Here is a 58,475-nt window from a genome sequence, read left to right as displayed (position 1 = left end):
ACCAGCTAACAGCCTTATGGGACCTCCCTTGCTTTTCTCTTGCTGCTTTTAAGGTTTACTCTTTGTCTTTAACCTTTTAGATTTTAATTATAATGTGTCTTTGTGTAGGCCTCTTTGAGTTCATCTTGTTTGGGTCTCTCTATGCTTCCTGGACTTGTATGTCTTCAGCAGTTTAGGGAAGTTTTCTGTCATTATTTCTTTCAAATAGATTTTCAACTTCTTACTCTCTCTCTTCTCCTTCTGGTACCCCCATAATACACTTGTTATCTCAAAGGCTCCTTACACTATCTTCATTTTTGGGGTTCTTTTTTCCTTTTGCTGTTCTGACTGGGTGCTTTTTGCTTCTTTATATTCCAAATTGCCAATTGGCTTTTGGCTTCATCTACTCTACTTTTGATTCCCCTACATTATTCTTCATTTTACTTAGTGTATCCACCATTTATGACTGGTTCTTTTTTATGGTTTCTGTGTCCTTTTTTATGCTGTTGAAGTTCTCAGTAAGTTCCTTGAACATCCTTGTAACCATTTTTTTGAACTCTATATCTGGTAATTTGCTTGCCTCCATTTCATTTAATTCTTTTCATGAAGATTTCTCTTGTTCTTTCATTTGGGACCTGTTTCTTTATCTCTGCATTTTGGCTTCTTCCTTATGTTTGTTTCTATGTAGTAGGAAAGACTTCTATATCTCCTGGACTTGGTAGAGTGGCCTTGTGTAGAAGATGTCCTGTAGGATCCAGTGGTGCAGCCTCCCCACTAACCCGAGCTGGGTGCTCCAGATGTGCCCCTGTGTGGGCTGTGTGCACTGTCTTGTTGTTGTTGACCCTTGATTGTTGTTGGTGTCACTGTGAGGGATTGACCCCCAGGCAAATTCGCTGTGAGGACCAGCTGTGACTACAGCAGAGGAGTTGCTGTTCAGGATTCAACTGTATGGAGTAGAACTTGCTTCAGTGGAGCTTTGGTGCTCACCAAGTCTGCCCCTTTAGTGTATAGCTCATGGAGGTGGTAGGGTTTTAATCTAGCATGGTCTGAAGCTGTCCACTGGGTGCACTGGCTCTGGGGCCTCCCAGGAGATACTAGATCAGTCACCACTGTGCCCTGCCTGGGTTCACCCAGCACAAGCTACAGAGTGATCTGCAAATAATTTCTACTTGTACTGGGCCTGGAGGGGCCCAGGAGAGGCCAATCTGCAAACCAAGCCTGACTGCCATTAGTGCCAGGCCTGGAGCCACTTAGAAAGAGGTACAGGGTATGCAGAGGCCAGATGTTACTTGTTTGAGAGATTTTGGGAAAGCCCTAAGCATGAGGCAAAAGAGGCTATTTGTATAGAAATGGGTGGGCCTGGGTGGGCCCACAATTTCGGGGGGGGGGGTGGTCTCAGGGAATCAGTAGGGTGGGGTGAACAGTGTGAGCCAGGTTGATGGAGACTTAGATATGGAACACACCTGCTGGGTCTGTGGGGGGAGGGCTCAGAAAAGGAACATTGGCCTCTGCCAGCCTTTTTTCTGGCAGAAAGTTGCCTTCCCCAGCTCTCACCCTGATGCTGAACAATTCAGTTCCTCCCTGTATGTCCCTGGTTCCTTTCAAGCTGCTGCACCAGTGGATCTCAGAGAGAGTGGATCCAAGTAAGTCTGTGCATGTGCCCTTTCAGAGGAACTGCCTGGGACTTCAGCAGTTCTCTGTCTCATTCAGCCACAATCTCTGCTGGTTTTTACAGCCAGAAGTTATGGAGAACTTCTCTTCTTGGCCCTGGATCCCTGGGCTGGAAGGTGTGGTGTGGGACTGGGACCCCTTGCTCCTCCAGAGGGACTTCCATAGCCAAGATATGTCTCCCAACCTTAAAGCATCACACATGGATGTAGGACTAGCCTGTTCCACATCTCCACCCTTTCTACCAGTCTTGGTATGGCTTCTTCCTTAAATCCCTGATTGTAGGACTTTCTTTAGCTAGATTTCAGGCGGTTCTGAATGATGGTTGTTCTGTAGTTGTAATTTTGATGTGGTTGTGTGAGGATTCAAGTACCTCATTTACCTATGCTGCCATCTTAAGTAGAAGTAGAAATGGCAGTTCTTAAATTGATTGAGAACTGTCCAATATCATTCTATGATCAGATTCATAACTGTGTTTCTTCTCTTCATTTTTTTCTCCTTTCTCGTTTCCTCTTTTTTCTTTCTTTGTCTCTATATCTTTCACTCTATTTCTCTCCCTCTCTCCCTCTCTTCCTTCTTTTTTGCATGATACCTATTATTATTTCACCTCCCATATTCTTCCAGATATATATATATATATTCCATTCCTTTATAGATTTACAATTGCTATGACTAAATACTTTCAAGATCTACATTCTGGGACTGATTTTTGAGGATTATGAAATTCTTTCCTCTGAATCTAATATCACAGAAACCCACATCATACCCTCTGGAATTGCAATTTTTTCCTTCATTTTTGGAATATGTTTTAGAGTAGGAATTTCTCAGAATTCTGATTCAACTAGTTCTTTGACCTAGCCCTTTACTAGTTATAAGAGCTCAAACATATAACCCCTCAGTATCAGTTACTTAACACAGTTTCTATACATGGAACAATGATATAGACTTCACAATGTTATGGTAAGTATTTAAGATCATGATTGATATGATTAGTTAAAATTCAACTTTGATACTTAAATTCAATATAAAGATGATAATGATGAAGAAGAAATAAGAATAATTGGCTTATTTTTTAAGTATATTCTGTATGTTCCCAACAAAATGTTTGTCATTGAAGGCCAACTTTGCCATTATATTTTTATGTATCTGTATCTAATAAATAATTGCTAACTGCCAGGGTGTTTCTCAGCATCTTCTAGGGTTCAAGAATCTGGAAAAGGGGCTGTGCATAAATTAATAAAGAGGCTAAAGAAGAAATATGAATTTGGAAGGCATTTTGGGAGAGCCAGAGGAGGCTTAGTTCTAGTAACTAAGTTCTCCGAATCTCCGGGCCCAAGGCTTTCTACTCCCACATTTTTCCCTATAGCAAAGCAGATATACTTATCAAAGGTAAGGTTTGGTAAACAGTAAAGTATTATCAGTTTGGGGGGACTGCCCTCATCTGTCTGGCAGCAGGCAATAACATGCAGATCTTCAGCCCTGCTGAAGCCCCAAGGTCCATCAACCTTTTGATGAACTTCTTGCATTTATGACCTGCTGGAATTAATGCAGCATATCCCCCTTCTTTGATTTAATAAATTTAACAAGAATGTATGTCATTTGCAGAGCTTGGGTCCTTTTAAGATTTTTAAATTCAATGGAAAGGATAGAGTTCTATCATGTCCTTTTAAGTTGCTGTCAGGCATCAAAGGAATCAGTCTGCAGTAAGATCCTTTCTGGGCCAATAGTTCTTTGAGTCCCCTTTCCAATCACTGTCCAACATTTTTTTATGGGTTCCCTTCCCAATCACTGTCCCCTGTGACATGACAGCAATGATATTCAAGTTCTGAATGGTGGACAAACAGTGATCAATGGCAATGCAGGTCCAACCTTATTTGCTTTGTCCCGGGCAACCTGCAGTGACGCACAGCTGCTGACGGCTAGGATGGCAAGGAGTCTTCACCATCCTCCATCTCTGGACTGTTTCTCCTCTCTCATCAGCATGTTGCTTGGGGATACTGCTATCTGTGCTGAAGTAGTCTGGTCAGTTCCTCTCTTGGATCCATTGTTGTAGGAATCCACATGGGCTTGGAGGAGTTTTCTGGAAATATACAAGCATATTCTCAACCAAAGGTTAATAAAGGAATTCTTTCTGTAAACTAGACTCAGATCCTTTCATTCTGCCAAACCATTTTCCTTTGGCTTATTCTGACACCATGTGTGTGTCTTGCCATCAGCATTACAAGTGAAAAAAATTTTAAAGTAAATATATTTTTAAGTAATTAAGGCTTCATGTAATTTATTTATAGGAGATTACTCCACTATCCCCCCTTTTTTGTTTTAAATAATATTAAGAGGCTTTTGGAAATCCTATAATGTAGCCTTGATAGCTTTTATTTGTTTTTTTTTACACAGAAGTATGACTGCTCTGAGTTATTTGTATGATAAGCAGCTTTACTATGAGATGAACCATCAGTAAAATATTAGATAATGCTTCAAGAATAGGTTCCTGCCTAGTATAACTAAGTTCTCCTGAATATTCACTTATTTCAATTTGTCAATTTAAATTAACTTAAAAGAAGGCTTATTTTCTAACTTTATTTGTCCTTGGGTATGGACAACAAATGACATCAATTGAATTTCTGCTATCAGTCTTTGAGTATATCTATAGAAGCTTTGTTTAGGGAGGCAAAAATGTAAATTATTTACTTTCCCTTCTAAGGCTTAATACATTGACTTTTAACTATAGTTTTCTAGGTATTTTGAGGAAATCTCTGTTTATTTTCTCCCAGAGTAATTTCTAGACCACCTTTAGAGTTTCTTTTAAAAATCTTTTTTCTTTCTTTTACACCAAGGTAAACTACATTGTTGCTTTTTAGCTGCTGACTGGTACACTCATGCCTACACATTAAGTGACTCCCTTCATAGTTATGGTGACTACTAACGATCATATTTAATGCTTGAATAATAACCTTTAGTTTACCCTGTAAATATAAGTGGAAGCAATTTCAAAATTTTAAAATTTCTCCTTTTTATACTTTTAAACAGCATTCTTTTTTGCCAGTGCTCATTTGCATACACAGAGGGATCATGGGAGGTCTCAGGAATGCGAATTTTTATGTTGGCCTTTGTTAAAGCCAACTGCTTATAAAAACATTGGCTTCTCATTAAACTGAAATTATATGAAATCTTGATTATATTTTAAAAAGCTAATTTATTAAGTTAAAGTAGGCATCTTTATTTAAAAAGCTAATTTAGTAAACTTATACATTTGATCTATGAGGTATAGATGATGTCCCATCCCTCCAGCCTATTTTGCAGGCTGACAGGGCTTTTGTTTGCTACGTGATTTCAAGTATATTGGATCGGCCTAATTAAAAAATATTTCTTTTAAGAAGAGAGAATAAATTCTTGAATCACTCCAGGATATATATGTAACTCAAAGATTATATTATATACTTTTTATAATTATTCTAAAAGGTATCAATTAAATTTAAACTGGTTTTTACATTAAAAATTTGGTTGAGACCATAGAATTAATCCTCTTTCTTTCATTAGACCTAGGTTGAAATTTTACCACATGGACTATAATATATTTTGAATTCCTAATTTTTCCAGAGAGAATACAAGAATTATTTTCTCAAAAATAAATTTCTATACTTTATGTATTTTGTTATTATAACTATATAATTTCTCCCAACTTAATTTGAACTTTAAACTCTTAGAAGCCTTAAATTTTTTGGTGGCAAGTTAAATACTTAGCATTTCTCAGATTAGTAATAACTTTATATTTTCAAAAATGCAAAACATATTTAATTAATAGATTTAATTCTGTCCTGTAGATTTTTCATATGAGGCAAACTCAGATTAACATTTTAGTATTTTGTCAAAATATTTTTAGGATTTCAAAATACCTATATATTCAACAAGTTTTTTATTATTTAATTCAGTAAACTTCCAAAGTTTTAAATTTCCAAAGGTTTTGGAAAACCACGGTTCTGGCTCATGAAAGGAGGGGGAAGCCAGAAGCAAGCTTGTAGCTATTTAAATGTAAAATCACCACATTCTTTCTGCTGAGGGAAATGCAACCAGCCCAGCTCTCTCCTTCAACAAGGAGCGAACCCCCACTATTACTATACCAATAATTATAACTGAAAAGGTTTACTACAAATTCTTTATCTTAGTTATATCCATGTCTCAACAATTTTGAGATTTTAAAGCCAGTTATTATTATCCAAGGAATTTACTTTGGTAAATTCTATAACAGAGATAATTTACTGACTTTCTGGCGACCTTAATGTTAACTTTGGAATGTGGTCCATTATTATTTAAAAACTATCCTTTATTATGGAAATCCCAATCTTATTGCTTAGAACCTGGGTTATTCTTGGGTTATCTTCGCCATCTTTTTGAGGAAAAAACAGTGTTGGGTTTTATTCTGTAGCATCCATAAAGAGATTAAACTTAGCTCAAAGCCTTGTCCAACATTGGACGGAGTGCTAGCTTTCTCTTTATGAGTACAGAAATCCTAGACGCATTCCTAAATTTTGCAAGACTTTTAAATGACGGACCAGGGAAAAAACATGGCGGAAATGAGATTTTTCTAATAGTACTCTCAGGAGTGGGTGTCCATTTTACAGGATCACCACGTGTCTCTCCACTCCCACATCCTGCTTGCTTTGGGAAATTTAGTAAATGGTCTGGCCATGTTTCTTTTCCCAATTAAATTAAAGGCATACTTAATAGACTAACAATAAATACATTAAACCAAACAAAAAAATGACAGAAAAAACTACATTCAACAGATAACATCACTGACTACCCTTTAAAATTATCTTTGTTAAACTCGGCCTGCCCCAAGGCATCATATGGTAATTTTTTAAACAAAGCATCAGAGAGTTCCTCTGCGAGAGAGCTGATGGCTCCACCCTCTCTAGCTGCGCTTGAATCTCCTGACACCAGAAGCAGAGGATCCGGCGGGGCCTTAGGTATTACAGATTTTTGATCCCCAATACAAATTTGGCATTTTGCAATTTGAACAAGAACCCACATAGTTAAAGATGACAATGGCACTTTTTTTCCTTGAGCCTGATTTAAGAAAGTGCCTTTTCATATTTCAATTTCTTTGTCCTTGAGCATACAAGCTAAAAATTTACAATGATATTTTTGCCTTTGAACCGAATTCTTCCCCATAATAGTCTGGCTCGAAACAAAAGACGTTCCTGCCCACCTAGGCTCGCTATTTCCTAGGCTTGGTATGGGCTTTATGCACAGTTAATCTCCTCACCGAATTCCTCACCTTTACTGGTAAATCCTTCTTTCTTTGCTCAGGTGAAATTTCCAGATGTCCCTGTCTCAGGGAGCCATTAATGCTTTGCCTCATACACATGACATATTACACTTCTTTTATACTTGCTAGAAACATGGGTAACATTTTATAAAATTCTATGGACTAAAACCTTTTTTAAAGAAATTGAGTTATGCTCCATGTGTCCCTCTTCATCTGAACTGCACAGTAGTGCCAACTCCTCTCCCCACAGGGTGCCTTGGGTCCGCTCTCCTTGTCTTCACTTCCTACTATTGTGCATCCCTCTGTTATTATACATTGACCTTTTTTCTAGCCCACATTATTATAAAGAATAACTAAATTAATAAAGAACGATTAAAAAGTCACCCCCTAACAGTAGATTCTAGTTTCTACTGTTTATCAGAAACCGGATGATTTATTTAAATAACTAATTTGATCATTTACCCACCTTCACCCCACAATGGGGCGACTATTTGGTCAAGTGACTTAACTAAATTGCTAATTATTCTAGCATGTGGGAAGGCCCTAAATGATGAGAACGGGGAGGGTGGTGATATGTGGAGCTGGTGGAAGCAGGAAGTAAAATAGCTTTATTAGCCAGTAGAAGGAACTGAGCAAATTTAGAGTAGTAATTTAAACTCTTTGGTCCCAAAGGGCAGAGAAATGGGGACACTGGGATTTATTAAACCCATCTGCTCTCCTAGCACCGACCCTACGTTCACATTTCTGGGGAGCAGCTCTTCCATTGTACGAGGAAGAGGGCAGGATGGAGGAGGGCTGCACATGCTACACATCTACAGTTCCACACCCTCTCCTGCATGGAGCAGTCTCTTCGCACCCTGAGTCTGTGCCTGTATTTACTCAAAAGCACCCAAATAGCCCTAACCGGTTTGGCTCAGTCGGTAGAGCATCGGCCTGTGGACTGAAGGGTCCCAGGTTCGATTCCGGTCAAGGGCATGTACCTTGGTTGCGGGCACATCCCAGTAGGGGGTGTTCAGGAGGCAGCTGATCAATGTTTCTCTCTCATCGATGTTTCTAACTCTCTATCCCTCTCCCTTCCTCTCTGTAAAAAATCAATAAAATATATATATTTTTTTAAAAAGCACCCAAATAATTATTTTGACATATTCCTTAATCAGTTGACTCAAAAAAGTATGATTTTGCTCTGATGTTGCCTGGCTGACTGCTAGGACTCAATTATTATTCATTTATTTACTTTATTATTATTTAAATTTTCAGCCTTGTGATATCATAGTTGCCTCTGTAAGAGCATTAAAACATGGTCATAGCCCTGGCAGGTTTTGCTCAGTGGATGGAGCATCGGCCTACAGACTGAAAGGTCCCAGGTTCAATTCCTGTCAAGGGTATATGCATGGGTTGCGGGCTCAATTGCCAGTGTGGGGTATGCAGGAGGCAACCGATCAATGATTCTCTCTCATCGTTGATGTTTCTCTCTCTCCCTCTCCCTTCCTCTCTGAAATCAATAAAAAAATATATTTAAAAATAAAATAAAATAATAAAACACAGTCATATGTACACAATATAATAAATGAGGGGTTTATGATATTTTCTCCACTTCTCCCTAGTCAGTTTTTGAAACTGAAGGGATTAAGTAAAACAAAACAAACCTTCATAGTCACAGACAACAGCATGGTGATTACCAGAGGGGACAAGGAGTGGGGGGAGGTAGAAAGGGTAAAAGGGGAAATACATGGTGAGGGAAGGAGACTTGACTTGGGGTGGTGAACACACAATACAATATAGAGATGATGCATTATAGAATTGTACACCTGAAACCTATATAACTTTATTAACCAATGTCACCCAGTAAATTTAATATAAAAAGAAATAAAGTAAATAGAGATAAAAAAAAGTTTGAACTGACATATGATGACATCTTCCTTTCAAATCCCAAAATAAAGCTAAATAAGTAAATAAAATAAAATGGTTCACCCTGTTAGTTCCTTAAATTAGTAATATTATTAATCAATGTACCCATACATATTTTTTCCACTATCTAGGACAATGGGTTATCTATATTTTTATGCATAAAATTCTTAGTAAAAAAAATGTCAAAAACACTTCTTTATTTTCCGTAGATCTAAAGAGGAAAAACACACACCGTGATCCTGTTCCAGGTAGGATGGGACCAATTATGCCTCAACTGATTTTTAGACATATAATAGTTCTTGGGAGCAGGGGAAGGGAACAAATGGCCCAGCAGTATTTACATAAAAAGTATGTAGAATAACAGTGGCGAGAGTCCCAACTTTGCTCCCGTGAAGTAATAAATCCTTAAAATATCAAGGGACAAATTCTCATGGTCCTCATTTTCTGCCTGGAGCCTGTGGGATTTGTGGTGATGCGTGCCCGTGGCACACCTCAGTGTAGGCACTAATGAGCCCTATGGGTTCAGACGTTTCCCTGGAGCGTGGGGCTGTGGATGACCCCAGATCACCGTCAGGGTCTCTCTCCGTTCTTTTTTCAGGAAAGCAGCATCGCTGGGGCTCATTGCCATACACCTGCACACACATCGTGGTCCATTGCATTTGCAGAGTCATGGGCTACAGCCAGGAGAGGTGCCCTTTTTTCTCCACATGCGCAGTTACACCTGGTAGAGCATCTGCCTGAACCCAGGAGAGGAGAAGACATCCCGTGCATGGAGGTCCTCCAGCTAGAGCTGCACCTTCCGACTTCTGACTTTTAATGGAACTGGTAGCACAGAAGTAAAAACTGTGAGTAGATTTCTGGATTGAGGAACTCAATTTATAAATTGCACTTCTCTATTGGTTTGTTAAATTAAAAAGCCACATAGATAAACTATCCACTGCAAAAAGGAAGGATTTCTTACCCTTTACAACAGCATGGATGGACCTGGGGAATATCATGCTGAATGAAATAAGCCAGCCAGAGAAAGACAAATATCACATGATCTCACTTATTTGTGGAATCTAATGAATATAATAAACTGACCAACGAAACAGGTCCAGAGGATACATGGAACAAACCTCGGGGGGTAAGAGGGATGGGAAGAGATTTACCAAAGAATTTAAGCAATGGGCACAAACAATAGTGTGGTGAAGGCCTGGAGTGGGGCGGGGGCTGGGAGGAGGGGGGGCGAATGGGAGAAAAATTGGGGGACATCTGTAATACTGTCAACAATTTTAAAAGCCTTATAGAATGCCTCAAAGGAATAGAAAATGAGGAACACGTCCTTTGCTATTGGAAAATGTATGGATTATGACAGGTACACCTAGACACAACTCTATACACTAACACATAACATCACAACTTATGTTACTTAATTAAAACAAATCAAATTTACTAGTGCAAAGTGATTTTTAAAAGATGAGATATAAAAGTGCTGAAGAGACAAAGTATGAAAGAACACAAAATATAAGTTATTATTTTTTTATGTTGGGACTGGAGTTTGTTTTGTTAAGAAAGACAGGTTTGTCAAGTGCATGTGAGGCAATGAGACCTGAGATGTGAGTTTCATTTTTTTTTTAAGGAAGAGCATTGAAAAGGTTATTATCAGCTGTGGGTGTGATGGAGAGGTGTCCCTCTTCGCTAGAAAGATGCAGAGCACGGTCCTGCTCTGAAACACATGCTCCTGTTTCCTGCCATCTATCATTGTAGCCACACATTTGGGAGTTTAAACTCTTCAGTCTTCAATATTAAAAAATCTTTCATTAGTTATTTTTATTTTGTTTCATTATTTTCTTGCCAATTTCTTGAAAATATTATTAAAAAGGTAGCCGTTCAATTGTCATGTTGAATTTCTCTAGTATTTTTATTATTCTTTATATTTTTAGTGGTGTTTCTTATAGCATAGATTTATTAAAAATATGAAAATTTAACTGTATTTTGCTTTATTGCTTTTGAGAATTGCAATTCGCCTAGTGAGACTTATCTAAATTCAAGATGATCAGGAAACAACTTTTGTACTTTCTTACAATAGTTATATTTAATGTTTAAATATTTGGTTTGTTATTTGTTTTGGTGAAAGCAGTGAATGAGTGATTCACACTCCCCAACTCCAAGTGCCCCCCATTTACCATGGTTTATTATATTTTCAAAGTATGTTTGAATATATGTTAAATGTACAATTTCTCTGCCTAGTCACATGGGCTTAGTTTCCCATTTCCTGTGTATATGACACATAAGCTTTATGCAACATACTTTCATATTTACCAACTTTTAAATTAAAAAATATCAAAACATATCTATAAAATAAATAAGGTAGCTCGATGATTACCATTTTAGATGAGAAAACTGTAAAAGGTAAAGAGCTTTCTGTGATCTCCTAGTTGTATCTTGTTGGCTAAGGGACTGTAGCAGGGGGGTTGGGGCTGCAGCTTAAGAAGTGTTAAATCGATTCCTCTATGTTGTCTGTAAGACTGGTGCTCTAGGTCTTCAAACATGCTTTGTTTGAATGTGATAAACTCTTAACATTGCAATTTGATAGAGGTTTCTGCACATGTATGTAAGTTATTGCATTAAAGTTGCATTACCTGTTGTGGTCTTATTTTCCTCAAGCAGCTTATAGTGCTTTGGAAGAAAAAATATATATACTCGATTTCTTAAAAATCAGACCCAATTGAGAAGAAGATGTTAATTTTATGTGTATGTTGCTTTAGTAATATTCAGTTATCTCATATATTATTTATTTACTTATTTATTTATTTGTGTACTTTAAAATTACCTCAAGAATGATGGTCAAATGAATGAGATGTGTCCTTGAGTTAAAGAACAAATAAAATATTCTTTATATAATGGATATTTTCTGCATACTATTAATTCATTATTCTGGGATTCCATTTTGGGCGTTTGAGGTTTTAGCAGGAGCTCAGGAAATTGTGTCTCAAGAAGAATCAGTGGCTGAGCCATGGCAGGACTAGCTTCTGTCATTAAAATGACAAGCGGGCCAGCAGCGCAGGACGAAGTCTCTGAGCCCAATTTCCTTGGTTCAAATCAGCACTGCCTTTTCTAGAATACGATCATTTGCTTAAAATACATCTGCCTCAGTTTCCTTTTCTGTAAATGTGGGATAATAAGACTGTCAACTCCATATCACTCCTGTTGGAGTTAAATGAGTAAATAACTGCCGTGACCTGCACGGTTGGGTTCAGGATCTGAAAGAGGGGCTGACACACAAATGAGAATATTGGACAAGAAATACGAATTATTAAGGGGTGGGGGCCAGGTGGTGTCTCTTTCATGAAGAGCACACTGACCTCTCACTAGTCTTCTTTTTATTTACTTGAATACACATTTGCCCTTTAGCAATGCATACAGGCAGATCAAAGGTAAAGTTTGGTAAACAGTAAAAGGATTATCAGGTTAGTGAATTGCCTTGAGCCACCACTATCTCAACAGGAACAACTGGTGCTTAGCCTCAGCCCTGCTAATGCCCAAGGTCCATCGCCTTTCGAGTTCCTTGGTGCACTGACAGTGTTGGCAAGCAGTGGCTCCCTGCAAATAACTGTAAAAAGCATAGAGGACCCCTGGTTCATAGTAAGTGCTGCCTTATATTGTCTGTGACCATTATTAGTATTGCTATTCTTCTTCAGGTGCAGTAGAGATGGATGGGACCAATGATAGTGCCCAGGGAAATTTCATCCTTTTGGGATTTTCTGACCACCCCCATTTGGAGAAGATCCTCTTTGTGGTCATCTTGATTGCATATCTCCTGACCATTGTGGGCAACACCACCATTATTCTGGTGTCCCGGCTGGACTCCCACCTCCACACCCCCATGTACTTTTTCCTCACCCACCTCTCCTTCCTGGACCTCAGTTTCACCACCAGCTCCATCCCCCAGCTACTCTATAATCTCAGTGGGCGTGACAAGACCATCAGCTACATAGGCTGTGCCATCCAGCTCTTTCTCTTCCTGGGTCTGGGTGGTGTAGAGTGTTTGCTCCTGGCCGTCATGGCGTATGACCGGTTTGTTGCAGTCTGCAATCCCCTGCACTACATGGTAATTATGAAACCTCGCCTCTGCATGGGCTTAGTGTTGCTGGCCTGGGGCTGTGGTGTGGCCAACTCCCTGGCCATGTCCCCAGTCACCCTGCACTTACCACGCTGTGGGCACCACAGTGTGGACCACTTCTTGTGTGAGATGCCTGCTCTGATCCGGATGTCCTGTGTCAATACAGCTGTGATTGAGGGCACTGTCTTTGTCCTGGCAGTGGGCATTGTGCTGTCACCCCTGGTGTTTATCCTGGTCTCCTACGGCTACATCGTCAGGGCTGTGTTACGAATACGGTCAGCATCCGGGAGGCAAAAGGCCTTCAACACCTGTGGCTCCCATCTCACAGTGGTCTCGCTGTTCTATGGAAACATCATCTACATGTACATGCAGCCGGGGCACAACTCCTCCCAGAACCAGGGCAAGTTCCTCACCCTCCTCTACAACATTGTCACCCCGCTCCTGAACCCCCTGATCTACACCCTCCGAAACAGAGAGGTGAAGGGGGCACTGAGGAGGCTGCTGCTAGGTGACAGAGAGGTGGAAAAGAAGTAAGGGTGAATAGGAGAGGTGGGTATCTCCAGCCTGGCCGTCAACTCCTTCAGAAGCCAGGGGTGCCATTTGGGACCATTCAGTTAGACCTGGTCTGGACCTGTATTTCCCAATGTGTATGTCTTTTCCTGGACTTCCATAATCTGTTTCCATTCCAACATCATATGTTTTCATGTGTAACTGCACAACACATATCATTCAAAAAATCCCTCTACATGAAATTAATAGTTATAAAGATGAGTTTCCACAGATTCTACCAGCCTTCCAAGTAGAAAACTGCCTTTCTTAACCAGTTTTGCTTTTGTTGCTGTTTTTTTGTTAATTGTTCAGCAACTTTCTGTGTATTTTAGTCAAAACAATCACAATTTGATTACTTTCTTAACTGACATCTATCAAATGTGGGAATTCAGCAAGTTGGGAATTCTCTTTTTCCCAAATTCACATCCAAAGTCTTTCATAGAATCAAGATTCTTTTCTACCATTTGTCCCCAAACGTTGAAGCCAATTCCAGCACGTCAGCAGGGCTGAATCATCTGGAAATGGCTGAGGGCATTTCCCCAAACCTGAAAAGGATGCATAAATGATTGCTTGCTGCCAGACAGCTAAGGGCATTTCAATCTACATGTTATTGCCTCCTACTGGCCAAACACCTGAACAGCCGAAGGCAATTCCTCCAATCTGACAATGGATTCTGTGTACTAAACCCTACCCTTTGATATGTATATCTATGTTGCCTTAGGACAATTTGTGTTAATAAAAAGCAAGGGGTCCTGAGACAAGGGAGAACTTGGTTTCTTTAGCCAAGCTCCTCTGGCCCCCAAATGCCTTCCAAAATTATGTTTCATCTCTGGACTCTTGATTAATTTACACACAGCGCTTCTCCAGATTCCTGAACCCTTCTAGATGCTGGATTAAGACCACTAGCATTCCCCAAAGTCTAGTGTAAGATTCTGGGTAAACCAAGAAGGTAATCTATAACATGATAGGTGAGTCATTTAAATCTTAGAACATGATTATTTCTCAGGTATATATTTATTTTATTAGTGAGAAAGACTTAATATTTATTAAGTTCCTGCTATGAGGCAGATGCTCTCAATTTATTGAATTTTCTCTGCATTTATTGGAGGTCAACATGATTTTCATGATTCATTTTACCCACGTCATTCACGAAGCTTTAAGGTTTAATCATTTGCTCAATTAGAACCAAACCAGAGATATGCTGCAGGTTCTGCCTGACTCCCAACTCCTGCTATTTCCATTGCTACATGAATTTTCAAAGAGCAAAATCCTTATTCATTTAAAGATTAGTATCACAGAGCCTTTGGAACTAAAGAGCATGATTTGCTCCCATTCCTTGGGTAACACAGACCAGAGTATAGAGGAGAAAAAAGTTTTCCTGGATCCTTTTAGGGTGCCTGTTGGGTCTCAAAATTAAACCAAGAAAGATTAACAGAAAAAAAAGCATACCAATTGATGCAATAGAAGTTTTATGTGGCACAGGAGGCTTATTGAGGAAATGAAGACCCCAAGAAATGGTTTTTATGCCAGATTTGATGAAGCGTAAATAGTGGTGGAAAAATACACGGGGATAAAGAGGGTGTGAGATGAATGTAATATGTGAGGGAAGTTAGCAAGGCCTGTGTGTTTGGGTTCCTCTTGGTGTCTCTGTCTTGGAAATAAGGATGCTCCTTTCATCCAGGAATAAATAGTGCACCTCTCACAAGAGGGTTATGATCTGCTTCAGATAAAGGTGAGAAGTCCTTCTTGTACCTGCTGCTTCACAAATACTTCATCTTGAAATATTCAATATGCCAAAGTGCCATGTTTTGGGGTGGCATGTCCTGCCAAAGGCTTTTCCACTTAATGTATGAATTCATGGCCTGGGATTGTGTTAAAACGCAGGCTCTAATCCAGTAGAGATTAGGAGGTCTGCGATTCTGCATTCCTGCAACCTTCCAGGGATGCCCTTCCAGACACAATCGAAGGCCATAGGAAATAACACCCACTACTCTCTCTGAGGCCTTGGAGGACAGACACATTCTGGAGAAAGCTGAGGTACAATTCAGAGACTAAGGGGAACCAAAATGGGGAGGGGATGAGGAGAGCCTGACTGAGGGATGCTGTTACCTCTGTCCTCAGTCCCCTCAGCTTCAAGCCCCGTCTCCATGATGGGCCTGAATTTCCACCCTCCCTGTCTCACCTCCTCACTCCCTCCCCTCATTTCATTTCAAAGAGCACCGGGCTCACTGGGGTCATTTAACTGTGGACAAACCAGAGCCCCCTGGAAGGGGGAGTCCTGTGCTTCAAGGGAACCCCAGTGTGAATATTCAAGATCACTGTTTTAGGAGATCACGCTGTAGATGGGCGGATGGCAAATGAGGAAGTGAGAGCTGTCTGTGTGGAAGTTAGCGTTTCCCTCCCTTATGCTCTGAAACGCCACCATGGTACCCAGCCAACTAAGAGACTTCCCAGAGAATTGAGGCGGTGGCCCCAGTGCCTCTCCACACACCTCCTCTTCTTGGAGAGGATTCCCTGAGTGTCCTGAGTGAACCCTAAGAGCAGCCCCGTGGGCTCTGAAGTTGCCGGTGCTCCAACTTCTGGAAAAATGCCCTGGAGAGAACCAAGTGACAAGAACAACATTCTAAGATGTTCTAAATTAAATTACAGCAGCCAGCGTGAGAGAAAGAGAGAGCAACGATTAGACAGTTCATAGCTGGGGGCTAGCTGACAAGACTGCTCACATCCCTGAGTGTTGGTTGAAGCTTCGATTCAACATCCAGGCATCTCCTAGTGACCACTAGACACCACCGTACCCTACTGTGCATGGACTTTCAGGACTATTGCCTGTAACCAATGCACAGTAGTAAATATTTCTTCCTTATGGATTATGGATTATGCACCTATCCTAGAATGGATTATGCACCTATCCTAGAATGGATTATGGATTATGCACCTATCCTAGAATGCCTCTGCCTTACTTTATCCAGCCCACCTTGGCTGTAGCCAATATAAATTATTTCATAACAACTTACATTTTTCTTCTCCCCCCTCCCTCCCCCAAACATAATGTGTAAAAGCGCCCGTCAACTCCATGGTGGTGAACATGTCACCTTCTCCACCTAGTGCTGCTGCCGGTGGTTCTGACGTCATGATCCAGAACCTGGTCCTTTGCTGGCCATCACGTGGCTCTGTGAACCCTTTCTTTCAGAAAAGCCTTTCGGCGATGGGAGCTAAGTGCTTGTCTAACACTGTACAAAATGAAGGGCTTTTCTGGGCAGAAGGGGGCAGGAACAAGGAAGTCATACTCGGCAAAGTGAGTTGGTTAATGCAAGGTAGCTTTCCTTTTGGGCAAAGCAGGGGCAAAACAGAATAATAGTGACAGAGGCTGAGATTTATCCCACTTGAGCTGATTAGGCGATTTCTGGTTGTCTGGTTTCACATTTCATTTCAAAAACTGTAACTGCGTCTTGGTTTGCTGATGTGGGCTAAGCATAAAGCGAGTCCATTTGGGTCCTCTTGTCTTTAATACCTCTGATGATCTTATGCCTCACGGATAATAATAAAGGCAGTTGCTGTACAATTGCGTAAGAGAGCCGATCGATTGCCCATCAGGGGGAGGCCCCGCCCACCCAGCCAGGGTGCCAAAATTGATCGCCTTGAAGAGAGTGGCCTGGGCCTCTCTCTGCGGGGCAATCATGGGGCAATGGGGGGGACACCCCCCGCGCCTGACCAATCGCATCGCACCCACCTTGGCTGGCCTGGCACCAGTGCATGTCATAATGTGGTCAGATGTTTTATTGGTAAATATGTTCTCTCACGCAGTGGGCTCTCTTTTCACTTTGTTGATGGTTTCTTTTGCTGTTCAAAAGCTTTTAATTTTGACATAGTCCCATTTGTTTATTTTCTCCTTAGTTTCCTTTGCCCTCTAGGAGATGTATCCATAAACATATTGCTACAAGAGATGTCTGAGATTTTGTTGCCTATGGTTTCCTTTAGGATTTTTATGGTTTCGCGACTTACATTTAGTTCTTTTATCCATTTTGAGTTTATTCTTGTGTATAGTGTAAGTTGGTGGTCTAGTTTTATTTATTTATTTATTTTTGCATGTATCTGTCAAATTTTCCCAAAACCATGTATTGAAGAGACTGTCTTTACTCCATTGTATGCTCTTGCCTCCTTTGCCAAATATTAATTGAGCGTAATGGCTTTTGTCGATGTCTGGGGTCTCTGTTCTGTTCCATTGATCTATATGCCTGTTCTTGTGTCAGTACCAAGCTGTTTTGATTATAGCGGCTTTGTAGTATAACTTGATATCTGGTATTGTGATTCCTCCAACTTTGTTCTTCTTTCCTAAGATTGCTGCAGCTATTCAGGGTCTTTTTTGGTTCCATATAAAATTTTGGAGTGTTTGTTCTAGATCTGTGTATGCCGTTGGTATTTTAATAGGGATTGCATTGAATCTATAGATTGCTTTGGGTAGTATGAACATTTTAATGATATTGATTCAATCAATTTATGAACACAGTACTTTCTTTCTCTTGTTTATATCTTCCTCTATCTCTTTTTTCAACATCCTGTAGTTTTCCAAGTACAGGTCTTTTACCTCCTCAGTTAAGTTTATTCCTAAGTATCTTAATTTTTTTGATTCAGTGGTAAATGGAATTGTTTGTTTAGTTTCTCTGTCTGAGAGTTCATCATTGGGTATAAAAATGCCATTGGTTTCTGGGTGTTAATTTTGTATCCTGCTATGTTGCAAAATTCATTTATTAAATCTAGTAGTTTTTTTGGTGGAGTATTTAGTGTTTTTTATGTACACTATCATATCATCTGTGAATAATGAGTATTTTACTTCTTCCTTTCCAATTTCGATGCCTTTTATTTCTTCTTCTTCTCTGATCACTGTGGCTAGGACTTCCACTACTATGTTGAATAAGAGTGGTGAAAGTGGACATCCTGTGTTGTTCCTGTTCTTAGGGGAAATGGTTTTAGTTTTTGCCCATTGAGTATTATGTTGGCTGTAGGTTTGTCACATATGGCCTTTATTATGTTGAGGTATGATTCCTCTATTCTCATTTTGCTGAGAGTTTTTTCAAAAAAGGGTGTTGGATTTTGTCGAATGGTTTTTCTTCATCAATTGATATGATCATGTGATTTTTGTCTTCCAATTTGTTTTTGTTCTGTGTCACATTTATTGATATGCAAATATTTTACCAACCTTGCATCTCGCAATAAATCCCACTTGGTCATGGTGTATGATCTTTTTAATGTATTGCTGGATTCGATTTGCTAATATTTTGTTGAGGATTTTAGCATCTGTGTTCATCAGGAATATTGGCCTGTAATTCTTTTTCTGTAGGTGTCTTTATCTGAATTTTGAATTAGGCTAATGCTAGTCTCAAAAAAGGATCTTGGATTTTTTGGAATAATTTGAGGAGGATAGGTGTTAGTTCTTCATTGAATGTTTGGTAAAACTCCCCTGTGAAGCCAGGGCTTTTGTTTGCTTGAAGTTTTTTTTACTATTTCTTCAGTAGTTATGGGCCTATTCAAGTTTTCTGATTCTTCCTGATTGAGTTTTAGAAGACTGTATTTTTCTAGGAATATGTCCATTTCATCCAGATTGTCCAGCTTGTTGGAGTACTCTTTTATAATCCTTTGTATTTCTGTAGGGTTAGTTGTTACTTTGCCTCTTTCTTTTCTGGTTTTGTTTATTTGTGTCCTCTCTCTTTGTTTCCTTTTTTAAAAATATATTATTATTGATTTCAGAGAGTAAGGGAGAGGGAGAGAGAGATAGAAACATCAATGATGGGCCTCTAGTTGTTTAATAACATGTTATTTAGCCTCCATGTGTTTGAATGTTTCTGCGTGTTTTTACTGTAGTTGATTTCTAATTTCATACCATTGTGATCTGTGCAGATGCTTGATATGATTTCAATCTTCTTGAACTTGTAAAGACTTATTTTATGTCCTAATATGTGGTCTATCTTTGAAAATGTCCCATGTGCACTTGAGAAGAATGTATATTCCATAGCTTTGGGGTGAAATGTTCTGAAGATGTCAGTTAATTCCATCTGATCTACTGTGTCATTTAGGATAGCTTTTTCCTTGTTGACTTTTTTTTTTTTTTTTTTTTGTCTAGAAGATGTATCCAATGAAGTCAGTGAGGTGTTGAAGTCCCCTACTATTATTGTATTGTTGTCCATCTCTCCTTTAAAATCCTTCAGATTTTTTTTTATCTTTTCAAAGAACCAGTTCTTTGTTTTATTGAACTTTTGTTGTTTTTGTTTTTGTTTTTAGTCTCTATGTCATTTATTTCCATTCTGATCTTTATTTCCTTCCTTCAACTTACTCTGGGCTTTTCTTATTATCTTTCTAATTCTTTAAGTTGTAGGGTGAGATAGTTTATTAGAATTTTTTCTTGTTTTTTGAGGTAGGCCTGTAGTGCTATGAACTTTCCTCTCAGGACTGTTTTTACTGTGTCCCATAGATTTTGGGTTGTTGTGTGTTCATTTTCATTTGTTTCCAGGAAGTTTTTTTTATTTCTTTCTTGATCTCTTAGGTAACCCATTTACCATATATATAAAAGTCTAAGTGACCGGAACAACCAGAATGACTGAAATGACTGGAACGACCAGTTGCTATGATGCGCACTGACCACCAGGGGGAAGATGCTCAATGCGGGAGCTGCCCCCTGGTGGTCAGTGCACTCCCACAGCCAAACTCCCACAGCCAGCCAGCCTCCCCAGTCATCCTCTTCCCCACCCCACCCCCAGCCAGCAAACTTCCCATGGACCCTCCCCCATCTGTTCCCCTGGCCAGTGGGGGGCAGGTGGCAGGCCCTGGCTGGCCTAGCCCCAATCGGGACTGGGTGAGACAGCCCCAATAGGCCCTGATCACCGGCAAGGCCTAGGGACCCCACCCGTGCAACCCGTGCACAAATTTCATGCACCGGGCCTCTAGTTGTTTAATAACATGTTATTTAGCCTCCATGTGTTTGAATGTTTCTGCGTGTTTTTACTGTAGTTGATTTCTAATTTCATACCATTGTGATCTGTGCAGATGCTTGATATGATTTCAATCTTCTTGAACTTGTAGAGACTTGTTTTATGTCCTAATATGTGGTCTATCTTTGAAAATGTCCCATGTGCACTTGAGAAGAATGTATATTCCATAGCTTTGGGGTGAAATGTTCTGAAGATGTCAGTTAATTCCATCTGATCTACTGTGTCATTTAGGATAGCTTTTTCCTTGTTGACTTTTTTTTTTTTGTCTAGAAGATGTATCCAATGAAGTCAGTGAGGTGTTGAAGTCCCCTACTATTATTGTATTGTTGTCCATCTCTCTTTTAAAATCCTTCAGATTTTAAAAAATATATTTGGATGCTAATGTATTGGGTGCATATATGTTTATCAGAGTTATATTCTCTTGCTATACCCATCCCTTTAGTATTATAAAGTGGCCTTCATCGTCTCTCGTTATAGTCTTCACTTTGAAGTCTATTTTATCAGATATAAGTATTACAAACCCAGCTCTTTTTTTTTTTTTTTTTTTTCATTTCCATTTGCCTGGAAATTTTTATCTATCTCTTTACTTTCTTTCTGTATGTGTCTTTTGTTTTGAGGTGACAGCATATATATGGGTCATGTTTTCTTATCCATTCAGCTACTCTATACCTTTTGATTGGAACATTTAAGTCATTTACATTTAAGGTTATTATTGACTAGAGGCCTGATGCACAAAATTTGTGCAAAAGTAGGTCTTGGTGGCCCCGGCTGCCTCAGCCACCCTCACATCCCCGGCTTCGTCTGGAAGATCATCCAGATGGTCGTTCTGCTGTTCGGCCATTTGGTCGATTTGCATATTATGCTTTTATTATTATAGATAAGTACTTATTTGTTGCCATTCTTACTCTTTATGCCTGTGTTATTCTCTTTCTCTCTATTTCTTTTTCTTATACCAGTCCCTTTAGCGTTTTTTGTAGTGCTGGTTTGGTGGTAATAAATTCTTTCAGCCTTTTTTTTGTCTGCAATGCTTTTTATTTCACCTTCAATTGTGAATGATAGTCTTGCTGGATAGAATAGTCTTGTATTCAGTCCCTTGGTTTTCATTACTTTGTATACTTCATGCCACCCCTTTCTGGCCTGAAGTGTTTTTATTGAGAAATCAGTTGACAGTCTAATGAGAGTTCCCTTGTAGGTAAGTTTCTGTCACTCTCTTGCAGTCTTTAAGATTCTTTCTTTGTCTTTAATGTTTGCCATTTAATTAATATGTGCCTAGGTATGTGTCTTTTGGGGTTCATCTTGATTGGGACTCTCAGTGTTTCCTGAACTTGAGTGACTTTTTCCTTCACCAGGTTAAGGAAATTTTCTGCCATTATTTCTCCAAACAGGTTCTCTATTTCTTTCTTGGATACTTTTCTTTCTGGTACCCTTATGATGCAAATATTGTTACATTTCATATTGTCCCAAAGCTCCCTTAAATTCTCTTGCTTTTTAAATTTTGTTTTTTTCCATTTGCTGCTTTGAATGGATTTTTTCCCCCCACCTTGTCTTCTAATCACTGATTTGGTCCTCAGCTTCTTCTAGTCTACTCTTGAATCTTTTTAGGGTGTTCTTTATTTCAGCTATGTAATTCCTCATTTCCAATTGATTCTTATTTATTGTTTCAAGCTCTTTTCATGATGGTGTAGCTCTCACTAAGTCCCCTAATATTCTCATTAATTTCCTAATAATTCTCATGAAGTTGCTTGTAGTTCTCACTGAATTGTTTGAGCATTCTTATTCCCATTACTCTGAATTCTTTATCTGAAAAATTGCTTGCCTCCATTTCATTTAGTTCCTTTCCTGGTGATTCCTCCTTTCTTTCATTTGGGGGTTGTTTCTTTGTCTCCCCATCTTTGTTGTATCTTTATATTTGTTCCTATGTATTAGATCAAACTCCTATGCCTCCCAGACTTTGTGGGGAGGCCTTATGTAGTAGGTGTTTTGTGGGACCCAGTGGTGCAGTTTCTTAGGTCTCCTGAGCTGGGTACTCTAAGAAACTCTCTTGCTTGAGTTATTTTGGTTCTCCTGTTATAATTGTGTCTTGAATGTTATTTTCCTGTTCATGGATGGAATCTCTTCTCAGGCTGGCTGACTTTGTGGTTCACCCCTGACCACACCAAGCAAGCTGTTGTGGGGATGCTGACAGAACAGGACAGAATACAACACAACAAAATGCAAAACAAAAGAAACAAAACTAAAACATACACAAGACCCCTACAGCAACAATAAAAGCAACCACCAGAAAGCAGAGAATTAGGAAAGAGAAAAGAGAGCAAGAATGATAGAAGAAAAGAAAGAAAGAAAGAAATATGATGAGACAAATAACAAAACAACCAACCAAACAAAAAACTCCACACAAAAAAAAGACTCCAAAAGAAGGGTGAGGAGAAAAAGGAATATGTAGGTGCAGAGCTGAAATAAAGATAATAAGAATAAATAATTAGGGGAAAGAAAACAGTTTAAAATAAAGGAGGAAGAAAAGTAAAAAAAATTGAAAAGGAAAATAGAGGTGAAAGCAGATAGACCCAAAATAAGAAAAGGAAATAAAATGAGATAAGAAAGGAAAAGGAAGAGATAAAGAGAAGAAAAAAAGAAAAAGGAAGGGAAAAAAGATTGTTTATGAAAAGGGAAGAGGAAAAGTAGATATATGAATGAAACAATAGAGACTAGAATAATAATAAACCAATAAAGCAGACAGATAAAGATGATAATTAAAAAAGAAAAAAGAAAGGAAAGAGAAAAAATTTTAAATGGGAAAAGAAAAGAAAAAAGAAAAAGAAATAAAAGGTGACATGGTATTCTTTTCAGCTGAGGTTAGTGCCCCATGGGAGCTTGCTTTGGATCTCACTCTTCTGTTCTGTCTGCCAATTCTGGACTTCCTGTGAGGTACTTAGGTGCTAACCACTGTCAGGCACTGTCCTTTGGCTTTCAGCAACCTGCATGAAGCTCCAAGCGATCCACTGATACACTGAGGCTGTCTCCACTGGATCTCGCTGTGAGCAAGAGGGGACAATCTGCCCTCTAAAGCAGGTTTGTTAGCAGTGTGGGGCCCAGGGCTGGGTCAGCAAACTTCCCCTGGTTCTTTGAGTTCCACCTCTGCCTGCCTTTGTTTGCCAATCCTACCTAATAATAGACAAATATGCAAATTGACCATACCTCCGACACGCCCACAAGCCACACCCATCATCCAATCAGAGCGAGTATGCAAATTAACCCAACCAAGATGGCTACAGCCACAGAAAGCAAGGTTTCCTAGGTAACAGAGGAAGCCAAGCTTTCTGCCTGCCCTTGCCAGGCCTAAGCCTCCACTCAAGCTACAAAGTTTCAATTATAGAAGGTAAACAAATTCAACAGAAATGGCGGCAGAATGGAGCTTGAGAGAGCAGGCCAGGGTTGCTCCCGGCAACAGGGGAAGCAAAGCTTTCCGCACACCCTGGCCAGGCCCACCCGCTTAAGGCAACAAAGTTTCAATTATAGAAGGTGAATTAACTGCAACAGAAATGGCTGCCAGCCACAGAGGGAGCCCCAGGCTTGGCTCCGCTCCAGGCTACAAAGTTTCAATTGTAGAAGAAAAATAAATTCCAGATACCAGGGCCTCCGCTTGGGTTGCCAGGGGGCGTGTCCGGCCTGCAAACCACCACAGGCCCCTCGCTCAGGCTGCCTCACGCCTCAAGGGAACCCCACCCTGATCAGGGACACCCTTCAGGGCAAACCAGCTGGCCCCCACCCCTGTACCAGGCCTCTATCCTATCTAATAAAAGAGTAATATGCAGATTGATCATCACTGCAACACACAATATAGCTTCCCCCATGTAGTCAAAGATCCTGCCCCCATGTGGACACAAGATGGCCACCACAAGATGGCCAGCAGGGGAGGGCAGTTGGGAGGCACCCGGCCTGCAAGGGAGGGCAGTTGAGAAGGACCAAGCCTGCAAGGGAGGGCAGTTGAGAGGGACCAGGTCTGCAAGGGAGGGAAGTTGGAGGTGATCAACCCTGCAGGTGAGGGCAGTTAGGAGTGACCAGGCTGGCAGAGGAGGGAAGTTGGGGGCAAACAGGCTGGCAGTGGAGTGGTTAGGGGGTGATCAGGCTGGCAGGCAGAAGCGGTTAGGGGCAATCAGGAAGGCAGGCAGGCAAGCAGTTGGGAGCCAGCAGTCCTGGATTGTGAGAGGGATCCCAGATTGGAGAGGGTACAGGCTGGGCTGAGGGACAACCCCTCTCCATGCATGTATTTCGTGCACCGGGCCTCTAGTTGTATCTAATAAAAGAGTAATATGCAAATTGACTATCACTCCAACACACAAGATGGCCGCCCCCATGTGGTCAAAGATGGCCACCCCCATGTGGACACAAGATGGCCACCACAAGATGGCCAGCAGGGGAGGGCAGTTGTGGGCAATAAGGCCAGCAGGGGAGGGTAGTTGGGAGGGATCAGGCCTGCAGGGGAGGACAGTTGGGGGGGACCCAGGCCTGAAGGGGAGGGCAGTTGGAGGGAACCAGGCCTGCAGGAAAGGGCAGTTTGGGGGGACCAGGCCTGCAGGGAAGGGCAGTTGAGGGGGACCAGGCCTGCAGGGGAGGGCAGTTGGGAGGGACTAGGCCTGCAGGGGAGGACATTTAGGGGTGACCAGGCCGGCAGGGGAGGGCAGTTAGGGGCAATCAGGCTGGCAGGGGAGCAGTTAGGCGTTGATCAGGCTGGCAGGGGAGTGGTTAGGGGGTGATCAGGCTGGCAGGCAGAAGTGGTTAGGGGCAATCAGGTAGGCAGGTGAGTGGTTGGGAGCCAGCAGTCCTGGATTGTGAGAGGGATGTCTGACTGTCCGTTTAGGCCTGATCCCACCGGCATCAGGCCTAAACGGGCAGTCAGACATCCCTTGAGAGGTCCCAGATTGGAGAGGGTGCAGGCTGGGCTGAGGGACACATCCCCCCCCCCCACCCTCGTGCATGAATTTCGTGCACCGGGCCTCTAGTGTTATAATAATGTTATGGTCATAAGGAAACCCCTCTAATGTATGAAATAATTATTGTGTGAAATGTTTGCTGTGTGGAGACCCCAATACTCTGTAACTTTCAAATTGGTGAACACCCCACTATCTTGATGTGAAAGCCCTGAACCCTTAAACTGTAAACACCATGCTTCTAGCATAAGGCACACCATCTGGCTCACACTGATAAGACACAAGTTGTTTACTACCGGCTATATAAGCACTGGACCCTTCTTCAGCCGATGTCTCCTGCCTGATAGAGGAGGACTCCACGTCGCTCCATGAGACGAGCCCCCGTCTGACTGCTCTGCAGTGCGAGCCTGAACCAACTGCAGCCGCCTGTCCATCTTCGTCTTTGTCGTCCGTCTATTGTTGTGCATCGCCGGGTGGCCTTTGCCGGAGCCTAGGACCCACTAGGAATAGGTAAATAAACCCTGTGTGATTGCATACTAATTCTGTCTTGTGTGTTCATGTGTTCCGGTTCAGCTCAGCTGTCTAGACATTGAAGTACCAGGGGATAGGCCATTATTGCTGACTCCTGGTCACCTACGTTTGTCCCACTAAGTCTAGACAGATAATTAATTGGGGCATAATTGGGACAATTGGCGTAGTCGACAGGATTCGAACCTGCACGGGGAAACCAATCTTAATCACTCAAAAGTCTGTTTCTGAAAGGGCTTTAGGGTGGGGGAGGTGCTGGTCAGGTTTCAGGGGACTGTGGTTGGTGTGTTTCCCTGTCCCAGGGCTACTCCTCTGCACGTGGCTCAGAATATTACTCTGCTCTCGGCTGGGCAGAGATCCTTGCATGCAACCCAGTGGGATCAGCTGGAAACCTGGAGTTTCTACCAGCTCTCCTGTGCAGGGAAAGTAGCAGACTAGTGTGGTGCCCAAGATAGTGGGTGGACGGACTCTCCCCCAATCCAGTCACTGAGGGCTCCTGAGACTGTTCAAACCCGTAAGTTTGGCCTCTGCCTTGGTTTCCTCTGAAAAGGTCAAAATGTAGGGTATAGCATGCAGGGCTCTGAGGGTGGGGTGGGCTGTATCCCTAGAGCAGGGTTTTGTTTGTTTGTTTGTTTGTTTGTTTGTTTGTTTTTCTTTACTTGCCCTGTGGCTGCTGGAAGCAGCTAGCTCCTCTCAGGAAAAATGGCCATTTCAGTTTGGACACTTAGAACAACCAAATGCAGGACTCCTGGCTACTGTTTTTCCAGGTCTCCCTGCACTGCTTCCCACCCAGCCTCTCTTTAGGCACCTCAAGTCCACACCTCCCTCCCTGCACCAATGCCAGAAGCCAGTTCCAGCATGTCATAATTGCAAGCGTTTCATCCAAAGGTTGATGGAACTTGAGGACTCAACAAGGGCTGAGTCACATATGTTATCAACTGTTGGGAATGGCTAAAGGCATTTTCCCAAATCTGAAAAAGATGATTGTTTGCTGCCAGACAGCTCAGGGCATCTTAATCTACATGTTATTGCCTCCTGTTGGCCAAACACCTGAACAGCCGAAGGCAATTCCCCAATCTGACAATGCTTCTGTACAAAACCCTACCCTTTGAAGTGTATATCTCCACCTTGCCTTAGGACAATTTGTGTTAATAAAAAGCAAGGGGTCCTGAGACAAGGAGAACTTGGTTTCTTCAGCCAGGCTCCTCTGACCCCCAATGCCTTTCAAAATTATCTTTCGTCTCTGGATTCTTACTTCAGTTACACACAGCCTTTCTCCAGATTGCTGGACCCTTCTTAATGCTGGAACAAGAACCCCGGCACACCAAAGCCTCGGGTGAGTAGTTTCAAATGAAGACTTCTGTGCTCCTTTCACCGCTGGATGTTACTTGGGCCGTGGGTCTCAGCTCTGGTGCTCGGTGCTGTGGAGTCCAGCCTAACCATCGTGGGTTTTGCCAGAGCTTAACCAATATGAGGAAAGGGAAAGACTCACCTCCAGCCTCCGCTAGCCTGCATCTCACCTAAGGAAGCGCCCTGGTGAAGTTCATACCCAGGAGGATAGGCTTCCTGAAAGGCTGAGCCCTGACCCCAGAGTTGGGGAATTCCTCCTTCCATGTTAACAGAGGGGGTACAGATCAAACCGTGGCTTCGACTACTTAAGTCTCTAAGGAAGCCCAACGACAACGGAGACTAAATGAAAGAAAATAGAGAACATTTTAGCCTCCAACCTCTACAGTTACAGCAAACAGTAAAAATGGTCTAACTCCTAGCCAGATCAACACAAAAGCTCAAACACAATAAAGGCTTGTTTACCTCAATTCCTTTTGCCCAACACACCAGTTCCAGCTTTAAAAAATTGCAAGGTATGTTAAAAAGAAAAACAAACAAACAAAAACACAATCTGGAGAGACAAAGGAACAGCAGAAATTCAGAAAAATACTGATGTTCAGAGAGGCATAATGAATTGTCAATCCATATCACTTGTCAAGATTTAAGTTGGAATGGAAATTCAACTAGCCAACTTTTATGTGTATCTTTGTAACCGTTTTCATGCATGTCACAACAGTTTTCTTATTTCATAAAGCTGGAATACTTCACAAAGACCTTGAATTCTGCAGAAAACCCAATGCAAAAATATTCAATCATGACCCTCTCAAAGGGCCTAACCTATTTTGCACAAGAGCTCTCACGTTATTTATACGCTTCTCAACATTGCCCTGTCAGTCTTCCCTCAATGAGGAATTAGATGAATGAATTCAATCTGAGGTGTGAAAGACATATAAGATTTCATAGATGAGTACTGAGGAGTGGGGGAAGATACAGTGGGTCAAGAGTCACCTAATTCTGCTCACTCCCCAGACAGGTCAAGGAAACCCTAAATACTCTTTCTCTGAAAAACAGAATTCCACTAAATTATGGGACAAAAGTTGCCACATCAAATTTGCCTTTTTGCAGCAAGCCAATAGCCCCTGTTATTCTTGTAAAATGACTGTTTACAAATCAATAGTGCATGGTTTAACTGATGGCCAATGTCGTAAAGATTTTAAAAGTAGGAGAGATCTTGAAAATTGAACATTTCTTGATAGGAGAACAGGCTATTGGAAAGGAAAAGTTCCAGGATGGGAAGAATTTTTGAGAGATGGAATCTCCGTTATACTGCTCCTGGCTATCCCCTAACAGTAAGGCAAAAAGCAGAGTGTGCATAATTTAGTCACCTAGGGATGGCATATGAGAGCATCACACAAAAACCTGCACACAGATGCGTATAGGGGCTTTATTCATAATTGACAAAACTTGGAAATAACCAAGATTGCATTCAGTAGGCTACTGGATAAACAATCTATGACAATGGGATATTATTTGTTGCAAAAAAAAGAAAAGAAAAGGAAGAGCTATCAGTCCATGAAAAGATATGGGTGAACTTTAAATGCATATTACTAAGTGGAAGAAGTCAGTCTGATGCTATATATAATGTTTAATTCCAACTATCTGACATTTGAGAGAAGGCAAATGACAAAAAGTAAAAATATCAGTGGTTGCCATGGGGGAGGGAGAGATAAATAGGCCTAACACAGATTTTCAATGTAGTAAAACTATGCTATCTGATACTATAATGGTGGATACATGTCCCTACAAATTTGTAAAAACCCATAGAGTGTACAACTCCAAGAGTGAACCCTAGTGTAATCTATAAACTCTGAGTGATAAAGATGTGTCAGTGCAGGTTCATTAGTTGTAACAAATGTTCCACTCTGGTGCAGGGAGTTAACAGTGGGGCAGGCTTTGCATGTGTTGGGCAGGGGGTATAGAGTAAATCTCTCCACCTTCCTCTCATTTTTGCTGGGAAATTAAAACTGCTCTGAAAAGCAGGTCTATTAAAATAAATTTTAAAAATGAATTTTCTTATTTAATGGAGAAAAGTGTCTTTACTTAGAAGTCTAAGGGAAATGCATGGAGATATAAAATCCAAATGAATACATATATATTTTTTCTTTATTGATTAAGGTATTACTGAAAAATTGGCGGCAGAACAGACAGACATGTCCCAAGCCTTGTCCTGGAGCAGAAAGAAAGAACAGCTTAGGGTCGCATGGGGAGTGTTTGTTGGCGAGTTAAAGGACAGCTAAACTCCCGGAGAAGGTGGGGGACTACTGCACGGGGTTCCCCTGACCGGGCAGCCCCCACTGCTGCTGGGTTCCCTCCCAGAGCCACCGGCTCAGACGCGAAGACCGCACCATCTTGAAGGGGAAAGTGGATGTTATCGGAAGCCTGAAAATCTACAACTGCGGCACCCACCGAACAGCTGCGAACCCCAGAACACCGGCCCCCAATTGGCACAAACACGTGGATTCAGAGGAGCTCTACACTCCACCACGGAAAGGTCAGATTTCGCCTGGGATAAGGTGAGGTCTCTGGTCCCAGCAGAACAGAGAAAAGCGCGCATTGCGGGAGCTGGAGGACCGGGGGAAGTCTGTGCCTAGAAAAATCCGTGGCTGTTGGGGCTGGCGTGATCCGTGAACGTGGAAGGGGGTCCTCAGAGTTGCTAACAGAAGGGATCTCTAAAAAGCAGCCCATTTTGATCTGACGCAAAAGGACAGCCTAAAAATTTTAAAAGTTTGCTGGCTGCTTAGACCCAAGGGGGAAAGGGAGACTGCGCAGACTTGCACGCAGCCCCGTTGTTCGCACACTTGGGCTTTTTCCTCTTGAAATCCTTGCTTCTGATTACTAAGCCCAATACATTGGATCACCCAGTTGGGGACACCCTGGGAGACTGCAGGGGAAAGTTGTTTTTCTGGAACCTGGGGATCGGAGCGGGGAGTGACCATCAGAGAACCAGCTCTGGGGCAGCCCACTCCCACAAACGGGTATTGGGTGCCACAGGGAAAGCAGGATCTTAGTACAGGCTAGAGAGGACCTATAGATCTGGAAGTCAATCCAGAAACACTGCCACCCAGGGGCTGAATCACAAGTTGACTCTTGTGTAATCACAAATAAAGGAATACGAGAAATTAAGACACTGCCTGCTTAAAAATCAGGACTGGTTTACAACACTGAGGAGCAATGGAATGCAGGGAACTGCAATACTGTCCGGACTGGGAAACAGGCGTGCCAAACAGAACAATAGAGGAAGTGAATGACCTTCACTACTGCACATTTTATTTTTTATTTTTATTTTTATTTTTTTTCATCTTTTACTTTAGAAACTAATTTTTTTCTTTTTTCCTCACTTGATTTTACCTTTTTAATTATTACATTTTTATTTTCAATCAGTATTATTACTACTATTTTACCTTTTTTTTTTTTAAAATATGTCATTTTATTTTCTCTTTATTTTACTTTGGGATTAGTGTTCTACATTCTATTTTCATCTTCCCTTTAGCATCATTTTACTCTATCTCAACTCTACCTTTATGCCATCACTCTCTTCCTAACTTTTCCCCTTTTAGCGTCCTGTTTCTCTTACTCTTTTCCTGCTTTAGATTTTCCCTATTCTTTCTTTTTACGCCCTGTTAAAATTTCACCCTACTTATATATCTAATTTCCAATCCCCTGCTCCAAGTCCATACATACCTCTCTTTTCTCTGTCTTAACTTCCCAAAAAAACTGTTTTTCTCTCTGTCCTTTTGTTGTTGTTTGCTTGAATGTTGATTATATCGATTTTTATGCTTTTTTGTGAGATTGTTTTGCTTATTCTTTCTTTTTGTTTTGTTTTTTTTGTTTGCTTTGTTTTTGTTTGTTTGTTTGCTTCTGTTTTCTCTCGCCTCGCTTGATATTAGTTATCCAGAGACACAGAAGCATGGAACAGACTGACGAATCTCAGAGGGAAGGTGGGTGTGGGGAGGTAGGAGGGGAACTTATATGCATAGCCCATGGACACAGACAATAGAGTGATAAAGGCCTGAAAGGGATGGGTGTGGGGTGGAGGAGGTCAATGGGGGGGAAAAAGGAAGACATCTGTAATACTTTCAATGACAAAGATAAATTAAAATAAAGACATGAATAATGCGCAGCTACATCTCTCCACATATGACTACATTAAAATTGTTGTGTGTAAGTACAGGCTTAGTAACAAAAAGCACGATGTCATTTATTAAAATACTAGAGGCCTGGGGCACGAAATTCGTGCACGAGGGGGGGGCCCTCAGCCCAGCCTACACCCTCTCCAATCTGGGACCCCTCGAGGGATGTCCGACTGCCCATTTAGGCCCGATCCCGGTAGGATCGGGCCTAAATGGGCAGTCGGACATCCCTCTCACAATCCAGGATTGCTGGCTCCCAACAGCTCACCTGCCTGCCTTCCTGATTGCCCCTAACCGCTTCTGCCTGCCAGCCTGATCACCCCCTAACAACTCCCCTGCCAGCCTGATTGATGCCTAACTGCTCCCCTGCCAGCCTGTTTGCCCCTAACTGCCCTCCTCTGCAGGCCTGGTCACCCCTAACTGCCCTACCCTGAAGGCCTGGTCACCCTTAACTGCCCTCCCCTGCAGACCTGGTCCCCCCCAACAGCTCTCCCCTGCAGGCCTGGGTCCTCCCCAACTGCCCTTCCCTGCAGGCCCGGTCACCCCCAACTTCCATCCTCTGCTGGCCTGGTCACCCCTAACTGCCCTCCACTGCAGGCTTGATCTCCCCCAACTGCCCTCCCTTGCAGGCCTGGTCCCTCCCAACTGCCCTCCCCTGCAGGCCCGGTCACCCCCAACTTCCATCCTCTGCTGGCCTGGTCACCCCTAACTGCCCTCTACTGCAGGCTTGATCACCCCCAACTGCCCTCCCTTGCAGGCCTGGTCCCTCCCAACTGCCCTCCCCTGCTGGCCATCTTGTTGTGGCCCTCTTGTGTCCACATGGGGGCAGGATCTTTGACCATATGGGGACAGCCATCTTGTGTTGGAGTGATGGTCAATTTGCATATTACTCTTTTATTAGATAGGATTAAAGTATTCCAAGCAATAGTAAGAATCTTTGTGGTTTTATACATTTTAGCCAAAAGTGGAACCATGTATTCCCACCCCCCCTCCCCTATTGTGGTTAGCGAGAACACTAAACAGAAAGGTTCTTAGTAACAGAATTCATGACCTCCACTCCACAACCTCTGCTTCAGCACAGGAGGTAACCCACCCTGGGAACATCATGGTGCTGGCAGGCTGGTGGAGGGAAGGCTGCAGCTCCCACTTTAAAATGTTGATTCACGGTGACAACTGCCAGTTGGAGACAGAAGTGATGTTTTACTTACACATCTCAGCTCACCGGAGCAAACATCAAACTGGCTGAAGAGCTAACATCTATAGAGGACTAAGGAAGAAAGAGACTTTTATTCTTGTCGGTATATTTGAAACACTTCAACTATAACAGACATTTGCTTATTTTGTCATTCTAAATTTGAATCATATACCTGTATCTATTTATAAGATGGATAAGAGGGTATAAAATTGAGAATAATTATCTCATTGGATCCTTAATAGTCTTTAAGATTATCCAAAATAAATCTCTCTTCATGAATACATAATGTCCAATTATAAAGTGAGATGATGACATTCACTCTATCAGCATATATGTAAGAGGAAGGTTTTTATCATATTCTCTTTATATATATATATATATATGTATATATACACAAGATTTATTACAATGAATGATATACTAATTACATTTTGAAGTGAAAATTTGTACTTTATTTAAAACCAATAAATCAGTCTATTTTTTTTATTTGTGAGTTTGAATGAACCCATTTTGGCTTCATGCCTTTCCATGCAGACAGCAGGAAACAGTGTTTTACTGTTAAAATCTTATGATATAATTGATAACCACTGTATACCAAGCACAGGCTATCTACAGTTAGCTGCTTTGTTTACAGTTCAGAGAGAGGACACTTTACTGCCCAGACTCATTGCTCTGCCAAGTGTTGCCATGGCAACCACACTTTGCTTTAAGTTTGCTTTTTTAACCATCCCTTAAGTTTGCTAATAAAGGATCCTTACAGGTCCCAGAGAATTCCCCTTAGTTCCTAGAATAGATTAAGAGTCCAATTAACCAGTTTCCAGAGGGAAAGATACAGTTTTAACTCATGCTAATTGGGAAGCTATTCAGCCAGGTTCTGTGCGTGCTCAATTTAGCTAAACTTGTTAAAAGTTTTTACAATAATCCCAGAAGCCTCATGTAATGAGCCCCTGAGCACTGCTCATCCAATTAAAGTATTTCCCTCCCGTGCTTGGAGCATACAGTTGCCTATGGTTAGTGTTTTGTTGTTTTCGTTAGTGAACACTCTAACCCCACAGATGTAAAAGAAAAAAAGTGATTCAAAGATTCTTAGAAATTGATTAGGCTTCCAGGCTGTTAGAAATATCCCTCAATTTCTATTTACCAATTTCATTAAAACTATATTGGGTGACAGAAAACTCCACAACTCTCTCAACACATTTTAGAACATATATAAGTATACATATGTCAGGTATTGCATAGTAGTTCCAACAAATCCAACATTGGTTAGGAGGGATTATGTAGCAAACTTCCAAATTTAGAACGTTGAGAGATGTCATTTCTAGTCCCCCTTTGCTTCCTTCGTTGTTGTTGTTGACAGTATTAAAGATGTCCTACATTTTCCCACCTTTGCCCCCTCCACCGGCTCCTACCCACTCCAGGCCTTCACTCCAATATTGTTTGTGTCCATGAGCAATACATATATCCATAAAAATTCTTTGGTTAAACTTTTCCCGCCCCTACTCTGCTTCCCTCTGAGATTCACCTGTTCCATGCTTCCATGCCTCTGGATCTATTTTGTTTGTCAGTTTATTTTGTTCATTAGATTCCACATATAAGTGAGATCATGTGATATTTGTCTTTCTCTGACTGGCTTACTAAACTGAGCATAATAATCTCTAGGCCCCTCCATGCTCTCTCAAAGGGTAAAAGATCCTTCTTTTTTTACAGCTGCATAGTATTTCATGGTGTAAATGTACCACAGCTTTTTTATCCACTCATCTACTGATGGGCACTTGGGCTGTTTCCAGATCTTAGCTATTGTACATTGTGCTGCTATGAACATAGGGGTGCATACATTCTCTCTGATTGGTGTTCCTGAATTCTTAGGATATATTCCTAGAAGCGGGATCACTGGGCCATATGGCAGTTCCATTTTAAATTTTTTGAGGAAACTCCACACTGGTTTCCATAGTGGCTGCACTGGGCCATATGGCAGTTCCATTTTAAATTTTTTGAGGAAACTCCACACTGGTTTCCATAGTGGCTGCACCAACCTGCATTCCCACCAGCAGTGCACTAGAGTTCATTTTCCTCCACAGCCTTGTGAGCACTTGATGTTTGTTGATCTATTAATGGTAGCCATTCTGACAGGTGTGAGATGAACCTCATTGTCATTTTAATTTACATCTATCTGAGGATTAGAGACATTGAGCATTTTTTCAGATGTCTCTTGGCTATCTGTATGTCCACTTTGAAGAAGTATCTATTTAGGTCCTTTGCCCATTTTTAAATTGGATTGTTTGTCTTCCTTTTGTTGAATTGTATGAGTTCTTTATATATTTTGGAGATTAACCCCTTACCAGATGCATCATTGGCAGATATGTCCTCCCATACAGTGAGTTACCTTTTCATTTTGAAGATGGCTTCTTTTGCTGTCCCGAAACTTCAATTTTGAATAATAGCCTTGCTGGATAAAGTAGTCTTGGATTCAGCCCCTTGCTTTTCTTTACGTTGTATACTTCATGCCACTCCCTTCTGACCTGAAGTGTTTCTATTGAGAAATCAGTTGACAGTATAATGGGAGCTCTCTTGTAGGTGACTTTCTCTCTCTCTTACTGCCTTTAAGATTATTTCTTTGTCTTGAACATTTGCCATTTTAATTATGATGTGTCTAGGTGTGGGTCTTTGGGGTTCATCTTGATTGAACCTCAAATCACTTTTTCCTTCACTGTGTTTGGGAAGTTTTATGTCATTATTCCTTCAAACAGGTTCTCTATTCCTTGTTCATATTCTTCTTCTTCTGGTACATCTATGATGCAGATGTTGTTATGCTTCATATTGTCCAAAAGCTCCCTTAAACTATCCTCCTGTTTTAATTTTTTTTTTTAAATTTCTGCTCTGTCTGGGTGCATTTTCTACCTTGTGTTGTAATTCACTGATTTGGTCCTCAGTTTCTTCTAATCTACTGGCCAGCTCTTTTGTGCCTCTGCCTTTCCTAGCCTCCTCTATGTGGTCTCCACTTTCCATTTTGGTTGTCAGGGTTCTCTCCAGCTAGTCTTCAGTTGATTATTCTGGATGTTGTTGTTTTTAATTGTTTTTTTTGTTTGTTTGATTGATTGTTGTATTTTAGTTGTATTTCCAGTTTGGTCCTGGGAGTGTGTCTATGTAGTATCCACTTACTCTGCTGCCATTTCTACTCTCCCCAAAATGCGTACTTTATCACATAAGTTGAAACTTGAAAATAGAATTGGAGATGAAGAACTCAATAAAAAACATCAAGAATGAACTAGTGAGAATAGGAAATAGAGTGGACCAGATGGAGGAAAGAATTAATGATATCAAAGATAGAAATCTAGAAATTGTGCAGAGGGAAGAAGGGAGAGACTTCAGCTTAAAATGAAAGAAATAACTCTATGAGAATATCTGACTCCATCAGCAAGACAAATATAAGAATAATAGACATACCAGAAGAAGAGATGAGAATTACCCAATCCCATGGAAGGAGATAGATCCTCAAATCCAAAAATCTAACAAAACACTCAATTACCTCAATCCTAAAAGCATTCTCCAAAGTACAGTGTATTAAAACTGTCAAAAATTAATGACAAAGAAAGAATTTTCAAGCAGCCAGGGATAAGAAGAAAGTAACCTATAAAGGAAAGCCCATTAGGTTATCATCAGACTTCTCAGCAGAAACTCTACAAGCTAGAAAAGAATGGAATCAGATATTCAAACTACTGAAAGAGAGAAATACCAGCCAAAAATAATATATCTAGTAAAGTTATCCTTTAGATATGAAGGAGAAATAGACTTTTCCAGACTATCACTAGAAGACCTCCATTACAGGAAATACTACCTGGGGTTATTCTACCTGAAACAAAGAACAAAAGATCACAAAACTACAAGTAAGATCACCAACAAATTTACAGCATAAACAAGGATAATTTGTGACAACAAAAGCATAAAAGGGGAGGGGATACATGTCTTAATTCATAAAAGAGAGAAATAAAAGAGAATGTAGATCCAATGCATTCAAATGAAAAAAGATTACTGTATATAAAAATTTTGTTTTTTCATAATCCTAATGGTAACCACACAGAAAAAAATAATGGAGACACATAACTTTAAAAAAAAGAGAAAACAGCCCAGCTGGTGTGGCTCAGCAGTTGAGCATCAACCCAAGAATGGAGAGGTCGCCAGTTTGATCCCAGTTGGGGCACATGCCCGGGTTGCAGACTCGATCTCCAATAAGGGGTGTGCAGGAGGCAGCCCATCAATGATGTTCTTCTCTCTATCCCTTGCCTTTGTTTTCTCTAAAAAAAAATCAATAAAAACATATTTTAAAAAGAGAGAAAACAGAGGAAAGAAGTATGGAATAGCACCAAACAAAAACAACAGACAGAAAAACTAAGGAAAAAAAAATTGAGCACAGAGGTACTAGAAAACACAAGAAAATATGGCTACAGGAAATCCTCATGTATCAATAATTACCCTAAGTGTAAATGGACTGAATTCACCAATAAAGAAATCAAGAGAAGCCCACAGACTGAAGGGTCTCAGGTTCGATTTCAGTCAAGGGCATGTATCTTGGTTGCTGGATCAATCTCTGGTCCTGGTTGGGATATGTGTGGGAGGCAACCAATCAATGTGTCTCTCTCACATAGATGGTTCTCTCTCTGTGTCTCCCCCTCCCTTCCACTCTCTCTAAATTATCAATGTAAAAATACCCTCAAGTGAGGATTAACAAAACAAACAAAAGAAATAAGTAGAAGCACAGAGTAGTAGGTTAGATCCAAAAAACAAAGCCAACCATATGCTGCCTATAGTTGATACATCTAAGTTGTAAAGACAAAAACAGACTCAAAGTGAAAGGCTGGGAAATGATTTTTCAAGCAAATACCATCCACAGAAAAGCAAGTGCAGCCATACTTTTATTTGACAAAATACATTTCAAGATAACAAAGGTAAGAAAAGACAAAGATAGATACTTTATAATGATAAATAGAACACTAGATCAAGAAGAAATAATACTTCTCAATATATATGTACCCAATCACAAAGAACCAAAATATATAAAGCAACTACTAACAGAACTAAAAAGAAAAACAGATAAAAACACAATCATAGTTGGGGAACTTCATACTCCATTAACAGCTCTAGATAGAACATCAAAACAGAAAATCAATAAAAAATATCAGCTTTAAATGACACATTATATCATATGGACATAATTGACATTTACAGAGCCTCTCATCCCAGAACATAAAATTAAAAGTTCTTCTACAGTGCACATGGAACATTCTCAAAAATAGACCATATGTTGTGTCACAAACTACCCTCAACAAATTCAAAAAGATTGAAATCATACCAAACATATTCTCTGACTGCAATGCTTCGTAATTCTAAATAAATTGCAAAAAGAAGTAAAGCGATCCACAAATATGTAGATATTAAGCAATATACTATTTTAAAGTAACTGGGTAAAATAAAAAATAGAAGTTGAGATAAAAAGATATGTAAAGACAAAAGAGAATGACAATACAATATATCAAAACATCTGAGATGCAATGAAAGCAGTAATAAAAAAGAAGTTTATATCATTACAGGCCTATCTCAAGAAACAAGAGAAATCAAAGGAAGCAACACAATATTACAACTTTAAGACCTAAATAAGAACAAAGGCAACCCAAAGTCAGCAGGAAAATAAAATAAAAATTGGAGCAGAATTGAATAATATAGAGAGCAAAAAGACTATACCAAAAAAATTGAAAAGATTAATAAAATTGTCAAATCCCTGACTAGACTCAGTAAGAAAAAAAAGAGAAAAGACTTATATAAACAAATCAGAAATAAAAGAGAAGTTACCACAAACATCACTGAAATACAAAAGATCATATCAAAATATTATGAAAGACTACACAGCTACAAATTCAATAACCTAGGGGAAATGAATACATTTCTAGAAATATATAACTTTACTAGAATAAATCATGAAGAATTGGAAAATCTAATAGACTGATCAACAGTAAAGAAATTAAAACAACCATCAAAAACCTCACACACGCCTCCCCCCAAAAAGTCCAGGATCAGAAGCCACATAGAGTCAGATGAAAACCCAGTGTGCTTCTCTGCTTGCTTTTTTTCCTTATAAAAAAACTAGAGGCCTGGTGCATGAAATTCGTACACGGAGTAGGGGGTCCCCTCAGCCCAGCCTGCACCCTCTCCAATCCGGGACCCCTCGGGGGATGTGTGACTGCCAATTTAGGCCCGATCCCAGGGATCGGGCCTAAACTGGCAGTCGGACATCCCTCTCACAGTCCTGGACTGTTGGCTCCTAATCGCTCACCTGCCTGCCTGCCTGGTCTCCCCTAACTGCCCGTCCCCTGCTGGCCTGGTCTCCCCTAACTTCCCCCTGCTGCCAGCCAGGTCGCCCCTAACTGCCCTCTGCCTGCTGGCCTGGTCGCTCCTAACTGCCCCCTCTCGCCGGCCTGGTCACCCCTTACTGCCCCCACTGCTGGCCTGGTAGCCCCCAACTGCCCCCTCTGCCAGCCTGGTCGCCCCCAACTGCCTCCCCTGCCGGCTTAGTCACCCCTCACTTCCCCCCCTGCCAGCCTAATTGCTCCCAAGTGCCCCCCCCTGCTGGCCTAGTCACCCCCAACTGCACCCCTGCTGGCCTAGTCACCCCTCACTGCCCCCCCCGCCAGCCTAATCACCCCCAACTGCCCCCTCTTTCGGCCTGGTCGCCCCCAACTGCCCCCCCCCACCGGCCTAATCGCCCCCTGCTGGCCTGGTCACCCCTAACTGCCCCCCCCTCGGCCAGCCTGGTCACTTTTTACCCCCCTCTGCCAGCCTGATTGCCCCCAACTGCCCCCCTCTGCCGGCCTGGTTGCCCCCAATTGCCCCCCCTGCTGGCCTGGTTGCCCCTCATGGCCCCCCTGCTGTCCTGGTCACCCCACGCAGCCTGCTGTTCAGTCTGGTCGTCCCTCACTAACCCCCCTGCCAGCCTAATCACCCCACGCAGCTTGCTTGTTCAGTCGTTTGGTCATCCCTCACTACCCCCCCTCCTGGCCTGGTCATAGGCAGCCATCATGTGAGGGTATGGGGGTTAATTTGCATATTACCTCTTTATTATATAGGATAGTATCACTGGAGATCCAAGATGGCTGCAGAGTAGGTGAAAGTAACACACACTTCCTCTCAGTGTCAAACAGAATTTACAGCTAAAATTTAAAGCAGTCAACCTGAATAAACAACAGGACATCTGAACAGGAGTATTATATCCAATGATTGGAAAAGGAAGCTACACAGAGACTGGTAAGAAGAGCGGAGAGGCAGAGAGGGCTGGGTCCTGCACCCAGAGACAATGACTGAGAAGCTGGAGAAATATCACACCTGCAACAGTCCCCTCAAGGAAAGTGGGGTCTCAATCCTATGCCAGGACCCCTAACCCAGAGCACCAGAGCCGGGAAAAAGATCTTCCCAGCATCTGGCAGCAAAAATAAGCAGGGACTTTGTCTGCCAGAAAAAGGAGGGAGTCAACTTGAATCCAGGGGCTTTCTTTGAGGGCCAACACACAGGGGTTTCCTCTTGGGCTCTCACCTGGGGCTCTGGTAGAGGGAAAGAGACTCGGCATATGGAAGCCATAAAGAGAAGATCTGGGCGGCATTGCTCTGGAGATCTAGAAGGTAGGCTACTGAGATCCTGGTCCTGAGTCAACATCTCACACAGCCCTCAGGTGCCACCTGTCAGGGTCAAGCACTTCCATTCTTACAGCACCAGCTGGAGAAAGTGTACTAACCCCATCCTCCAAACACTGGCGACACCACCCTGCCAAACTCGAGTCTGGCATAAAAGACTATTGGCTGCACCCAACAGGGACCCGAGGTGCACTCTTGTTCTGGAGAAACTACAGATGATCATTAACTAAGTGGCTTTGGAACAAGGGCCAAACTTTCCTCCCTCCCACAGGTTATGCAAGTGCCACCCCGAATGGAAGACTCCCGTGTCAGGGTGTCAGGCAGCAGTTAGGAGCAGAGTTAGGGGGAGGCATGTACTTGTACCGCTGCTATGGACCTGCACCACCCCAACAAAGTTGAGTTGCATTCCCAAATTTTTCAGGCACCAGCTTGCCAAACGCAGTTCCACAGGGGGAAGGAAGTGCAACTCAGAACTGGGACATTTGGCGCAACCCCCTTGGAGTCTATCATCAGGGTCTCAGGTGGGGCACTGCTGAGCTAAGAGAAGGCAAGCAGCTAGCTCCCCTCCTAAGGGCTTAGAGTCCATATCACCCAATCTAAAGGTGGATTTGATTTGCATTCCCAAATCCTGCTGGCCCCATCTGCTAAGCGCATATCCACGGGGGCAGGGGCAACTCAGAACTGGGACATTAAATGCAACCTCCTTGGAGCCTTTGGCCAGGGTCTCTGGCAGTACACTGCAAGGTTGGAAGTAGGCAGCCAGGTCTCTCCCCTCCAAAGGGCCGGTGCCACAGCCAAGCTGGGGGTTTCCTTGGTCTGTTCCTCCAAGTCCTGCATGAGGGAAGGGAGCAGAGAGCACAGTTTGGAGCCAGGAGTTTTGGAATGCGGTTCAGTTGGGGTCTCTGAAGGCCTGACTGCAGAGCTAAGGGCCAGTGCCACAGACTGCCTTGTTCTGTTTTCAAAAACCCAGCTGGACCCATCCTACTTGGCTCAGTTTTGAGCGGGAAGGTAGGCTCTGCTCAGAGCCAGGACATTCAGAGTGCATCTGCCTCAGAGGCTCCAGTCCAGGGCTTGAGCTACCGTGCTAAACAGAGGAGTGCAGCTCACCACCTTCCCATGGTATAGTTGGTGCCACCCCAAAAAGAAGGCTTTCTCTATCTGTTTGCCCAATCCCAGTGAACCTGTCCTGTCCTGCTGAGCTTGCACCTTCAGTGAGGACAGCTGGCTACACCCAACCAGAACCAGCAGTGTGCTCCTCCTGAGGGAGATAGAGTTGGACACTCTGGCAGAGTCTGAATGGATGGCTCTGGAGTAGGGTCTCTCCCTGTTGAATGCTGGATCACAGTATCCCAAACTAGGGGACCCAATAACCCTGCTTGCCCAACCTGGTCACCCCAAACAATTGAGCCTGAGCCTTGCAGAAAGGTCAGTAGGGCATGGCCAGCTTGGACCCACTCTACAGCCTTCCTGCATAAGACTCTAATGAAAGCCCAGGCAACTTGGAGGGGCAGAGAAGTAGCCAATACATGGATGCTGACCTCAGGGCACTTAGTCTTTTCTTGATCTGCCCCCAGCGCAGAGATCCCGGAAAGCAACCTGTCTACACAGATTAATCCCTCCCATGCACATCCAGGTCTAGTAGACACAGACACAAACACAAACAGTGTAACACACAGGAAACATTCCTGGAGCACGGAGCACAGGTGATCTGGAGGATTGTGCCACTAAACCTAGCAAGACAAATTGAAACAGCACCTGCAAAGCAGCCTGGATGCTGTGGTTTGATTGAGCCTCAGCAAGCCAGCCTGAGGGTCAATCCCACCCATGAATGGGCCAACAGCAATCAAGACCCAATTACAACAGAAGGCCCCATATAACCCACACAGGGACAATCCTAGAGCATCTAGCTCAGGAGCAAAAAGGGACTACACCACTGGTACCAAAGGACACTTGCTATATGAGGCCACCCCACAAAGACTGAGAGACATAGAAGTCTATCTAATATGCAGAAACAAACACAAAAGACAGCTAAAATGGGGAGACAAAGAAACAATCCCTAAATGAAAGAAAAGAAAGAATCTCTAGGAAACAGAAATAAATGAGATCAGACATAGAGTTCAAAGTAATGGTAAAAAAGGCGCTCAAATAACATAGTGAGAACTACGAGGAACTCAATGAGAACAATAAAGAACTCAGAGGGAACTACATTTGTATGAAAAAAAAGGGCATAGAAGCCATGAATAAGAACCAGTCAGAAATGAAGAATACCATATCTGACATCAAGAATACACTGGAAGGAACTAAAAGTAGGGTGGTCGAAGAAGAGGATTGAATCAGCAATTTGGAAGATAAGGTAGAAACAAATGCCAATCATAAAAGTACAAAAAGAAGAAAGTGAGAAGGGAGAGAGAAACTGCTTGAAGAAATAATGACAGGAAACCTCCCTAACCGGCTGAAAGAAAAAGACACACCAGATCAGTAAGCCCATGGACACAGACAATATAGTGCTTGGGGTGGAGAAAAGGGGGAGGGAGACATATGTAATACTTTGAACAATAAAGATTTTTTAAAAACCAGTCCAAAAGATCAATGAATCAAAGAGCTGGATCTTTGAAAAGATAAACAAGTTGATGAATTCCTAGCCAGGTTCATCAAGAAACAATGAGAGAGGACCCAAATAAATAAAATCAGAAATGAAAGAGACAATATAATAATGGACAGCACATAAATACAAAGGATTGTAAGCAAATACTATGATTGTAAGCAAATACTATCTGCCAACAAACTGGATAAGCTGGGTGACATAGACAAATTCCTGGAAACATACAATCTCCAAAAATTTAATCAGAAAGAATCAGAAAACCTGACTAGGCCAATAACAACAGATGAAATTGATGCAGTAATTAAAAACTACCAGGAAACAAAAATCCTGGATCAGATGAATTTACGGGAGAATTTTACCAAACACTCAAAGAAGAACTAACACCTATACTCCTCAAATTATTCCAAAAATTTCAAAAGGAAGAAGCCCTTCAAAGCTCATTTTACAAAGCCAGCTTTATCCTAATTCCAAAACCAAATAAAGACACTACAAAGAAAAAAATTATAGTCCAATATTCTTGATGAACACAAATGCTAAAATCTTCAACAAAACATTAGGAAATGGAATCTAGCAATATATTGAAAAGATCATACAACATGACCAAGTGGGGTTTATTCCAAGGATGCAAAGCTGGTACAATATTTGCAAATCAAAAAACACAAATAACATAAAGAAATTGAAAGACAAAAATCACATGATCATATCAATTGATGCAGAAAAAGCATTTGACAAAATCCAACACCCATTTTTTATTTTAAAAACTCTCAGCAAAGTGGGTATAGAGGGAGCATATCTCAACATAATAAAGGCCATATATGACAAACCTATAGCTAACATCATACTCAATGGGAAAAAACTAAAACCATTTCCCCTAAGAACAGGAACAAGATAGGGATGTTCCCTTTCACCAGTCTTATTCAACATAATAGTGGAAGTCCTAGTCACAGCAATCAGACAAGAAGAAATAAAAGGCATCCAAATTGGAAAGGAGGAAAGGAAACTCTCATTATTTGCAGATGACATATCATTGTACATAGAAAACATTAAAGACTCCACCAAAATGCTAGCAGATTTAATAAACAAATTTGGCAATGTAGCAGGATACTAAATTAACACCCAGAAATCAAAGGCATTTTTATACACCAATAATGAATTCTCAGAAAGTGAAACTAAACAAATAATCTAATTTACCATTGCAACAAAAAAAATTTAAGATACTTAGGAATAAACTTACCCAAGGAGGTAAAAGACATGTACTCAGAAAACTACAGGATGTTGAAAAAAGAGATAGAGGAAGATATAAATAAATGAAAAAATATACCATATTCATGGATTGGTAGAATTAAAATGTGCATACTACCCAAGGCAATCTGCAGATTCAATGCAATCCCTATTAAATTACCAACAGCATATTTCACAGATCTAGAACAAATACTCCAAAAATTTATAAGGAACCAAAAAAAGCTCCGAATAGCCACAGCAATCTTAAGAAAGAAGAACAAAGTTGAAGTAATCACAATACCAGATATCAACTTATACTACAAAGCCCCCGTAATCAAAACAGCCTGGTACTGGCACTAGATTAGGCATATAGATCAATGGAACAAAACAGAGACCCCAGAAATCAACCCAAGCCATTTAATATTGACAAAGAACGTACAGTAGAGTCAAAACAGTCTCTTCAATAAGTGGTGTTGGGAAAATTGGACAGATCCTGCTGCCTATATTCCACCCTTATTTACTGTAAATATTAAATACTGTATCTTTCCATTTTATCATAGAGATATCCCCACCTTGTTTTTTCCCACTTCCTTAATCTATCAATGGGTTTCATGTAATCTTCCCCTCCTTTGATTCAAAATGCATAATAACAACTACAAAACTGAAATTCTCTGGAGCGTTTTCTCAGTCCATTGATATCTTGCTTTGGGGTATGTCCTCAGTTTGGTTCAAATAAACTCTAGTAAACTCATAAATGTCTCTATAGTTCTGTATGTTCTGACATCAACAAAGGTTGTTGAATGGTCAAAAATAACTTAGTCCATGGTGAATCTGTCACAAAGAATAAGGCAGTATATATAAATGTCAAAGGAGTAGAGTTTTTCAAATTGTGATAAAAAACATAAGATAAAATTACCCATGTTAATAATTTAAGTGTACAATACAGCAGTGTAACTGCACATCATGGTGCATTTGATCCCTAAAATGCATACCCACTGAACAATTCTCCTCTTCCCCTCTCCCCAGCCCCTGGAACCACCATTCCACTTTCTGTTTCCGAGTTAGAGTGTGTTAAACACCTCATATATGGGGAATCATGCAGTATTTGTATTTTCTGACTAACTAATCTCACTTAGCATAATGCCCTCAAGGGTCATCCATGTTGTTACATATCACAGGATTTACTTCTTTTTAAGGATAATAATATTTCATATATAGATATACACAAGTATGTATATATGAAATATTATATACTATATATTCTCATTTTGATTGTCAATTCATCTCTCAATAAATATTTAGGTTGCTTCCAAAAAGAAGTAGGGTTTTTTGCAGTTGCTGCCATATCCCGGCCTGAAAACAGCAGTGGGCGAACAGGTAGAATTCTAACCCTTGCACTCAGTCCACGATGACAGCCCATTTATATTCCCAGCCCAGGATTCATGACTGTGCATGGGGTGACTGCCCAGGTCCCTGACGCTCCAGGTGCTGGATGAGGCTTTGTGAGCCGCGTTAGCGCGTTCTGCTCCCAGATGTAGGAATCCCTCCAAGTAGGTGCACGGATCACTCACAGAGGCCGGTGGAGGTCTGGTCAGAGTCCAGCATGTAGGCGCCTTCTCAGAGGTGTTGAGGGCAGGTAGGGGTTTGGTGGGTGAGCATCAGAGAACCCCCACAAACAGGGACGCCCGCCTCCTCGGAGCTTCAATTCTCTGACCTGTAGAAATAGCCAAGCAAACTTGCTGCAGGCACATGAGGCCTGAGGCATCTCATTGGCCAGAGCAGGAGGCGGGACCGATGGGGGTGGCCAATAGGGAAGTGCCGGCCCCTGCCTCGTGCATGCGCAGTGCTTGCTGGCCCACGGCAGGACTCGCCGGGCTGGACCATATTGTCAGTTGCGCTTTCAGGTACAGGTGTGCAGCCTCGCCCCGCAGCCCAGCCCAGACCCCGGGGTCTTCGGGCTCACCACAGCCCGGGTGAAGGAGCACACAGGCTGCTCTTTCGAGCTCAGGCGCCTTGGGGCCGAGATCTTCGCCCCGCACGTGATCTGAAGGCCGGGAGGGTCGCGGGTGGGAGGCCGCTGGTGGGGAGGGGGCCCGTGACATGGCTGACCGGCCCTGTCTCTCACAGAGAACCGACCCACAGCATGCTCCCCGCAGCTCCTGGACACCTGCTCCTGGCCTGCAGCCTCCTCCTGGCGCCCTTCCTTGCAGGTGAGAGTCCGTGAGGCCACCCGCACCCCACATCCCCGCCCGCATCCCCATCCACACCCTACACCAGTGATGGCGAACCTATGACACGCATGTCATCACTGACACGCGTAGCCATTTCTGATGACACGCGACCGCTGAGGCGGCCGCGTGCTGAGGATGAAACATTTGTGAAATAATGTTTTTTCCTCAAAGTGACACACTACCCGAGTTATGCTCAGTTTTTGGGCGAAGTTTGACACACCAAGCTCAAAAGGTTGCCCATCACTGCCCTACACCCTACACCCCCGCATCCGCATCCACCCTCACTCCCACCCACACATCACACCCAAATCCTGCACAGGCATCCTCGCCCGCACCCTGCATCCCGCATTTCTCCCACTTCCCTGCACCCCTGCATCCTCATTCCCACATCCCCGCGCCCCTCGCCCGCCCGCAGACCTTCGGCTGACACTTCTGTGCCCAGCGTGGCTCCCGCCCTCAGAGCCCCACCTCACCTCCAGCATAGTTTTGGGAGGACTAGGAATATTGATCAGTTCCCGCCTATTTATTTTTAAGTACATTTTCCTTTTTTCCTTTTTATTGGATTTATTTGGATGACACTGGTTAACAAAATTATACACGTTTCAGCTGCACAATTCCACAAATGTCATCTGTACACTGTATTGTGTATTTACCCTCCCAAGTCAAGTCTCTGTCCATTACTGTTTATCTCCTCTACTAGAAGCACAGTGCACGAATTAGAGCATGAGTGGGGTCCCCCATCGGGGGCAGGGCCAGCCAGGGGGAGGGGCCACAGGCAGTTGGCTGGCCAGCCCTGCCCCTGATTGGGGATGGGGCCGGCAGGGGTGGGGGGCAGCGGGAGGGCTCCAGGGCATGTCCAGCCAGTCTCTCTCAGGCCAGATCCCAGCAGCAAGCTAATCTACCAGTTGGAGCGTCTGCCCCCTTGGTGGTCAGTGCAGGTCATAGCAAGCGGTTGAGCGGCCTTAGCATATCATTAGCATATTATACTTTGATTGGTTGAACGGCCGACTGATTGACCAGACACTTAGAATATTAGGCTTTTATTATATAGGATACCCACCTCCACCCTCCCCAATTCCCCAAACCCACAACCCCTGCAGTCCCCACACTTATCCTTTTCCATGAGTTATCTCTCTCTTTTTTTTTCTGTTTCTATCAATCCCACCCCCCTCAACACCCTCCCCCGCAACACACACAGCTGTCAGCCTGCTCTCTATGAGTCTGTCTCAATTTTGCTTGTTAGTTCAGTTTGTTCATTAGATTTCACGTGAGTGAAATCATAGGGTACTTGTCTTTCTCCAACTGGCTTATTTCACTTAACATAATGCTCTCCAGGTCCATCCGTGCTGTCGCAAAGGGTAAGACTTCCTTCCTTTTTACAGCCGAGTAGTATTCCACTGTGTAAATGTAACTTTGTTATCCACACATCTACCGATGGACATTTGGGCTACACTTGGGAGGAACATGGGACATAGCAAAGGGTTGGCATTTAGAAAATTTTCATTAGCAGGCATCTTTCTATTTTTCTCCAGGGACCAATTCCTATTGGGAGAAGGAAGGAGGAGAGAAGATGTTCACCCCTGAGGGGTGAATCATGGGCCTGGTTCTCCTTCGTGATGTCCCTGAGGGTTGGGACTGTGGTAACAGCCTGCACTATCCCTGCTTGTTCACTGGGTACCAGGTTCTGCATCTGCTTATGGGCAGCACTCATTTCATTAGTGCCACTTAATCATTTTAAATTCCTGGGGTTGTCCAGGGCATCCTAGGTTTCCTCCCACGCTGACCTCCTCCATCATCAGGATAGTCCACTCATCCAGTGGCCAGCAGCTTTCACTGCTTGTGCTCATATCCTTATGCCATCCCCTCTCCCACCAGCCTCTCAATTGCCCGTCTTCTTTTTTATAGGAAAGACTCATCCCGCCCTGCTTAGACCAATACAGATAGCTATCCCTTACTAAGAATTCATTATGGACTAGTTTAGAATTCCTGATAAATACAAGAAAGGTCTGCATAATTTTACATGAAATTCCAGGTCTTTATTGACTTACTTCCTCCTCTGCTTTCTTCACCTAATGAAAGATTACAGAAAATCACTGATTGATTTTTGGAACAGGCCTTAGGTAAATGTGGAAGTTTATCTTGAGCTGTCAACCTTCAAGTCCTCCACTCCTTTCTCCAGTTCCTCTCTTTCCCATTGCATCATAACTTTCCACCTCCCAAGTTCAAAGCCAGCCTCACTGAATTTTCACATCATCGCTCATTTTCAAGGAAGGATGGGAAAATCGTAATTCCTCTCACTGTGAATAACTGAGAGCTGAGCTATTCACCCTCCCCTGGGGGCGCCCAAGGGTGTGAGGGCTGCCCGAGGGCAACTGTATGGGCGGGAATGAGGTGCTGTGCTCTCACCAGGTGACCACTTGTTTCCTCAGAAGTGCTCTCCTTTGCTCTTGGTTTGTGGTTATGATTTGTAGTGAAGTTTGCTTAAGTACTTTTCTATAATAAGCCTTTTTTCAGTTTTATTGAGATATATTTACATACACCAATAATTACCAAAATGAGTTTAGTTAGCATCCATCATCTCATATAGATACAAAAAAAAAAAAGTCCCTTTGATGAGAATTCTTAGGATCTACTCTCTTAACTTTCCTATAGCTCAGTGTTAACTACAGTCACATCCCGCTGTACAGTACCTTTCTAGTACTAATGTATCTTATAACTGGAAGTTTGTACCTTTTTGATCACCTTTCCACAAATCCCCCTCTCTGGTAACCAAAACCCTGATCTTTTTCTATGAGTTTGGGTTTTATTTTATTTTTTAGCATTCCACATATCAGAAGATCACACAGTATTTTTCTTTCTCTATGTGACTTATTTCACTTTAGTATAATGGCTTCAAGATACATCCATGTTGTCACAAATGGCAGGATTTTCTGCTTTTTTATGACTGAATATTCCATGGGGTGTAGCACAGCTTTTTTTATTCTCTCATCTATCGATGGACACCTAGGTTACTTCCATATCTTGGCTATTGTAAATAATGCTGCAATGAATGTAGGGTTGCATATATCTCTTCAAATCAGTGTTTTTGTTTCCTTCAGCTGAATACCCGGAAGGGGAATTGCTGGGTCATAAGGCAGTTCCATTTTTTATTTTTTTAGGCATCTGCATACTGTTTTCTACGGTGGCTGCACCAATCTGCATTCCCACCAACAGTGGACGAGGGTTCCCTTTTCTCCACATACTAGCCAATGCTTGTTGTTGTGATTTATTCATGATAACCATCTGACAAGTGTGAGGTGTTATTTCATTGTGGTTGTTTTTTAAAATAATTTTATATTTCTTAATTGTATTTTTATTGATTTCAGAGAGAAAGGGAAAGGGAGAGAGAAATAGAAACATCAATGATAGAGAATCATCAATCGGCTGCCTCCCGCACAGCCCCCACTGGGATGGAGCCCGCAAGCCAGGAATGTGCCCTGAACAGGAATCAAACCGTGACCTCCTGACTCATAGGTCGACTCCCAACCACTGAGCAACACCAGCCAGGCTCACTGTGGTTTTGATTTGCATTTCTCTGGTGACTAGCGATGTTGAGCATCCTTTCATAAATCTGTTGGTCATTTGTATTTCTTCTTTGGTAAAATGTCTATTTTTTACTTGGATTTTTGCAGGCTTTCCTCTCAGGGGTAAAAGTAAATTTTAAAACCCATCTTTTCCTCTCCTTTCTCTGTTTTAATGTTTTTATACTTATTTGTTTTTAATTATACAGCTTTTAAAATAAATACTTTATGCCCCTGGTATAAAATGCAAAAGGTGTAGAGCAGAGAATATATCCTCCTCCTCTTTAGCCCCCCAGCTCAACTCCTTGGAGGCAACCACAGGTATCCCTTCTTGAGTACCTTTCCAGAGATGGTCTGTGTATTTAGCAACATATCCAAATGTATCTTTTTCTTCCCATGGCATTTTATGCCTAATGTCATACCTCTTGCTTTTTCCCCTTCCAGGTACACCTTGGAGGACTTTTCATAGAATAATGACTTCAAGATACATCCATGTTGTCACAAATGGCAGGATTTTCATATCAGTGTGTGTAGAAGCACACAGTATCTATATGTACAACTATTTCATGGATGTCTAACCATGAGAATTTCAGTCATTTCTAATCATTTAGTATCTCAGAGAATCCTGCAGTAATTGACCTACAAATAAAATTACACATGTAGGAAAATACTTAGGAATTCCTGGATCAAAGAGTTTGTGCAATCTAAACTTTTTTCCAAATTATCAAATTGCCCTCTAAATAAGTTGCACTAATTTACCCACCAGAAACAGAATGAAAATGCCTGTTATCCACACTCTCACCAGCACACTCCAGTTTTAATTTGCTTTTGTCTAACCATGGAAAACTGTAGTGCAGTGCTGGCTTGTGGGATGTTCTATGATGGGTAAAATATGTGTATACTGGTATGCGGCTTTTGAGCATTTGAAATGAGAATGGTACAACCATGGCAGTGAGCTTTTGTGTGTGTATTGTTTTTATTTTATTTTAAATCTTTATTGTTGATTACAGATGTCCCCCTTTTTCCTACCATTGCCCCCCTCCGCCCGGTTCCCGCCCCACCCCAGGCCTTCACCACCCTGTGTCCATATATAAGATCTTTGGTTAATCTCTTCCTACTCCCCATCCCCTTTCCTCTGAAATTCGCCAGTCTGTTCCATGTTTGCATGCCTCTGATTCTATTTTATTTTGTTCATTAGATTTCTTGTTCGTTTTTGGATTCAATTGTTGATAGATATGTATTTATTGGCATTTTATTGTTCATATTTTTAATCTTTTTCTTCGTCTTTCTCTTTTTAAAGAATACCCTTCAACATGGCATGTAATACTGGTTTGGTAGTGAACTCCTTTAGCTTTTTCTTGTTTGTGAAGCTCTTTATCTGACCTTCAATTCTAAATGATAGCTTTACTTGGTAGAGTAATGTTGGTTGTACATCCTTACTATTCATCACTTTGAATATTTCTTGCCACTCCCTTCTGGCCTGCAAAATTTCTGTTGAGAAATCAGCTGACAGTCATATGGGTACTCCCTTGTAGGTAACTAACTGCTTTTCTTTTGCTGCTTTTCAGATTTTCTCTTTGTCTTTAACTCTTGGCATTTTAATTATGATGTGTTTTGGTGTGTGCTTCTTTGGATTACTCTTGTTTGGGACTCTCTGTGATTCCCAGACTTGTAAGTCTGTTTCTTTCACCAGGTAGGAGAAGTTTTCTGTCATTGTTTCTTCAAATAGGTTTTCAATAGCTTGCCCTCTCTCTTCTCCTCTGGCATTACCATATGTGAATGTTGGTGCGCTTGAAGTTGTCCCAGAGGCTCCTTACACTATCTTCATATTTTTGGATTATTTTTCTTTTTGCTCTTCTGATTGGGTGTTTTCTGCTTCCTCATAGTACAAGTCATTGATTTGAGTCTCTGACTCCTCTATTATTGAATTCCTGTAAATTATTCTTTATTTTAGTTAGTGTATGCTTAATTTCTCTTACCTGGATAAAAGGTCTTTTTTTCATGTCTTTGACATTCTCACAAGTCCCTTGAAGCTCTCATGAAGATCCTTGAGTAATCTTATAACCATGGTTTTGAACAACTCTGTATCCAGTAATTTGCTTGCTTCCATTTCTTTCATTGTGATATGTTTTTCTGTCTCCAAATTTTGGCTGCTTCCTTGTGTTTATTTCTGTGTATTAGGTAGAGCTGCTATGTCTCCTGGAATTGGTAGAGTGACCTTGTGTAGTAGGTGTCCTGTAGGACACAGTGGCTGAGCCTCCCCAGTCACCTGAGCTGGGCACTCTAGATGCACCCCTGTGTGGGCTGTGTGCACAGTCTTGTTGTGGTTGAGCTGTGATTGCTGTTGGCATCGCTGGGAAAAATTTCCCTCCAGGCCAATTAGCTGTAAGGACCAGTTGTGACTACAGGGGAAGGACTGCTGTGCAGGAGACACCCCTATGGAGCAGGACTTGCTTCAGTGGGGCTTTGGTGCTCACTGAGTCTGCCCCTTCAGTGTGTCACTTTTGGATGTGTAATCTGCTGTGGTCTGAAGCTGTCCACTGGCTGCACTGGCTCTAGGGCCTCTAGAGAAGTGCAAAGTGAACTACTGCCTGGGGCCACCTGGAAGCAGCTGCAGATGGCTGCTACTTGGCTTGGAAGTGCCCAGGTGTGAAGCAAGGCAGGTTGCTGCTAGTGCCAGGTCTTGGGCCTTTTAATAATAGGCATGGGCCATGTCGACACCAGCTGCAGCTTGTTTCAGAGATTTTAGCAAAGGCAAACCTGAGCTAGGACAGGGCATCCATATGGAAAAGCTGCTACAAACAGCTTGGGTGGGACTGCAAATTGAATGGGGCGGTGTCTCAGGGAATCACCAGGGCAGAGCGAACAGTGTGGGCCAGATATGGTATGGAAACTCAGATATGGCTGCCAGTAAGCCCTGCAACAGGGGAAGTACCAGCACAGGAACAATGACCCCTGGGAACACCCCTCTCTGGAAGAAGGCTGTCCCCAAGATCCTGCCCTGATGCCAGACAGTCCAGTTCTGTCCCGTATGTGTCTGGGTCGCCCAGTGCTGGAGCTCAGAGCAATAGAATCCAAGTAAGTTTGTGCACCAGCCCTTTAAGAACAACCCCTGGGTCCCCAGCAGCCTTCGTGTCCCTCAGCCACAATCTCTGCTGGTTTTTACGGCCCGTAGTTACAGGGCCTTCTCTTCCCTGCTCTGGAGCCCTGGGCTGGGGGGGCTGCTGGGGGGCTGGGACCCCTTGCTCCTCACAGGCAGCCTCCACAGACACTCTCCCTCCTGATTTAAAAAAAAAAAAAAAAAAAAAGCGGCACAGCCCTAGCTGGTTTGGCTCAGTGGATAGAGTGTTGCCCTGTGAACTGAAGGGTCCCAGGTCAAGGGCATATGCCTGTTGCTGGCTCAATCCCAAGTGGGGGGTGTTCAGGAGACAGCCAATCAATGATTCTCTGTCATCATTGATGTTTCTGTCTCTCTTTCCCTCTCCCTTTCTCTCTGAAATCAATAAAAATATACTTTTTTTAAAAAAGTGGCACAAGTGGCAGCCCGTTCCACATCGCTGCCTCTCCTACCAGTCTTAATGTGGTTTCTTCTTTACTTCTCTAGTTATAGGACTTACATTCAGCCAGCTCTCAGGCGGTTCTGAATGATGGTTGTTCTGTGTTTTAGTTGTAATTTTGATGGTTGTGGGCGATGGCAAGTACGGGGGTTTCCCTAAACCTCCATCTTTCAGTTCCGACGGCCGTGAGCTTTTAATTAATTAAATTTAAAAAGACACAGTGGACAGAGTATCTTTAAGCACAGTGAGGTGTGAGAGTTTGGAAGGAGAGGGGATATGAGACATTGCTGAGGAATTATTAATTGGAATCTCTTTAATGTTTGATTGTAATTTGTTTTTATATTATTTTCTTTTGTTGTTTTTTAGATTACTTTTGGCTCTTTGTACTGTGCTTCATCAAGCCGTTCTCTCTGGGAGAGCAGGCCAGGTCAGCCCTGGATCTGTAAGGGCCGCAGCCCCCTGAGAGCTCCAGCCATCTCTGGACTCTGGTTCTTATGGCACATGTGGCTCCCAGTCCCCAGGAACCAAGCCTCCAACTCCTGCTCCTGTGCATGATGGAGGGCCTGCTGCCCTCACATTTGCAGGGTCCAAGGCAATATGGCTCCATATTTAAATGGTGCACATAAAGCCAAAAAAACAAACCAAAAAAAAAAAAAAAACACGTTTAATCTGGGTTCCATCCTCTTACCTGGATAAAAGGCCTGCAATTTTCACACTTCGCAGAGTTCCACGCCAAGGAATGGCGGCACTGAGAGCGCTGGTCCCAGCTCACCTCCTCTCCCGCCCTGCTTCCCCTTCCCTGTGATTCCTTCCCAATCACATGAATGGACACACCAGTCCTTAGTCCAAGCTCTGCTCTTCTAACACCTCTACAAACTGCTTGGTCTGTTTGAGCAAGAAATCCCAGGATTCTTGGTACTCGGGCAAGGTTGGGGCGGGGCGTTCAGGCTCCTAGTGGACATGACCCCTTGGTGTCGCACACTCCTTGTCCCTCACCCTCAGCCTGTGGGGCTGGAGGAGTCAGAGGGAGTGAAGGGGGGTTCTGCTTAAAGGGGAAAGTAAATAATTCAAAACCACCTCTTCAAAGCCCGAGAAAAATTCTACAGATAAATACTATGACTTTTACTCCCTTTCCCCCCTTTCCCTACGTGTCCACAGATTTCCCACCTCTTTATCCATCGTCTCTACACTCTGTGGACATATTTCATTGGAGCAGCCAAGTTCAGTGTTTCTCCTCCACAGCAGGTGGTAGTAGGGACACTTGGATGGAGGAGGGCATCAGAGGACGTAGTTCACCAAGGCATTACAGAGCCCCAAAGAGAGAGGGCAGGGGGGCTACGGCCCTTCCTGTTCGCTGGGCTGTTTCAGAGCCTTGCACGCCGTGACCTGTGCCCTTTATTTGTCACACTGAAGTGTTCAGTGCAAGTGTTTGGAAATCACCCTTCCAGTGCGGCCTTCCCTGACCACCCTGTGAACTGCAACCACACCCTTCACTTACTATACTTACTGGTCCAGTTCTCTCTTTAGAGTTTATCACCGTCTGACATGCCATGTATTTTCTTCTTTGTTTGTTTTAGTCTGGCTTCCTCACCAGGAAGGAACCCCCACAAGGTGGGGGTGATTTTTGTAGTAACTCCAGTGTTGAGTGTCACATACCGAATCGGGCGGGTGAGTCTGCTCTGTGAGCGTGGGTACATTTGCCTACCAGTGGCAAATAGCCAGCCAGTTTTCTGTCTTTTTTTTTTAAGTCTCCTGGGAGATTAAAATGAATGACCTGGAGGAGAAAGAAGTGAATGAATTCACCTCCAATGGCTTTAAGTGCCCGACCTGCTTCGCGGTGATGGGAAGGAAGTGTGACAGTGAGCTCAAGTGGTGCGCAGCAGACAAAGTGAAATGCGTTGAATTCTCTGGGATCGTAAACACAGGTACTTTGAAGGATGCAGTATTCTGTAGACACAGGACCGTGGCACTCTGTCACCAACTTAGGGGCCCGCATCCTAGAGGTAGGGTTGAGGAAAATCAGCTTTTGTCCTCTTAGGAGCAAGGATACTGCAGTGATCTGAGTCTGAAAATATGTCTAATTGGCTTTCTCACACTCATTCAGTCATTTATGAATTTTTGTACTTTTTTCTTTTTTCTTTTTTTGAATTTTTGTACTTTTATCAACAAACGCTCGGCTAGCTTTGAGGAAGCTGGTTCTCAGCACATTGAATGAAACTTTGTCCTCTGCAAACTTTGCTTAGTTTTTTTTTTAGCACAAGAATAATTTATGCCCTGCCTCGAGGAGGCTTAATTTTCAAAGTAAAAGCTTTGGAGAAAGATAATGATTAATCTTTTTTAAAAAATATCACAAAACATAATTTACAGTACTTGCTTTGAGAAAAGCCAACACAGAATTCTAAGTTAATGGAAGACACATTAGAACTAAATTAGGAGACAGAAGGGCTCCCAGAGCAGAGCTCCCGAGGACCAGGCTCTTCTCATAGCTTTTCTTTACCTTCTCCCCTTCTCTCGCCGAGGAGCTCAGCCTTCTTTTTTTTTTTTTTTAACATTTTTTAAAAATATATTTTTATTGATTTCAGAGAGGAAGGGAGAGGGAGAGAGAGACAGAAACATCAATGATGAGAGAGAATCATTGATCGGCTGCCTTCTGCATGCCCCCTACTGGGGATCGAGCCCACAACCCAGGCATGTGCCCTCGACGGGAATCAAACCTGGGATCCTTCAGTCCACAGGCCGACACTCTATCCACTGAGCCAAACCAGCCAGGGCAGCTCAGCCTTCTTGAAGCCTATTATTAGTGAGATAATCTATCAAGGGCTGGTCATGTCCATTGGTATCTTGGATTCTTATGTTTGGACATTAAAACAGCAGTCACTGAACATGGCACCCAGAGGAGGCAGAGACATCACCAAGGGCACAGAGTGCTCCGTGTGAAATGGTGTATCTGGAGGCGCTTTGAAAGGCAGGGAACAATCAAAGCACTTGCTTTTGTATGGCTGTTGTTGTTTCTTAAAAGGTAATGTGAGCCAAGAATAAAAGGAAATTAGATTTCAGTCCTTAAAGTCAGGAAGGGTGTACATAAGTGACACAGGTGCACCAAGTCCTGAGGTCGGCAGTGCAGAGTGCTCCGATGAAGTCACTGAGAACTCAGAGAAGAAACAAGTTCTTGCTGCCACCTGTATAAAATGTCTGTAAAAACACGATGCTAGCCCTAACTGGTTTGGCTCAGTGGATAGAGTGTCGGCCTGTGGACTGAAGGGTCCCAGGTTCGATTCCGGTCAAGGGCATGTACCTTGGTTGTGGGCACGTCCCCAGTAGGGGGTGTGCAGGAGGCAGCTGATCAATGTTTCTAACTCTTTATCCCTCTCCCTTCCTCTCTGTAAAAAATCAATAAAATACATATTTTTTTAAAAAAAAACAACAATGCTAGATCTGCAAGTGGTAATATGGGTTGGAAAAAATTTACTTAAAGCAAGTTTAGAAAATGCATGATATTTGATTCAGATAGGTTGTGAAGGTTTTGCAAACCACATGTATGGGGGACACCATGACAGCTGATTGCCTCAGCTGTACAGAGTGACTCACATGCAGGGTGGCCTGGTAGATGTTGTACTCCAGCCCAGTGAGGGGGGTGGGGGTGTGTGAAAGAGGGAATAAAGGGAGGAGAAGAATGGAAGTGTCATTCATGGTTTCTCACAGGTCTTAAAGACATCGCTATTGAAATGAAGAAATGCATACGAGCAGACCTTTGTAAAGAGACGATAACTTACATGGGTTTTCCAATTGCTAACGGGAGTAAAAATTGCAGATCAGCCATCAGAAATGGGGCATGGGTCAGACCCCCAACTCCCATCTTCTTTGTTTTATCTCTGGAGAAGCTGCTTCATTGAGCTACAAGGGCCCAGCCATCACCCTTTCTGAATTAAACGTACCTTTTGGGGGGCTTATGTATTCTTTCATGTTGTTAATTTCACAATATTTACATTCAGTTGTGCATTTATTGACTCATTCAGCAAGGTTTATGTGTGTACCCAGCCCCACACAAAGTGGGTCAGGACCAAAGTCAATTCCTGCCTCTGAGAAGATCCCAGGGCATTTCCAGGGGTACACCCACAATGAAATGCTTAGAAAGCAAGACAAGAAGGAAGAATAAGAGTGGTACCTCTGCTCAGGTAGCCCAAGGTGATTGCTTTAGACACAAAGTAGAAATGGCAGGGTGTGGGTTTCGTTAGGGAAGGTGAAGATTTCAGATGTCCTTTGAATAGATCTGTGTCATTTTATAGCAGGGGTGGTGTGCATGGGGCTTGGAGATGGGGCAGTAGCTGGAGGCTAACAGAGGTCAGTAGCAGAGGTCAGTGATAGGGGGCATAGAGGCAAACACGTGGACCTGGCTGGAAGCCTCCCTGTGAGTGATGGAGGTGCCACCAGCGGGTGAACACAGGGCACCCACTGCATTGAGGATGGCCTGCTCCCTTCATGTGGGAAAGCAACTCCCAGCGTCCTGGAGAAATGGTCTGAAGTCAGAGGCCTTCTTGTGGTCTCACCCCTGAATGCCCATTAGAACCCTCTGGTAGCTCAGCTGGGCCACACTGGAAATTGGAATTCAGGCAATCTGTGTGAATCCCGGCCCCTGCCCCCATACTTTTTGTCCTCAGTCGGTTTAGTTTTTATTCCTGTCCCCGCTCTCCCTGCCTCCTCCCTTCCCCCACCCCCCCAAATCTAACTTTCAGCTACTGTTAAAAAAACAAAACAAAACAAAAAACACATTGAGGTCTGAGGAAAAGAGTAAAACTCTTTATTTACACAAAATGAAAGATGTTCAATTAAGCCAAAAAACAAATGCATGTAAACACAAACACTTTCTAAGGATATAAAATGTCAATTGATGTAAAGTTTGAAAATTGCAAGTATTCTTTAGCTTTAAATGAGCCATGCAATATAAGAACACTGACCAAATTAACACGTCTTATCTCAAAGGACTTCCAAATATATAA

General features: G+C 42.4%; 2 protein-coding genes across 2 annotated transcripts; both read left to right on the top strand.

Annotated features, from left to right (window-relative positions):
* Positions 1-12,518: 12,518 nt before the first annotated feature.
* LOC307099950 (olfactory receptor 2W3) lies at positions 12,519-13,463 on the top strand (the record flags this gene model as incomplete). The annotated part of the gene is made up of 1 exon (XM_079772133.1): positions 12,519-13,463. One exon carries the CDS (start codon positions 12,519-12,521, stop codon positions 13,461-13,463), a length of 945 nt encoding a protein of 314 aa, XP_079628259.1.
* Positions 13,464-53,612: 40,149 nt separating this feature from the next.
* On the top strand, positions 53,613-57,371 carry LOC307100316 (uncharacterized protein; the record flags this gene model as incomplete). Its single annotated transcript, XM_079772701.1, has 3 exons — positions 53,613-53,619; positions 55,227-55,403; positions 57,181-57,371. 3 exons carry the CDS (start codon positions 53,613-53,615, stop codon positions 57,369-57,371), a joined length of 375 nt encoding a protein of 124 aa, XP_079628827.1.
* Positions 57,372-58,475: the final 1,104 nt, after the last annotated feature.

Source organism: Cnephaeus nilssonii (genome assembly GCF_951640355.1).
Source record: "Cnephaeus nilssonii genome assembly, chromosome: 5".
NCBI classification, from domain to species: Eukaryota; Metazoa; Chordata; class Mammalia; order Chiroptera; family Vespertilionidae; genus Cnephaeus; species Cnephaeus nilssonii.
This window is presented reverse-complemented; position numbering and strand designations above follow the sequence as displayed.